The 60948-nt window shown below is 37.8% G+C and overlaps 4 protein-coding genes and 3 pseudogenes across 4 annotated transcripts in view; 6 read left to right on the top strand and 1 right to left on the bottom strand.

Annotated features, from left to right (window-relative positions):
• Positions 1-1387: 1387 nt before the first annotated feature.
• LOC138437717 (olfactory receptor 6K3-like) lies at positions 1388-10439 on the top strand. The gene is made up of 3 exons (XM_069585571.1): positions 1388-1408; positions 7305-8208; positions 10348-10439. Exons 1-3 carry the CDS (start codon positions 1388-1390, stop codon positions 10437-10439), a joined length of 1017 nt encoding a protein of 338 aa, XP_069441672.1.
• Positions 10440-20824: 10385 nt separating this feature from the next.
• LOC138430051 (olfactory receptor 6K3-like) lies at positions 20825-21775 on the top strand. The gene has a single exon (XM_069571761.1). The coding sequence runs from the start codon at positions 20825-20827 to the stop codon at positions 21773-21775; it is 951 nt and encodes a 316-aa protein (XP_069427862.1).
• An 8336-nt stretch (positions 21776-30111) lies between these two features.
• Positions 30112-32506, top strand: LOC138437674 (olfactory receptor 6K3-like; annotated as a pseudogene).
• A 3133-nt stretch (positions 32507-35639) lies between these two features.
• On the bottom strand, positions 35640-36886 carry LOC138437643 (E3 ubiquitin-protein ligase pellino homolog 1 pseudogene; annotated as a pseudogene).
• A 4792-nt stretch (positions 36887-41678) lies between these two features.
• On the top strand, positions 41679-42526 carry LOC138437585 (olfactory receptor 6K3-like; annotated as a pseudogene).
• Positions 42527-53680: 11154 nt separating this feature from the next.
• OR6K2 (olfactory receptor family 6 subfamily K member 2) lies at positions 53681-54625 on the top strand. The gene has a single exon (XM_069571751.1). It carries the CDS (start codon positions 53681-53683, stop codon positions 54623-54625), a length of 945 nt encoding a protein of 314 aa, XP_069427852.1.
• Positions 54626-60829: 6204 nt separating this feature from the next.
• SPTA1 (spectrin alpha, erythrocytic 1) overlaps positions 60830-60948 on the top strand; it is an 81689-nt gene continuing 81570 nt past the window's right edge. The window contains exon 1 of the mRNA XM_069545130.1: positions 60830-60948. This exon is cut by the window's right edge and continues 86 nt beyond it. The gene's annotated coding sequence lies outside the window, so the exon portion shown is untranslated.

Here is a 60948-nt window from a genome sequence, read left to right as displayed (position 1 = left end):
TCATCTGTTAGATGAGCAATATTCTTCCTAATATCCTTTCTAATTTCTTTACTTATTCTAATTTCTTTACTTATATAATACAGTTCTAAACATATGAAGTTTTGCTCCATAGTCTAAGAAAATTTTAACCTGAAAAGAAAATTTAACTTGAAAAAACAGGTTAATTTGGGTACCAAACGCAGGTTAGCATGCTCAACTGGCTTATCACATATCTTGTCTGAGACCACAAGAATGTTTCTCAGAATCTCTGCGGCAACCTGCCCCTCCTGCTAGTTTGTCAGTGAGACTATAGATGTTTCTGCACTCTCTTTCTGGAGTATCTAGAATGGAAAGATTATCTTGCCTGGGAGTTTCTCTTTAGATAACACAGGATCTTTAAAAAGTGGTACATCTCATTCTCCACTCTAAGGGACCTATCAGAGGAAACATGTCACATGGTAACTAGACATTCCTGAGGGGATCAGGTCTCAAAACTTTCCTGTGGCTAAATAATCTTATCTCTCATAAGGGAGTATAGATCTAGGCACTGGGGCCCAGAATGACAATGGGTGTCAGAATAGAATTCTCGCAAGACCACACCTCTCTGAACCAGACCACCAGCAAACACTACTTTCTTCTCAGCCTTTCACTCATTTTTCACTATGTTTTCCACTTCAGCTGAGATGATGATAATAATATATTCCTGAAGTTTTAAATACACATTCATTTAATTCTTATTTAAAAATTTATTGTTTAATTGGAGGATAATTATAAGGTGCTGGTTTCTGCCATAAAACTATGTGAATGTGTCACAATTTTATACATTTGAGTGTGGCTAAGATCATGAACTCCTTATTACCAAAATCAGACTTAAATTGAAGAAAATAGGGAAAACCACTAGACCATTCAGGTATGACCTAAATCGAATCCCTTATGATTATACAATGGAAATGACAAATAGACTCAAGGTATTAGAATTGATAGAGTGCTTGAAGAACTATGAACAGAGGTTCTGAGCATTGTACAGGAAGCAGTAACCAAAACTGTCCCCAAGAAGAAGAAATGCAAAAAGGCAAAATTGTTGTTTGAGGAGGCCTTACAAATAGCTGAGAAAAGAAGAGAAGTGAAAGGCAAAGAAGAAAAGGAAAGATATACCCGTTTGAATGCTGAGTTCCAAGAATAGCAAGGAGAGATAAGAAAGCCTTCCTAACTGATGAATACAAAGCAATAGAGGAAAACAATAGAATGGGAAAGATTAGAGATCTCTTAAAAAAATCAGAGATACCAAGGGAACATTTCATGCACAATGGGCACAATAAAGGACAGAATAGTATGGACTTAATAAAAGCACATGATATTAAGAAGAGGTGGTAAGAATACACAGAAGAACTGTACAAAAATGATCTCAATGACTCAGATAACCACAACGGTATGATCAATCTCCTAGAGCCAGACATATATATGTGTCCGTGTGTGTGTGTGTGTGTGTGTGTGTGTGTGTGTATCATCTCCATTTTGAGCCTCCCTCCCCCTCATTTAATTCTTTAGAAAAATAATTTGTAAGCTTAAAATGATTAACATGGTAAATTTTATATTACACATTTTTTACCACAATTAAATATAAAACGCTGTTTGTATGAGATAGCCAAGACTAGAGTTATTCCCATTTTACAGATGGAATAATTCAGAGCAGTTAAAGCCTTGCTCCAGTTCACATAGCCAAAAAATGCAAGGGCAAAATTGAACCTTGAGCCTCAAAACTCAAAATTAGCTAAAGATTAACCTTTCCCTTTGATTATAACTTTAATTATTCCCAAATATATATTCGCTAAAATGATCTTTCACTTAGCTTGCAGTATCATTTAATAGGACTTGGTTTAACTAAGAAGAAAGGCAGGGAAAATAAGGACATTCCTGGACTTTTACTTTACATTTTTCTATTTTCTACCCTATTCCCTGCCTTGAACTGTAAGTCCCAGCAACCAAGCTGTTTGTAGCCATACCCTCACAATGCTATTTTGATCTATCGTGCTTTGGGCTTTTTCCCTATTCCTCCCTCTTCCTAAAATTTCAACCCTGCCTTCTTTCCACCCTAAATATAGGCACACACTTCACCTCTGTAATTCTTATTAATTTTTCAAGTTTCAGTACATTACCCTCTTCTTCAGGAAGCCTTTCTTGGTTCCCAGGTTGTTTTTGGGGGGTCTTTTTAGTGTTCCTAAAGCATCTCATACATACATATGTTGTTGAAATTATTTAGTTATATATCCAGATTCTAAGAAATTTAATGGTGATCTATAATTATCTATTCATATTTGAATTTCTAGTACACAGCCCAGGGACTTATATAGAACTCAAGTAACATATGCTTAATGAAGAAGATAAACAAAGGTCTAGCCATGAAAATACAAGAACTATGTTTGTAAGATATTAAATATATTTGATTTGAAACGGAGGGCTTGTAGAGTGAATCAGTGGAGAAATAGCATTGGAGGATTAAATTAGGTGGATTTGGAGATCTAGAATGTCAAGCGTTGGGATTTTTAAAATATATTTTGCAAGCAGTATGAAGTTATTAGGTAATTTTAGAGTGGACATTAATGCGCAAAATTGCACTTTAATATGCAGAATACAGAGAAATTATGGAAATGAGAAATGTCATTAATTCATTTAACTAGCATTTATTCATCACTATTCAAGCATCAGACTCTTTTCTGCAATGGTCTGGAATAAAGGCCTAAATAAGACAGTAATAATGAAGCTAAAGGATAAAAGGGATAAGAATAAATATGAATAATCAATAAGGTCTGACAACTGACTATGTAGGGCATGTTGGAAAGAAGAGCATTAAAGAGACAGATTTTAAGTTTGAGTTAGTCAGGCACCATTATTGATAAATACAGCAGCAGCTAAAGCAAAAGCTAGTAAAGGGGGGAAATTATGAGTTATAGATATGTTATTCTGAATGTGTGGGCAAACTTATAAACAGAAATCTCTTATTGCCATTAAGGATGAAGAAGTGGACTTCAGAAGAGATGAAAAGTCTATGGACTTAAATATAAGTGTTAAATAAAGATTATAATTGAACTATGAGGATGCATTAGATAGTTGAAAACAGTGTCAGAAATAGCAAGAGAGACTGGAAGGTTATTGGTGGGTGGAGGAATATAATACATAACTCTTATTTACCGGGTTAAGTATGTGCTAAAAATGCACAAAAGCAATGATATATTTCTTCTCATTTCAGTATTTTTATAAGTTATTTATTATTATCAACCACTTTAAATTGAGGAAACTAAAGTTTAAATGACTTATGTATTATCCCCATAGTCATGTAGCTAAGAAGGTGACAAAGTCAGAATTAGAACCTAAGTCTATCTTACTGTCTTGTTCCAAAATATCCAGGGAACTAAGAGAACAAAGACACAGCTGTGTCATGAAAATCAAGGCAAAAAAGTACAAAAACAAATAAATGATCAATGGGTGAGATTTGGAAATGATCTAGTCTTACTGTTATTCCTTATTCTCAATGTCTTAAAGTGTTGGAAGTGTTAGTCACTCAATCATGTCAAACTCTCTCTGACTCCATTAACTGTAGCCCTCCATGCTCCTCTGTCCATGGATTCTCCAGGCAAGAATACTGGAATGAGGAGCAATTTCCTCCTCCAGGGGAATCCTCCAGACCCAAGGATCAAATTCAGGTCTCCCACATTGAAAGCAGATTCTGAGCCACCAGGGAAGCCCACCAATGTCTTAAAACCACCTTGGATATATTTGCTGAGTGAATATTTGTCAGGGAATATGAAAACTGAAAAAATGGCAATAAAATTTTGTGGTTCGTGGAACATTGGCAAATGAGGAGTTAATATAATTTTAGCCATATGGCTTCTGCATAGTCTGTGGAAGATGAATGAATAAAACTAATACAAATGAATCAACCAGTATGGATGATATTTGAGACATTTGATAATGAAAAGATGGGAGAACTAGAGCAGGTAATGTAATCAAAGATAACTTTCTTTAAGTTATAGTAGATATATAGTTTCTTAGATACTATGATAAAGTAGTAAAACATGCGTGCTTGGAAGGGAGGGAGGAGTCAGTAGTAAAAAAGAAACTAAAGATACTGAGCAAGTGGTAGGAAACTGGGTCAAATAATTTAATAGTAAGCTTTATCTTGCAGTCAAGGAGTGTTAAATCCTAACCCCAGCTTTTGGAGCCATCTGCCTCTGGAACCACTGAAGTCAGTGAAATCTCATGCACGTGAACCCCTCCTTCCCACTACCACTACTAATGGTCCTAGATCCTTTTGAAGAAGTTCTGCTGAGGTGTGCTGCACAGCTGCTGACAGAATTTTCTAGAATATACTTGAGTTGTACTGTGCTATCACCAAACTGCTCTGAAACTGCTTCAATGAAGAGTGAAGATAATCCTTCCTTTGAACCACATTTTGTTAGCTTAGCTCCTCTTGTTCCTTAACCTTCCTGTGTCTCAGCAGACTCTTTTTATACAAACAATTCTTTCATACTTTGTTCAGAAAAGAAACGAAGTATCTCTTTCCATCTGATTTCTAGCCTGACTCAAAGACCTAACTTCCCATAGGTAGGGCAACTCCCTGAAAGGGAGCTTGGCAGCAAATGCATTCCTAATTAACCACATGGGACATGGAGTTGATTTCCTTTAGGCACTGAGGGAGAGCCCTACAGAAGAAAGCTATTCCCTACCCTACCAACTAGTCCCTGAGAACGTTGATTTGTGATTGTGGCTAGAAACTTCTGATTTGTTGGACTGCAGAACAGTAAAAATGAAGACATTTGGGAAATAGGAGGGAGCCCTCTGAATTTCTGGAAGAGGTAGGTATGGGATGAATGGTGGGCTCTGTACTTTGACATATGGGTGAGTGCCCTACATAGGGGAAGAAGCCCAGAAAATCAGATTATTTTTCTGTTGGTTTTAAATTAAGACTTGTAGAAGATCTGTTGACATTTTGTAGGCTTGTGAGGTAGGGGGAAAGATAGTAAGTAGTTCAGGAATGAGGGATTTTGGATAATGTGTGCTATAGGACTAGAGATGGTCATAAGATAATCTATTAAATTTTGTCTGGGACATTAGCCCTTGAGAGATCATTTTTGTCTGGGCCACTAGAATTATGACTCTTTACCTCTGCTGACTTGTTTATTTATTTAAATTTTTAATAATTGAGATATAATTGACATATAACACTGTATAAATTTAAGGTGTTTGTGTTTATTTTATGCATTTATACATTGTAGTCTGATTAACATTACAGTGTTATTTATCACTCCTGTCACATTACAAAATTATAGATGTCCCATGTACAAGAGCTAAACTATTAGCTAGTTCATTGAAGGCAAGTCTCAGAATTTTGCCAGGCACACAAATATTTACTAGCAAGCAGGTACGAAAACCAATATTAAATCTGGTTTTGGAAGCCCAAGGAAATTCCAACTCTATTCCTTAGTCCCTCTGATTAGAATGAATGAAAGGCTCTATCAAAGATAAAATGTAACCAAATTCTCACTGGAGGAAAAACTAACATGGTGAAATCATGTGATAGATCCTCTGTTAAGGGAGGAGCGCAGAAATGAATGAATTACGGGTCTATTCCACACTTCCACACTGTATAGGCAGCATGACAAGCTCTTATTCTAATGCTACTTCAAGAAATGGTTTAGGTTTATTTCTAGCCAGGCCACATATATTGGTCACCTGGTTTTTAACTAAAGAAAGAAACCTAAAGTTCCTTATACTGCTGATTTTCAGCTGGGACAACTTTACTTCCACTGTTCCCCTGCAGAAATATTTAGCAATTTCTAGAGACATTTTGTTTATCATGACTGAGGAAAGGGTCTGGGCTACTGATTTCTAGTAGAAGCTAGAACTGATGCTAAATTGCCTACAATACATGGAAAACCTCTCTCTTCCTCATCCCTAGCAAAAAAATGATCTGATATACAATGTTAGTAGTGCTGAAGTTGAGAAAATCTGCCCTACGCTAATTAATGAGCCCACTTTCCTGAAGGCTCAACAGTTAATTAATCCGCCTGCAATAAAGGCAACACAGGAGACGCAGGCTTGGTCCCTGGGTCAGGAAAATCCCTTGAAGAAGGAAAATGGCAACCCATTGCAATATTCTTGCCTGAAAGATCCCATGGACAGAGTGGCCTGAAAGTCTAAGTGTTAGTCACAGCCCCATGAACTGTAGCCTGCCAGGCTCCTCTGTCCATGGAATTTTCCGGGCAAGAATATTAGAGTGGGTTGTCGGTCCCTTCTCCAGGAGATCTTCCCTACCCAGGGATCGAACACGGGTCTCCTGCATTGTGGACAGATTCTTTACCATCTGATCACCAGGGAAGCCCCTAGAGTAGCCTGGTGGGCTCCAATCCAAAAGGTCACAAAGACTCAGACAACTGAGCATCTAAGCACACATGGTGAAGATGCCATTCTGGATACTTGAAACTATCTGCCTCTGGCTATAGACTGCTAATCAAAGCTTTTGACATGTCATCAAACCACTCCTAGAGTGTGATTTCTCGACTAGTATATTTCAACTATTAGCTAATGCTCTTTACCATTGACCATTAACTAACCTAGATTAATTTGCACACAAAGGTATATTGCATGGGTCTAAGCTGTTGTGTTTTAAAGTAAATTGAATTCAGTATGATATTTACTTCTTCTCTTTACTCTATTTTTCTAACTATGAAGCCAGCAAGAAAAGACAGTACCTGCACTTGATTTGTAAGATACCCACTTAAAAATTTTTACTTTTATCCACAAAGGGGATCATTTTGTCACAACTCATTTTGTGTCTCCAATATTTAATATCAAAAATAAAAATGTTTACTTATTTAAGGTATTTCCAATTTGCTATTATAATAAATATTCCAATGAATATCCTTGTATTTGTTTTAATATTTAACATTATTTTCTTGGGCTATATGGTGAAATGAATTATCTAAAAAGTCTCAAAACTCTTAAAAAAGATTGCCAAATTGCCATTCAGGAGAGTTTGTACCAATTTAAATGTCCAAATAGCAAAACTGTTTGCTTAGCTCTCAGAATAGTTGATAATACAATGTGTTATAATTACTAAAAATGTATTTGCAAGTTAGACATACTCACTTTATAATTTGCAAAGCAATGCACATAAATATTTTGTTTAATCAACCTCATTTCAAGGCTGATGAGCTGCTTGAAAAGAAAGTTTATAGTGGTTATTTAACTTAGGTAGAGTTCTGACTGTTTTGATTTCACTTTGATTTCACTAGCCAACAAGTGAAACACCTGAAAATATGGATCAGGAGAATCAGACAATGGTGACTGAGTTTTATTTCTCTGACTTCCCTCAGTTTGAGAAGGGCAGTCTCTTATTCTTCATTCCTTTGTTCTTAATGTACGTGTTCATTATTGTTGGAAATTTCATGATCTTCTTTGCTGTCCAGCTGGATGCACGTCTCCACAATCCCATGTACAATTTCATCAGCATCTTCTCCTTCCTGGAGATTTGGTACACCACAGTGACCATCCCCAAGATGCTCTCCAACCTTGTTAGTAAAGAGAAGACTATTTCTTTCATTGGCTGCCTCCTGCAAATGTATTTTTTTCACTCACTTGGGGTCACAGAAGCCCTAGTCCTTACAGTGATGGCCATTGATAGGTACGTTGCCATCTGCCATCCCCTCCGCTATGCAACCATTATGACCCCTCGACTATGCATCCAACTTTCTGCTGGTTCTAGCATCTTTGGCTTCCTTATGCTACTGCCTGAGATTGTGTGGATTTCTACTCTTCCATTCTGTGGTCCCAACCAAATTCATCAACTCTTCTGTGACTTTGAACCTGTATTACGCTTAGCCTGTACAGATACATCTATGATTCTGATTGAAGATGTAATTCATGCTATTTCCATCCTGACTTCTGTTTGTATTATCACCCTTTCCTATCTAAGAATCATTGTTGTGATCCTGAGGATTCCCTCGGGTAAGAGCCGTCAGAAGGCATTCTCCACTTGTGCAGCCCACATTACTATTTTCTTCCTGTTTTTTGGCAGTGTGACACTCATGTACCTGCGTTTCTCTGTCACTTTCCCACCACTACTGGACAAGGCCATTGCACTAATGTTTGCTGTCCTTGCCCCACTTTTCAACCCGATAATCTACAGTCTGAGGAACAAAGACATGAAAGATGCCATCAAGAAAGTCCTCTGTTCTTGGGGCTTCACTGGTGGTCCAATTGTTAAGAATCCACCTTGCAATGCGAGGGACACCGATTCAACCCCTGGTCCAGGGAGATCCCACACACCATGGAGCAACTAAGCCTGTGTACCACAGCTACTGAGACTGTACTCTAGAGCCCGTGAGCCACAGCTACTGAGCCTGCAAGCCCTAGAACCTGTGCTCCGCAACAAGAGAAGCCACCACAATGAGAAGCCCATACGCTACAAGAGTAGCCCACCCCTGCAACTAGAGAAATCCCTGTGCAGCAACTAAGACCTACCACAGCCCCCAAATAAGCAAACAAATAAGTAAATCTTTTTAAAAATGTCTCTGGAAGCCAATGAGAATTCACTCTATCTGTTCAAGCATCTCTATTCATAAGTTTAAAATGCTAACAAATCAGTTTTTAAAACTACTGGGAATAATTTATTTTTATGTAGTAGTTTGGATATGATTTCCACTTTTCTAATGTAAGAACTATTGCTTAATCTAATAAAGGAAGTTATCAGTGATTTGCCTATTTTTATAATATTTATAGATTATGATGGAGTACTTTGTACACTTTAAAACACCAAATCAATGGAGATACTGAACTAAATAATAATCATATTTATTTCTTGCAAATCTAAAATTTTCCCTTACCCAATCTTCCATTTTATATTCATAGTACTCTTATATCATTATTATTATTATTTTATTTAAAAAAGATTAACAAGATGTGCAGCAGTGAAGTAGTTTAAGACAGAAGGAGAAACCTGGCTTCCTAACATTCATCTAAGAGACATTTATACCTCTATGTGAAAGTGAAGTCACTCAGTCGTGCCTGACTCTTTATGACCCCATGGACAGCAGCCTGCACCAAGCTCCTCCGTCCATGGGATTTCCAGGCAAGGGTACTGGAATGGGTTACCATTTCCTTCTCCAGGGAATCTTCCCAACCCAGGGATTGAACCCAGGTCTCCCACATTGTAGGCAGACGCTTTACCATCTGAGCCACCAGGGAAGTTGTCTAATGATAGATAACAATGATTGTGCAGTCCATATAGCCTTTGACCTTGTGATGCTTGTGTCCTGCTGTTTTTATTAACTCTTTTGGGTTCTGTTTTATATTGTTCAGAAAATTCTCTACCAAGTACTCTTGAAAGCTTGAAGGTTAAATAGACAGAACATATAGGCTTTGGATCAAAAACTCCCATAAATTACGTAAATATATATAATTATATCTGATGTGCTAATCTAAAAAAATCACTATCACTATATAAATAATGTTCTATGTTATGTTATACTAAAATGCTGGGCCCATCTCACACCTCAGTGTCCCTCTTCTTATTGCCTTTCTGCTCTGGAATATTTCTCTCTTTCTTATTTTCTGCCTTATAACTTACACTCAGCATAAAGAAAACACACACACACACACACACACATTTTTTTTCCTTCCCCGCCTCAAACTTTTTAATTTTAATTGAAGGAAAACGGCTTCACAATATTGCATTGACCTCTGTCTAGATCAACATGAGTCAGCCATAAGTATACCTGTTTCCTCTCCCTCTTCAACCTCCCTCCCATACCTTCCCACCTCTCTTGGTTGGTATAGAGCCCCATTGGTTACCTATTTTACACATGGTAGCGTATATGCTTCCATGTTACTCTCTCCATTCGCCCCACCCTCTCTTTCCTCTCCCCCACCTGTGTCCATAAGTCTGGTTTCTATGTCTGTGCCTCCATTATTGACCTATAATTAGGTTCACTGGTACCATCTTTCTAGATTCTCTATATACGCATTAATAACAATATTTGCTTTTCTCTTTCTGACTTACTTCACTCTGTATAATAGGCTCTAGGTTCATTCACCTCATGAGGACTGACTCAAAAAATGTGCTCCTTTTAATGGCTGAGTAATATTCCATTCAATATATGTACCACTGTTTCCTTATCCATTTATCTGATGTTGGGCATCTAGGTTGCTTCTCATTCTCACTATTGTAACTAGTGCTGCAATCAACATTTGTGTACTTGTGCCTTTTTCAATTTTGGTTTCTTCAAGGTATATGCCAAGTAGTGGGATATGCTGGCTCATGTGGTAGTTCCACTCACAGTTTTCTGAGTAATCTCCATACTGTCTTCATAGTGGCTATATCAAGTTATATTCCCACCAGCAGCTCAGGATGGTTCCTTTTTCTCCACATCTTCTCCAGCATTTATTATTTGTGGATTTTTTAATGATTGCCATTCTCACTGGAATTCACACACATTTTATCTTCTGGGCTAAGAATCCATGCTTTCCTCCTATAAAAGTGCTCTAGTGATTTTAAGGGTAAATTGTCTCTGAAAAAAATTTTTTCCAGCTCCTGTTGAAAGCAAACCAATCATCTCAGTGGTATCACAAATAGCAGGAAGACAACCACAGGTGAGAGAAGAGAGGTGACAAAAAATAGAAATAGCAGTAGTATGGAACATCAAAAAAAAGTTCAGTCAGCTTTGATCAGGGAGATAAATTCTTAAATGCACTTGGGAGTGTTAGGGTGGAAGACGGTGCTAGCTCTCAACTTTGGATCAGCTCCAGGCCCCGTTTCCTCTCATGCCTCAGGGAACCAGTGCTATCCTATATCCCCTCTCACTCCAGTAAATGAAAATTATCTCCTCTATTAATGTGAGTTTTTTGATACCCATTAGAAAATTTGGGGGAGTAAAGAAAAGTATATAGACTTTTCTTGGTTGTAAAATTAAAATGAACTTATTTGAGGTTACTGTTTAGAAATCTAGCCTTTTTACCTTTGAACTCCTGGTTTAAAAGCTTAGTATTCCATTTATAGATCTAACAGATTTTATTATTCACTATTAAAGGTGTTTTACAAATATTTGGTCTGGTTTATAAACTTGACAATTAAATCACTTAAAATTACATTTAAATATGGTATACACTGGGTTTCTCTGGTAATTCAGCTAGTAAAAAATTTGCTTGCAAGCAGGAGACCCCTGGGTCAGGGAGTTTGACTCCCAGGTCAGGGAGTTTCCCTGGAGAATGGATAGGTTACTCCTTCCAGAATTCTTGGGCCTCCCTGGTGGCTCAGGCAGTAAAGAGTCCGCCTGAAATGCAGGACACCTGGATTCAATCCCTGAGTTGGGAAGCTCCCCTGGAGGAGGGCATGGCAACCCACTCTAATATTCTTCCCTGGAGAATCTCCATGGACAGAGAAGCCTGGTGGGCTATTTAGTTCACGCGGTCATAAAGAGTCGGACATGACTAAGCACAGCACAGCACATGATATATACTATTTTGCTTTTAAGTACCTCGATTTTCTGACTCAATAAACAAAGACTCCACAAGTTTTAAAAAACAATCTTTATAATCTTAAAAAAACTCTCCAAAAGTAAAAAGTAAGTTATAAATATGGCTATCCTAAATACTTTTAAGTGTTTTAATGCTGTGACAAATATAGTAAGATTTAAATTTTAAATAATAAAGTGCAAAATCTTGATTTACTGTGTGCATTTTATAAACTATAAATTTTTTTAAAAAGTAAAGGCTTCCCTGGGGGCTCAGTGGTAAAGAATCTGCCTGCTAATGCAGGAGACACAGATTTAATCTCTGGTCTGGGAGAACCCCACATGCTGTGGAGCAACTAAGCCTGTATACCACCACTATCAAGCCTACGTTCTAGGGCCTAGGAACCACAACTCAAGCCCATATGCCACAAGCACTGAAGCTCACATGCCTAGACCCTGTGCTCTGCAACTAGAGAAAGCCCACACTGCAATGAAGACCCAGCAAAGCCAAAAGTAAATAAATAAATAAATTTAAATGTATGAATTAATTGCTCAGTTAGAAATCTAAAATTATAATTGCAAGGTAGATTTATTATTCTAATAGGTCAAATTATCTTAAATAATGCAACTGCATAAAATACTAAATATACACAAATTCCTTAGTGCAAAATACAAATAATAAGTTTTGATTCTATCAAACATTTCTAAAACCTTGTTGAGTTTAAAAGATATTAACCAACTAAAGAAATAACAACATGACCCATTTTGTTATTCATACAGCAAATGTTTACTAAGGCTACTATGCCAAGCACTATTTTCAGTGCTTGTGATGAGACTAAAAAAGTTCCCTGCCATTTAGCAACTTGCACTATGATGAGGGAAGTTATCAAAAAAATATTAAAAATAAGAAAAAAATCCAAAATAGAATAAAATCATCTGGTCTTTATGAAACAGAAAAATAAAGCTATTGCAAGATAATAGGATTTGGTGTGGGTAGGGAGATCATAATTGGCACCTCTTATAAGGTTACATTTGAATAAAAATTTGAATAAAATTGTGATTCATGGGACTATGAGGAGAGAAAATAATGAATAATCTAGGTAGCAGTAAAAGCTAGTGAAAACCTGACTCAGAAGTCATGATCAATAAGACAGAAGAATAAAGATAAAGCATTCTGAAAGTCAAGTGAACAGAATACATCAAGAAAGAAGTGATTGTTAAATTCTGCAAAATAGTCAAGTAAGGTAAAGACTGAAGGTTGAGTTTGAACTTAAACACTTGGAGATCATTGTTAAATAAATAAGAGAAGTATGCATGAGATGGTGAAAGTAAAAGCCTGACTTGAGTAGTTGGATAGAAAAGAATCAAAGAAAAATTGGAAATTTCAATTACAGATAATTCTTTCATGGAGTTTTACTACTACTGAAAACAGAGAAATAAGGTAATAAGGAGCAAGTGGAATCATTAAAATACTTAGTTAAGGGTGAGTCACAATATATTTTAAACATAATATAGGATACATATATCTACATAAATGTATGTTCACATCCATATTTATAGCTAAAACAGTATTTTTACAGAAGAATACTTATGCTTAATCCATATGCTACTTCTTATCTTTTCTTTACTTCCTTTCCCCATTCTATTTCTTTAAAATCATTTTTAGAACTGATTTCACCACTCCCTAATGGATTGTGATAAGTTTGAAAAATTGATGAAATTAGGTCTTTAATTTTTGCTGTCTTTGGATGAGTATTTAATAAGCCGTTTCTATTTTTAACTTTGTATTTGCTTCTAGTTTTCTAATTTATTTATAATAAAGTATCACATTTTATTAAAAAACAAGTGTTGCTTTTAAAAATGATGGCAATTTTAATATGATGAAAATAAATATACACTCTCTGACAGTACTGACATGATGTTAAAATAGTATAATCTTTTCTAGAGCAATTTAGCAATATGTCAAAAGAATTAATATATCTAGAAGTAGTGACAGAGAATGCTTTTTTGATGAAGTAGCATTTAAACTGATAGTTGAATACTGAGAAGGAATCAGCCAGGGAAATTTATAAGATAAAACAATTGTGCAAATATCCTGAGGTTAGAAATAGCTGGGTTTCTAAGAAAACCATTTTAAAGGAACCAAATGCACACACGCAAATGGAACACAGTAAGAGTCATGAGATGAAGATTAGTAGCAAAATATGCCAACTTGCAGCGCATATTATGAGATACTGGAATTTGTTCCAGCTGAAGACACTGAAGACATTGAAGTAAGCTATTAGATTCTTAGAATAACATCCCTGCTGCTGTATGAATGCAAATTGTGTGCACGCTCCGTCGCTTAGTCGTGTTCAGCTCTGCAACTCCATATGCTATAGCCTGCCAGACTCCTCTGTCCATGGGATTATCCAGGCAAGAATACTGGAGTGGGTTGCCATTTTCTCCTCCAGGGGATCTTCCTGACCCAGGGATCAAACTCCTGTCTCCTGTGTCTCCCCCATTGGCAGGTGAGTCTTTACTTCTGAGCCAGCTAGGAAGCCCATGAATGCAAGTTGGAGTGCAGCAAATGTGGAGGTGGAAAAGATGAATTATGGGAACACAGTAATGCTTTTCTGTTATAAAACAGACTGCCCCCAGAATTAGAGCTTGAAACATAAACTATCTCTCTGTCTCTTAATCTATGGGTTAATTTTCACTGTAGTCAAATAGCTAGTTCTTCTAGTCCTGGTTCACTCATGCATTAAGAGTCAGCAACTGTTTGGTTAGAACCGACTGAACTAGGACAATGCTCTGTCTGGCTAAGACAGTTATACTCTCTCCCATGTCTTTCATCTTGCAGCAGGCTAGCCCCTATTGTGTATATAATGGCTAGCTGGGGTGTTAATATAGAGGCTGAGTACATGGGCTTCTAGAGACTCATCTCATTACTGGCACATAAATTCTTCTGTTGCATCCTACAGCCAAATCAATTTAAAAGGGGGACTTGTTCAGTTGCTCAGGAGTGTCCGATTCTTTGTGACCCAGGGAGAGGAAAAGAGACCCCACAAAAGACTGAGCCAGATCTGCCTGTGAGGGTTTGAGGGTCTCCTTCAGAGGCATGGGTCAACAGTGGCCTGCTGTGGCGACACAGGCTCTGGCAGCAGCAGTTCTGTGAGGTATAAGTCCTCTTGGAGAAGGTTGCCATTAGTCCTTCCATAAAGCCACTGGGTGGGTCACCTAGAAACTGAAGAACAATTATACAAAAGAAGTTCTCACACTGCTGCAAAGGTTCTAGGCCCTACAACAGACTTCCCAACCTGGGGATCTCTTAAAGGGACTGGGAATCCCCAGGAAATCTGACTTTGAAGGTCAGTGGGATTTGATTACAGAACTTCTATAGGACTGGGGAAACAGAGACTTTTGGAGGGCACAAACCCACTCTTATGTGCACCAGGAACCCAGGGGAGAGGAGAAGTGAACCCACAAGAAACTGAGCCAGACTTGCCTGTGAGTGTTTGTGAGTCTCCGCCAGAGGCATAGGTCTCTACAGTGGCCTGCTGCAGGGTCGGGGCACTGGCAGCAGCAGTCTTTAGAGATGTGGCATATTGGCATAAGTCCTCTAGGAGAAGGTTGTCATTAGCCCTACCATAGAGACTGTGAAAGTGTTAATTGCTCAGTCATGTCTGACTCCATGATCTCATGGACTGTAGCTGGTCAGACTTCTCTGTTCATGGGATTCTCCCGACAAGAATACTGGAGTGGGTTGCAATGCCCTTCTCCAGGACATCTTCCTGACCCATGGATTGAACCCAGGTCTCCCACATTGTATTCAGATTCTTTTCCATTTGAGCTAACAGGGAAGCCCTTATAGAGACTATAGCTCTACCACAGAGACTGCAGACTCCAGGACTGGGCAGCCCCAGGTCAAAATACAGGGCGGGAGTACATACCTACCCATCAGCAGAAAATTGGATTTACTGAGCAGACCCTGTACACCAGAGCATGACCCAGTTTTCCCAACAGCCAGTCCCTCCCATCAGGAAGCCTGTACAATCCTCTTATTCTCATCTATAAGATGGCAGACAGAATGAAAACCACAATCACAGGAAACTAACTGAAATGATCACGTGGATCACAGCCTTGTCTAACTCAGTAAATCTATGGGCCATGCTGTGCAGGGCCACCCAAGATGGTTGGGTCATGGTGGAGAATTCCGACAAAATTTGATCCACTGGAGAAGGGAATGACAAACCACTTTGGCACTCTTGCCTTGAGAACCCCATGAACAGTATGAAAAGGCCAAAAGATGAGCTTCCCAGGTCAGTAGATGTCCAACATGCTACTGGGGAAGAGTTGAGAAAAAGCTCTAGAGTGAAGAGGCTGAGCCAAAGTGGAAACGATGCCCGTTTGTGGATTTGTCTGGTGGTCAAAATTAAGTCTGATACTGTAAAGAACAATTTTGCATACAAACCTGGAATGTTAGGTCCATAAATCAAGTTTAATTTGATGTGGCCAAACAGGAGATGGCAAGAGTGAATACTGACATTTTAAGAATCAGAGAACTAAAATGGATGGGAATGGGAGAATTTAATTAGATAACCATCATATATACTACTGTGGGCAAAAGTCCCTTGGAAGAAATGGAGTAGCCCTCATAGTCAACAAAAGGGGCACTTAGAGGAGGGAAAGAAATTTCACTTCTTGGTAGAGTGAGTAAGTGTATGAATGCTCAGTCATGTCCAACTCTTTGTGACCCTGTGGACTGTAGCCCACCAGACTCCTCTCTCCATGGAATTCTCCAGACAAGAATCCTGGAGTGGATAGCCATTCCTGTCTCCAGGGGATATTCATGACTCAGAATCAAACCTGCATCTCTTGCCTGTCTTGCACTGGCAAGCAGATTGTTTACCACTGCACTAGAAAGAGCTGCCAAATTAGCTTGCAAAGGGCATGGATACAGGGAAGAGTTAAGATTGTGTGATTTTCTTTGCCATATAGAGATGATTGGTATCCCCACATTATGCTAAAATCTTCACTGGAACCACTGGAACTAATCCTGTATATGTGGGCTCAAACTGAAAGGTAGTGGTCTATATTTAGAGCTTGTGGTAGAGAAGTATCTTCAGCAAAGTAAACAAGTTTATCATGGCATAGTGTGCTATAATTAACAATGCTATTGCAAATGATATTGTATCTTCCTCAGGGAAATTCAACAGGCCTTGAAAAATCAGAGAATAGTTAAAAACAAAATGACAACAAAACACACTACAAAAAAAAACAAACCCTGATTCTGTTGAAAGCAATTCTTCAGAATAATGGTATTTATGTGTATTGATTCTGAGCATATCTATCAAAAGTGGTCATAGTTAAGGAAGACTCTTAGAGTTCTTAACAGAAAGGAGAACTAATGAGAAAAGACCAGAGGAGAAGGGTTCTACTAATTAACCCATGGGGAAATAGAACTGCTATTTTTCTTCAGTCATCAGGGGGAATATTTTGGTAGAGAAATATCCCCAAGAAGATTTTAGACAGGTATAACAATCCTATCTGAGGTACTGAAGGGACTTGAACTGCTTAAATGCTGGACAGGGAAGGGACCTCATTGTTTCTGCCAGAGGTAAGAGGAAAATGCACACGGGTCCAAGATGAGATTGGTCCAATGTTAATGAGAAAGTAAATTTATTCCCAAGTAGAAAGAAAAGACACTTAGCTAGGGCTTCTTCTGTTAACTTAAATACCAATATTTGGGAACATATTTGAGACTGCATGAATGGAATTAGGATCAGAAGGGAGGTGATAGATTTAAAACCAGTGATAATGTTATGTTTTATCTGAGGCGTGATGGGTTGAATAATTAACACCTTTTCCCTAAATACTATGTTTCTCTGCTTTCACACCTTCAGAGTTTCTCTAAATTAACTCTGGTCCAAAAGTAAGTCATTTTACATACTGGTTTCTGTTCCCAATGAAATGAATATAAACCAAATGAGAACATGAATAAAGAGAGATAAAGTAGTATCAGTAGCCTATTCCTGAAAATCATATCCCAGAGTACTGACTCAAATTGACTAGTCTCTAAATCCAGATCAGTTTTTTAATGCACGTCTTCCTTTCTCCAATGGGGTTCTGAAAGTGAAAGTGAAGTTGCTCAGTCGTGAATGACTCTTTGTGACCCCATGGACTGTAGCCCACCAGGCTCCTCTGTCCATGGGATTCTCCAGGCAAGAGTACTGGAGTGGGTTGCCATTTCCTTCTCCAGGGGATCTTCCCAACCCAGGGATCGAACCCAGGTCTCTTGCATTGCAGGCAGACACTTTAACCTCTGAGCCACCAGGGAATCCAATGGGATTGGGTCAGCTCATTTCTCTTCTCCCAGTCTCCAACAGATAAATTTCTTATGAAGCTCTGTAGAGTACAATATTGATTTTGCTAAAATATAAGCACCTGGATTCTATTGAAAGGATTACTACTAATCACTTAGAGGAAATAAATAGAGATGCTAGAAACCCAAGAAGCCAGTAGCTGTGACTACTTTAGAGGTCCAAAATGTCGCAGTTCTAAGGAATTGGCAGTAGTCATTTCTCCACTAATTTGTAAATGGAGCTCATGTAACTCTTCTTTGCTCCTTTCCTTAATCTCTTCCTGAGTTCAGCTGATCTAAGAGCGTTGAATTGCCAGGTGTCAAAACAGTGGGTTAAAGCAACAACGGAAACAAGTGAGAGTAAAATTGAAGCTTTGAATCACTTACCTTGATAGTGTGACTGGAGAAAGGACCAATTCCCCCCATCCCAGCCCCGTTTCATATCTCCTACAAAACTGAGCACCAGTTAAGCATCAGGGGTATCAACACAGACTTGGAGGTCATTGCAGTGTTGAACGGGCTCTGAACAAAAGGCTGTACCATTTTATAGACATTGAAATAGAAGGGAAGTCACAGAGTGAGCTAAGTCAGAGAGGAGAAAAGTATCTCAAAGGGTTTTCCTTCTCCTCCCATAAGGAGGTCTCAGTAGAGATACCTGAGGATGACTTTGGTACTTTGGTCCAAGACTTCAGCTAAAGCAACTTAGGAATGAAAATGCCGGGGTGAATGTAATTGTTCAGAAAGCATGAATGACCAGCGGACTCTGGGTCTTTTACTGCAACTCCCTTCAGAGACTGATGACCTGGCTGTGCACAAATCAGGAGTGGAACGAGCATCTATCTCCTGGAGAGTCTGCTGGGAAACATCTGAAAACTCATACAGATTTTTCATCAGGAGCCAGTTTCTTCACTGTCCATGTATTTTTGAGGTGGAAGGTAGAGCAAGAAGGATCTTCCACTCTCTTATTATTTTATTCCTGTGCATTAAACTCTTAAATCCACGTCCTTTATTTAAAAGTGTAATTCTTTCCTTTATGATTCTTTCCCTTCCGATTCTTTCCCTTTGGGTGTTGGGATAGCCTAACATTTCTATGAATTTGAAGTCAGTCCTGTTTCTTACCTTCTTCTGTGAATGTCCCCAAGACTTTCCTAATATAGCCTTGTTCCTACTAATCCCAACTAATACCGTTCCTTCCTATTCTTTCCTATGAATACCCACTGGCATTTTTCCCTTGGCAAATAGTCTTCTCTGTGTCTATATGTCTATTTACCTTCTTGCTTAACTTATGTGAATCTCTTTTATAAAAACAATACCATTTTCAGATGAAAGTTGCCAACTCTTCCACTTCTCTTGTGTTTCTAGGCTGAGAAAAGTTCCAGGGAAAATGTTTTATTAGTATTCTCCTTTTCCTTACATTGCTGTTACCTAAAAATTATTTTCTTTGGCACATACTTTGATACCTTCAACCTTAGTTGTGTCATGCAAAGACATTAAAGTTCACAGGAATGACTCAGTTAACAACTTTTCTCATAAAATTTTACCATGAATTTATATCATTGATTTTCTCCCATTCTAGGACTATCAACATATAGTAATTATTCTACTTACATGTTTTAAACTCTAATAATTGGTCTTTAAGAATATGACCTTTTATGTTATTAATTATTATTTCTGTTATAATTTCTCTTGAATGTCATGGGAATATCAGTTTCTAGGCCTCCATTTCCATACAATTATCAATATCTTATTGTCTTCACATTTTTATGCATCCATCTTAAACCCCTAAATCCAAAAGCTAAGCAATGTATGTCATTATCTTTGAGTTTTTTCCTTGAAGAATTTCAGCTTCTTTCTCCAAATCTACTAACCTTAAAGTTCCAATTCTAAGAAAATCAACTTTTTTTGTAATTCAACTGAGAAAACTGAATAGGGAGACAGTTGTTCATTCAGAATCTCTTCTTCTTTTCAATATCTCTAACAGATTGATGTTTTAGGAATCTGATTGAAAAGATTTCAAGAACCAGATTCCCAAGAGAGAGCCCACAGTTCACCTACTGGGCCTCCTTCATACTTACAAAATGTTCTAGTGCTGAATTTTTCACCAGTCCTTTCATTCTGTGGTGGCCAATTTCTACTAGATTTACTTTTGCTGCTGCTGGAGTTTCCTACCAAATCTCTATATCGATATGTGTGTCTGAAAGCCTTATTCTCTTCTCTAGCTACACTCAAAGCTGCTCTGTGGCCTGATAAAGAAGCATACTATTGGAAACTGAGGATGTTCCAGAAAATGCAAAATGTAATTTTATGATGATTACATCACCATACAAACTAAAAGTTTTGATTTTTCTAATCTATAGCCAAAAGTCATTAGAGAATTTAGCATGTGGTTAGTAATGATTTTGTGAATTCTTATAAAAATGTGATTATTAATAGTACCCCTAATATTCTACTTTATTATGGTTACTATGGGCTTATAGACATGACATTATTAATACTTTATTTGATTATCTGTCTCCTTAATTAGTATATAAGGTTCATGAAAGTAGAGACTATTTTCTTCACTACTGAACTCAATAAACCTGCAGTTGTGTTTGGCACATGTGTGTGTGTGCTCAGTCATGTCCAACTCTTTGTGACCCCATGGACTGTAGCCCATCAGGCTCCTCTGTTCATGGAGTTCTCCAGGCAAGAATACTGGAGTGGGTTGCCATTTCCTGCTCCAGAGGATCCTCCCAACCTGGGGATCAAACCCACCCTTCTTGAATTTCCTGCATTGGCAGGAGGGTTCCTTATCACTGCATCACCTGGGAGGCCCGAGGCACACAATAGGCAATAAATGAATATTTATTTAATGAATCAAAGAATGATAGAAGTAAATAATTTATCTCAAGTGTTGTTCTTTGTACTCATATAACATAATTGACCCGATCCTTCACACTTCATTTAGGGAGTGAGTTGTGTCTTTTTATGTATAACAATTAAGGCTGCCGAGACCATGGTGAGAAGTAACCAAACGTCTATGGTGACAGAATTTTTCTTTTCTGGATTTCCCAAGTTTGAAGATGGTAACCTCCTCTTCTTTATTCCTTTGTTAATCATCTACATATTCATCATTATGGGGAATCTCATTGTGTGTTTTGCAGTCAGGATGGATACTCATCTGCACAATCCCATGTATAATTTCATCAGCATATTCTCATTTTTGGAGATCTGGTACACTACAGCCACCATTCCCGAAATGCTCTCCAATCTTGTCAGTAAGAAGAAGACTATCTCCGTAACTGGCTGCCTCTTGCAGATGTACTTCTTCCACTCACTGGGCAATTCAGAGGGGATTCTGTTGACTACCATGGCCATTGACAGGTATGTTGCCATCTGTAATCCTCTCCACTACCCAACCATCATGACGCCCCGGCTGTGCACTCAGCTCTCTATAGGCGCCTGTATCTTTGGTTTTCTTGTGTTGCTACCAGAGATTGCATGGATTTCCACACTGCCCTTCTGTGGGCCAAACCAAATCCACCAGATCTTCTGTGACTTTGAACCTGTGCTACGCTTGGCATGTACAGACACATCCATGATTTTGATTGAGGATGTGATTCATGCTATTGCTATCATCTTCTCTGTCTTGATAATTGCCCTCTCATATATCAGAATCATCACTGTGATCCTAAGAATTCCCTCTGCTGAAGGCCGTCAGAAGGCCTTTTCTACCTGTGCATCTCATCTTGGTGTCTTTCTGATGTTCTATGGCAGTGTATCCCTCATGTACCTGCGTTTCTCTGCCACTTTCCCACCAATTTTGGACAAAATCATTGCACTGATGTTTGCAGTTCTTGCTCCCTGTTTCAATCCTATCATTTACAGCTTGAGAAACAAGGATATGAAGATTGCAATTAAGAAGCTTCTCTGCCTTCAGAAGATATTTTATGCATCTGAAAGCTAATGTTAGATCCCAAGAATTGATTGATCATTCAAATCTCTCAATTTGGATGTCACTGTAATATTCTAGATCCTAAAATTAACATAATACTAATTTATTGTCATACTGATATTTTCTGTTTATCCCAGTTCTTCTTCCCATGTACCTGCTTATTACATTTATATGTATTCAATTAAGATATCAATAACTACCTGTATAGACTTGAACAGATAGATAAATAATAGAAAGGAAATATGATGTTTAAGCCATCAAAATATATTTGAGCATTAATTTTATTGTTGTTTGCTTTCTTAAACCTTTATTTTGTTGTTTATGAACATCAATTTTATTGTTAATATGTTTTAAAATTATTATATTATTATTATTATGTTATAGGCATTAGTAACAACTGAAAGTTACAAAATATAGCAGTTAAAAGCATAAGATCTAGAGAGGAGGGTGAGGTCCATATTTCACTGGTCCACATACTAGCTTTGAGACCTTGAGAAAGATGTTAATTAATCACTCTGCATCTTAGTTTCATCATCTATGAAATGGGTATAAAAGTAATATATATTGAAGGTAGAACTTCATATAGTTGTTATAAAAACTGAGTGAATTACCCTATGAAAGTAATTAGAATGTTTTACAACATAGGGCAAATGCAAAAATAAGTGTTAGTTATTACTCTTATTTGCCACTAATTTGCATTTATTATTGCATTTGCATTTATTTTGGATGTTTTAAAGAATGCTATAGTAAAGAATGATATATAGGAAAGGAAATCTCATACTTAGGGACATTTATGTATGATTATTATTCATAGAGTTTTGTTAATATTGTTTTTCTGGGGCCAAGTGGAATTAATCTTCACTTTAATTATTTTGGTTGAATTTGTCCAATTTGATTGAATTAGGCTATTTGATTTAATGTGATTTCAAACACACTCTGAAATGATAAAAAGTAGATAGATGATGAATAAAGAGATAATACATATAATTAAAGAAAGATACAGACCTTTCTGAGTTACTTCTCTTGCTTTTATTTTTGTTCTCTTTGTATTGTCCAAGGACATTCATAATGGCCATTTTTATACCTTGAAATACCATATGTCACATTCCTTTCAAGAAAGAATTAATATATTTGATTTGAAGTGTCTAAAGCACCAGCTGAATCTGTTGGGTAGTCCAGAAATGATCAAAGCTGAATATATAAAAACTACAGTAAATCAGTGGAAAATACTCTGATGCTGGAGGGATTGGGGGCAGGAGGAGAAGGGGATGACAGAGGATGAGATGGCTGGATGGCATCACTGACTCGATGGATGTGAGTCTGAGTGAACTCCGGGAGCTGGTGATGGACAGGGAGGCCTGGCGTGCTGCGATTCATGGGGTCGCAAAGAGTCAGACACAACTGAGCGACTAAACTGAACTGAACAGTAAATCAGAACATACAAAAAGTAAAATAATATAAAACCAAAATACTATAAATACTGTAAACAATTGCCCTCAATTTATCCCTAAACTTGAATTGTTACCCCAGTATACATACATACAAGGTCCAATTGAAGACTATACTTATCAACAGATATTGATAGAGGAAATAAGATAAAAGAATCTAGGGATGAAAATGGATATAATTCTACACATAAGCTATGAAAAAAAAAAAGATCAAAACCTGGAAAAGCAGATGCTGAGAAGTCATGGTGCATTTGGAAGCTCCAGATACAAGAAATAGAATCAAATAGAATCACAGTGGAGCTGTCCCTTGAGCTGTGTTCAGAGAAGTGTATGAAAAGTAAGTCTGAAATACACAAGCCAGAGAAGTGATTAAATATCCAAGTAATCTCAGGCTGCTAAAACAAAAACAGAAACGTACAACTTTTCGGCACAGAGACAGTCATCTACAGCTGATGTCAGACTTCATGGCAGATGCTTCCATGTTTGTGATGAGCCATTAGATCATTAACACATTCTTCTCTAGTTAGTTTTGTATCTGTATATGTAGTCACATACATGAACACACACAAATATATCCACACACCCAGATTATCCTTTTGTAAAATAATTACTTTAGTCTTCCCCTACACTGAGTGCTATAAGACCATTAAATGTGTTTAATGCATGGCTCAATAATTACTTGAAGAATTACTATAATGAAATAGAGATAGATATTTGAGGATTGGAAACAAATGAAACAGAATAAATCTAATTAAAAATAAGTAAAATAATTTTTATTTAAATGTTCAATGAGATTTGTGAAAATAGTATTAATATCTATTAGTAAAAACACTGGCAAATAAAGAATACAAAAATAAAATGTAATAGAAATATTGAATAAATTGAATACTACAAAAATGAAAATAATGACTTAGAAGAAAGCCTAAAGGACATATTCCAGAAAAAAAGAACCAACATGAAAAGTCTAAGATTCAATGTAAGGAAAGAAATATATAGGGAATATATTCACTTATTCTACAAACCATATATTGTTGTTATTGTTGTTCAGTAGGTAAGTTATGTCTGACTTTTTGTGACCCCATGGACTGCAGCTTCCCTGTCTTTCACTGTCTCCTAGAGTTTGCTCAAATTCATGTTCATTGAGTCAGTGATGCCATCCAATCATGTCATCCTCTACCATACATATGAATATAGAAATTTCACAAAGAAACAAAGTAGAAGAAATATAATAATTGAAATTAAAGGAAATTGTTTTTGAGCTAAAGAATAATTGAATCAGCAGACAGAAGAGACTGTTTCACATAAGACCTGGGACTGTAAAATTCCTAGAAGAAAACAGAGGAAAATACCCTTGGCATCAATTTTGGCAATGACTTTTTGCATATGACACCAAAAGCACAGGCAACAAAAATAAAAATAGACAAGCAGGAAAAAAAAAAAAGACAAGTGGGACTACATCAAACTAAAAACTACTGTATAGCAAAGGAAATAATCAACAGAACAAAAAGGCAACTGACAGAATGAGAGAAATATCTGCAAACCATGTATCTGAGGAGGTGATAATTTCTAAAACATTTGTTAGTCACCCAGTCATTTCTGACTCTTTGCAACCCCATGGACTGTAGCCCATCAGGCTCCGCTGTTCATGGAATTCTCCAGGCAAGAATACTGGAGTGAGTTGCTGTTTCCTTCTCCAGGCAATCTTCCCAATCCAGGGATCAAACCCTGGTCTCCACATTGCAGGCAGATTCTTTACTGTCTGAGCCACCAGGGAAACCCCCAAATATATAAGGACCCCCTCAAATAACTCAATTAAAATGGGTAAAGTATTTGAACAGATATTTCTTCAAATAAGACATACACTTAGCTAACAGGTATATATAAAAAAAATTCAGCATTAAAACATTATGGTGGCTCAGACGATAAAGAATCTGCCTGTGCTTCAGGAAACTGGGGTTCGATCCCTGGGTCAGAAGATCTCCTGGAGAAGGTAACAGCAACCCACTCCACTATTCTTGCCTGGAGAATTCCATGGACAGAGGAGTCTGATGGGCTATCGTGCATGAAGTCACAAAGAGTCAGATGCGACTGAGCAACTAGCACTTATTAACCATCAAGGAAATGCAAATCAAAACTACAATGAAATATCTTCTCACACCAGTTAAGATGGCTATTAACCAAAAAACAAAAGAGAACAAATATTGGTGAGGTGACAGAGAAATTGGAACCCTTGTATAGTGGGTATGTAAAATGGTACATAGATATGGAAAACAACATATTCAAAAGCAGAGACATTATTTTGCCGACTAAAGTCCATCTAGTCAAGGCTATGGGTTTTCCTGTGGTCATGTATGGATGTGAGAGTTGGACTGTGAAGAAGGCTGAGCACCGAAGAATTGATGCTTTTGAACTGTGGTGTTGGAGAAGACTCTTGAGAGTCCCTGGGACTGCAAGGACATCCAACCAGTCCATTCTGAAGGAGATCAACCCTGGGATTTCTTTGGAAGGACTGATGCTAAAGCTGAAACTCCAGTACTCTGGCCACCTCATGCAAAGAGTTGACTCATTGGAAAAGACTCTGATGCTGGGAGGGATTGGGGGCAGGAGGAGAAGGGGACGACAAAGGATGAGATGGCTGGATGACATCACTGACTCGATGGAGGTGAGTCTGAGTGAACTCCGGGAGTTGGTGATGGACAGGGAGGCCTGGCGTGCTGCGATTCATGGGGTTGCAAAGAGTCGGACACAACTGAGCGACTGAACTGAACTGAACTGATGGAGATTCCCAAAAAATTAAAAATTCAAGTACCATATGATCTAGTAGTCCCACTTCAGGATATACATCTAAAAGAATTGAAGTCAGGATCACTGAGAGATATTTGCACTCCTATGTTTATTGAAGCACTATCCACAACGGCCAGGAAATGGAAGCAACCCAAGTGTACATCATGAGATAACCTGATTAAAAATTGTGATATACATGCATAGTGGAGCATTATTTAGTTTTTTAAAAAAGAGAGAAACTCTACCATTTGCAATAATATTAATAAATCTGGAAGATATTAAGCTAAATGAACCTAACAACAGAAACTAAAACACTATATGATTCCACTTATATGAAGTATATAAAATAGTCAAACTCACAGAAGCAGAGAATATTATTATGGTTGCTGGGAATTGAGAGGCGAGGGAAATGAGGAGTTGTTCAGTAAGTATAGAGTTTCAACCATGATACATGAATAAGTTCTATAAATCTGCTGTATAACATAGTGCCTATAGTTAAGAATATGGCATTGGGCATTTCAAAATTTCTAAGGGGTAAATCTCATATTGTGTTCTCCACATGTAACGCAGAGAAAACCATAACAAGCAAACTACAAACTAAGGGGTATAAGGACCTTCTAGATGGTATTGGATATGCATATTACCTTTATTCTGATGCTGTCAAGGGTGTTTGCAATATATTCAAACTTATCAAGTTGTACACATTAAATATGTGTGGTTCTTTGTATCCAAATTGTTGTTGTTCAGTCACTCATAGTGATCAAGTTTTTGTGACGCTATGGGCTGTAGCACACCACCTGCAAATTCCCTGTCCTTCCCTATCTCCCGGAGTTCGCGTAAATTCATGTCCATTGATTCGGTGATGGTATCCAGCCATCTCATCCTCTGCTGCCCTCTTCTCCTTTTGCCTTCAATCTTTCCCAGAAAATTTTTAATACAAATTATATTTGAATAAATCTGATGAGAAAGAAAGATGGTTTCTTCCTATGCTACATTATTAAAAAAACAATTTTGCCACCTGAAAGTTTTAACTTTAAGAAAAAATATAAACAAAAAGACAAGGAAAATAAGCTTCCAAGTCACAAGAAGAATTGTTAGACAAAACTTTCAGAGAAAGAATGTCTTCCTATACCAAAATATATTTCCAAAATCTCATATTAAGTAATCTTTTAAGAAGATTAAAGATAAAATCAACTACATTTGGAAAAAAATAACTTTGAGTTTTCAACAGAGCAGTAGATTAAGTACACAATAATCTCATGAAAAGGATAAGATATTGACTGTGGTTGACAGGACTAAAGAGAATTGTTTAAGGTTGGAGAGATTCACATACATTTGTAGCATAAGGAAAAGAAAAATAACATTGTTCCTTCATTTCAATATTGGTATAAAATCCTAATCGCATGATTATTTAAAAATAATCTTATTTTCTATTATATATTTCTTTCAACATGTTTTACAGGTGTCAGTATATTCATTCAAGACTTTATATATCTCTTCGTTCATGTAATGACAGGACTATGACAAAACTGTTATTTACCAGGTGCTCTGTAGCACAGCTAAGGACAGTGATCGTAGGGCTGGAGAAAGTAGCTTCTCAAGATGATGGAGTGCAATCAGAAAATAAATATTTATCGAAAACTTTGACCTGGAAACTAATGAGAGGAGAGTACAATGGGGAGCTTTCCGATAACTAACCCCATGAGGGAAAGTGATGCTGTCTACTGCAGTGCAGGGGAGAAGTCCCCTATGGAACCCATTTCCCTTTCTGTTATGCCCTGAGGTACCTGTGAATATAATTGCAAGTCCGCATTTTGAGGGACTTAAAGGATATCAAGGATGAAGAGACCCAGATACATAGAAGAGTTTCTATGGTCTTTGGTAGAGGTAAGTGTAGAAGACTCAGGCTTGGAAATAAGGTATTCACTCACTGTGCACGAGAAGAATCATCTTACTCCATGAAGATTGCATTATTATATTATTATATAATATAGATTATTATAGATTGCATTATTATTATACTGCATATAAAAATTAGAGGCTTTGAATTTTGGTGAGAGGCAATGGAAAGTTTAGAAGAAACCCTCCCTCCTGAGGTACTAGGCTGAGGAATACATGAACCAGAATACTCCATTTATGGTACCATCTTTTGAAAGATTACTTTGTCCAGACTTGATTATGACTCTCATCAAAATTGAGTTGTCATTCTTTTCTTTCCAATCAGTCCTCAGTTTTCTTTGCTAGATTATTCATGACTGTCTTGTGGGTTTAATTATAATTGTGCATGGTGGCCTTGCTCCAAGTTGATTTATTTGACCCCAGCTCATATGTTGCTTGTCAACCCTTTTCAGGAGGAACTCATTCTTGAGAACGTTAAACAACTAAGTTGTAATATAATAAATTATCCTTATGTAATGCAATAAATATATGTAACACAACAAATATAATTATGATCCTTATGTAATACAATAAATATAATGCAGATACTCCAGTGTAATGGTGCCCAATATTTTGGAGTGTTTAGTACATTTCTAACATACTTTAAACATTTAAATATATTTACTTTGTCTATGCTAGGTTTTCTCATTTGTAAAGTGGAGTTAATAATCCTATCTTATTAGAGCATTTTGAGCATTAAATGAGAAATATATACTTGTGTTTGTCGCAGTGACTCAGTACCATATAATATACTACTGACTATGCATACAATATTCATAATACTATGTAATACAGTATGGCCTTCCCAGGTGGCACTAGTGGTAAAGATGGAGAAGGCAATGGCACCCCACTCCAGTACTCTTGCCTGGAGAATCCCATGGACCGAGGAGCCTGGTAGGCTACAGTTCACGGGGTCATGAAGAGTCAGACACAACTGAACAACTTCACTTTCACTTTTCACTTTCATACATTGGAGAAGGAAATGGCAACCCACTCCAGTATTCTTGCCTGGAGAATCCCAGGGACAGGGGAGCTTGGTGGGCTGGTATCTATGGGGTTTCACAGAGTTGAGCATGACTGACTTGATTTAGCAGCAGCAGCAGCAGCAGCAGCAGCAGCAGCAGCAGCAGCAACAGTGGTAAAGAATCGGCCTGCCAATGCAGAAGACTGCAGAAACGTGAGTTCGATCCCAGGTTTGGGAAGAACCCCTGGAGGAGGAAATGACAAATCCTCCAGTATTCTTGCCTAGGAAATCCCAAGTAGCCTGGGGGCTACAGTCCATGGGGTCACAAGGAGTCGGACATGTCTGAGTGATTGAACCATCAATGCACTATTATAGAATTCACAATATAATATAAATCATATTATGCTATACTATCATTTTTATTATGTTTAACCATTCTCTGAAACTTATGAGCTAGTTTCTATTAGTAATTAGCAGAGAGGGTGTTACTTAACATAGTCAGATGAGCTTCATGGATTAGTAGGGGAGGAAGCAGAAAGCAGAATGTTAAAGGAAAATGAGAGATGTGGTGAATTGGACTTTATTACCCTTTCACTAGGCTGCCTGTTAAGCACTGTTTTAAGTCTTTTATAGACATTAACTTAATCCTACAGTATATCTATGAATGTGTATTATTATTAATCTCATTTTGCAGATGAGTACTTGAGACAGATGGGTTAAATAACTTGCCAAAAGACACATAGATAATAACAAACTTAACTGAGATTTCAATGTAGACTCCTGGTCTACATGCCCTAGAACAGAAATCTCCAAAGAGGAATGTGCAAGATGGCCCAAGGGTGGAAAAAGAAAATAATAGTACTTCTGTTTTGTTTATTTTTACTAATGCTTCTTACTTTAAGATATTATGTATTGTTAAATAATGTGTGCATGTGTGTGTGTTAGTCGCTCAGTCATGTATGAATCTTTGAGACCCTGTGGGCTATATGTAGCTCCCCAGGCTTCTCTGTCCATGAGATTCCCCAGGCAAGAATGCTGGAGTTGGTTGTCATGCCCTGTCCATCATAATGTAGTACATGCACATAGTTTTTGTTTTACTTTTTATTTTATTTTATTTTTTTTTAAATTTTTTTTATTTTTTTTTTATTTTTTAAATTTTAAAGTCTTTCAATTTATTAAAACATTGTTTCTGTTTTATGTCTTGACTGTGAGGAATGTGGGATCCTAGTGCCTTGACCAGGGATAGAACTCACAGCCCCTGCATTGGAAGGTGAAGTCTTTTCCACCTGACCACCAGGGAAGTCCCTGTGCATAACTTTTACATACAAACACTTATATTAGAAGTTAACCCTTTTGGCAGAAAGTGAAGAGGAACTAAAAAGCCTCTTGATGAAAGTGAAAGAGGAGAGTGAAAAAGTTGGCTTAAAGCTCAACATTCAGAAAACTAAGATCATGGCATCTGGTTCCATCACTTCATGGGAAATAAATGGGGAAACAGTGGAAATAGTGTCATACTGTATTTTGGGGGGCTCCAAAATCACTGCAGATGGTGATTGCAGCCATGAAATTAAAAGAGGCTTACTCCTTGGAAGGAAAGTTATGGCCTAGATAGCATAGTAAAAAGCAGAGACATTACTCTGCCAACAAATGTCCGTCTAGTCAAGGCTATGGTTTTTCCACTGGTCATGCATGGATGTGAGAGTTGGACTGTGAAGAAGGCTGAGCGCCAAAGAATTGATGCTTTTGAACTGTGGTGTTGGAGAAGACTCTTGAGAGTCCCTTGGACTGCAAGGAGATCCACCAGTCCATTCTAAAAGACCAGTCCTGGGTGTTCATTGTAAGGACTGATGTTGACGCTTAAGCTCCAATACTTTGGCCACCTCATGCAAAGAGTTGACTCACTGGAAAAGACCCTGATGCTGGGAGGGATTGCGGGCAGGAGGAGAAGGGGATGACAGAGGATGAGATGGCTGGATGGCATCACCGACTCAATGGACATGAGTTTGAGTAAACTCCAGGAGTTGGTGATGGACAGGGAGGCCTTGCATGCTGTGATTCATGGGGTTGCAAAGAGTTGGACACGACTGAGTGACTGAACTGAACTGAAGCTGAAAATACTCATAACTTTTTTAAAAAAAATTTTTTACCACTGAAAGCATTTGGGAAAATCTATTTCTGCAATGGTGACTCTGGAGGAGTAAGTGAGAAAAAATATAAAATGTTGGTCACTTTTTATAAAGTATGAAATTAGGGGAAAAACAAAACTTTCAAGTTATTTCTTCTTGTTCATTCAAGTTATTTAGCAATACACTAAATATTCTTCCTTGTGAGCTGGTATGTTGTTCACTGGTCTGTCGCTAAGTTGTGTCCAAGTCTTTGCAACCTCATGGACTGCAGCATGCCAGACTTCCTTGTCCTTCACCATCTCCCTGAGTTTGCTCAAACCCATGTCCATTGAGTTGGTGATGCCGTCCAACCATCTCATTCTCTGTAGTCCCCTTCTCCTCTGGCCTTCAGTCTTTCCTAGCATCAGGGTCTTTTCCAATGAGTTGACTCTTTGCATCAGGTGGCCAAAGTATTGGAGCTTCAGCTTCAGCATCAGTACTTCAGGGCTGATTTCCTTTAGGACTGACTGGTTTGATCTCTTTGAGGTGGTGTGTACCCTTTCCTTTATTCACAGGTAGTTCTGCTGGGGATATGGACCTATCAGCAGTGAATAAATTTGTCATCACTGACTTTCCTCAGATCCAGGAAGGTAGGCTTCTGTACTTCTTTCTTTTACTTTTCATCTATATTTTTATTGTCATGGGAAATCTATTGATCTTTTTGTAGTCAGGCTGGATACTTGACTTCACAATCCCATATATAATTTCATCGGTATCTTTTCCTTTCTGGAATCTGGTATACCACAGCCATCATTCCCAACATGATCTCCAATCTCATCAGTGAAATAAAAGACGATCTCTATTACTGGCTGCCTCTTGCAGATGTATTTCTTCCATTCACTTGGAAATTCAGAGGGAATCTTGCTAATCACCATGGCCATTGACAGATATGTTGCAATCTGCAACCCTCTTTGCTATCAAATGATCATGACTCCCCCGTCTTTGTGCTTAGCTTTCTGCAGGCTCCTGCATCTTTGGCTTCCTCATCCTGCTTCCTCAGATTGTAATGATTTCAACATAGCCATTCTGTGGTCCCAGTCAAATTCATCAAATCTTCTGTAACGTGGTCCTAGTTCTGAGCCTGGCCTGCACAGACACATCCATAATTCTGATTGAGAATGTGATCCTTGCTATGGCCATCATCTTTACTGTCTTAATCATTGCCCTGTCCTATATAAGAATTATCATCATGATCTTGAAGATTCCTTCTACTGAAAGTCAACAGAAGGCTTTTTGTACCTATCCAGGCCATCTCAGTTTTCCTGATATCTTTTGGTAGTGTGTCCCTCATGTACTTACATTTCAATGCCACTTATTCACTCGTTTTGGACACAACCATTGCACTGATGTTTACTCTTCCCCTAATCTTCAATCCTATCATCTATAGTCTGAGCAAAAGGACATGAAGGATGCAATTAGAAAACTCTTCTGTTCCCCATCCTGAACCCCCTCCTTCCAAAACCTCCAATTAAAATAAATAAATTTATATTTAAAAAAAGAGAGAACTCTTCTGCATTCAAATAGTGTTGAACACATCTGGGGTTAATTCTGAGCCACAGATTGCTTTTCACCCTTTTAATATTTCTCTAACAGATTAAAATATGAAATTATTCTCTCTCTAGTTTTTTGTCAAATTGAGCCATCTGTCTGCTATCCTGATTATTTTATTTTATTATTATTGTGTTGGGAAAACACATTTATGTTCTGCCATCTCTATGAAATTTGATGGGTATTTCATCAAGAAATTTATTATGGAGCTTAGAGATTTTCTTCTTTCTTCTGAAAAGTTACAATTAAAGGAAAAATTTCTCACCACTTTAGAGGGTTAGAATTAAACTTCAGAAGCTGGCCAAGTGCTTCATTATGTGTTTATTCACGAAATAGACCTTGGGAATATTTTCTATATAATTATGAATTATGGATTACCTGATTCAGTTCAGTTAGGTTCTGTCACTCAGTTGTGTCTGAGTCTTTGCGACCTCATGGACTGCAGCATGCTAGGCTTCTTTGTCCATCACCAACTCCTGGAGCCTACTCAAACTCAAGCCCATTGCATCAGTGATGCCATCCAGCCATCTCATCCTCTGTTGTCCCCTTCTCCTCCCACCTTCCGTCTTTGCCAGCATTAGAGTGTTTTCCAGTGGGTCAGTTCTTCACATCAGATGGCCAAAGTACTGAAGTTTCAGCTTCAGCATCAGTCCTTTCAATGAATATTCAGGACTGATTCCCTTTAGGATGGACTGGTTGGATCTCCTTGCAGTCCAAGGGACTCTCAAGAGTCTTTTCCAGCACCACAGTTCAAAAGCATCAATTCTTCAGTGCTCAGCTTTCTTTATAGTCCAACTCTCACATCCATACATGACTACTGGAAAAACCATAGCTTTGACTAGACGAACCTTTGTTGGCAAAGTAATGTCTCTGCTTTTAAATATGCAGTCTATGTTGGTGATAGCTTTTCTTCCAAGGAGCAAGTGTCTTTTAATTTCATGGCTGTGGTCACCATCTGCAGTGATTTTGGAGCCCAAAGAAATAAAGTCTTCCCCTGTTTCCATTGTTTCCCCATCTATTCGCCATGAAGTGATGGGACCAGATGCCATGATGTTAGTTTTCTGAATGTTGAGTTTTAAGCCAACTTTTCACTCCCCTCTTTCACTTTCATCAAAAGGTGCTTTAATTCTTCTTCACTTTCTGCCATAAAATTGGTGTCATCTGCATACCTGAGGTTATTGATATTTCAGCTTATGCTTCATCCAGCCCAGCATTTCACATGATGTACTCTGCCTATAAGTTAAATAAGCAGGGTGGCAATATACAGCCTTGATGTACTCCTTTCCCAATTTGGAGCCAGTCTGTTGTTTCATGTCCAGTTCTAGCTTGCTTCTTGACCTGCATACAGATTTCTCAGGAGGCAAGTTAGGTGGTCTGATATTCCCATTACTTGATTAGGTTTGTCCAGAAACAGATAGCTAAGAAAAAGTAAAAATAGTACTTGCAGAAGTAAATTACACTTTAATTTTTAGTTATATAATTAACTCTTCTTTATTACAATAAGCGTATATATTGAGTAAGACTAAATTCTCAATATTGTTAGGCATGTGCATAAGAAAACTAGAGTGTAGAATCATAGAATTGTAGAGTTGCAACTACTGAGCCCATGCACTACAGCTATTGAAGCCTGCTTGCTCTAGATTCCATGCTCTGAAGCAAGAGAAGCAATGAGAAGCCCACGCACTGCAACTAGAGAGTAGCCCCAGCTCACTGAAACTAGAGTCCACTCAGCAATGAAGTCCCAGCACAGCACGTAAACAAAATTATTTTTTAAAAAAGTAATTGACTTTCTCAGATTTTCCGAGAATACTATATAATCTGTGAATAGAGGAATTTAAGAAAAGACACATTTTATAAAAGAGCAGGGAGAATAATTTTTTCTTGCTCTGAAAGCAATGAACTCATTGACATTAGAAAACAAATAGACTGTGAAAGTATGTCCTTCCACACTGCTTCCATTGATGCCCGTTTGCCACCATTTACTAGAGTTGCCATGACAACTCTCTTCAGGATTCAAGCCCACAGTTAAAGCTAGTCTGCTAGGTTAACCAAAGAGGGCACTGTTGTCATTCAATCCTTTTTATCTAAATTTCCTAACACCTGGATAAGGACAAATATAGGCTAATTAATGATGTATTTCTTTTTTAAAAGCAAATTGTCACTCTCCTTTTTTGTAAATTTATGCTTTTCTTATAGAAATAATTTTATTCCTAAAAATAGTGAGCAGATGAAACATAGATTACATCTGAAAAGTAAATCTACCAAATGCTGCTGATTCTAAAAACAGTTTTCATGGAAGAAAATTAGATAATTGCATATTCAAAGGGGCATGTAAAATATTTCTCAACTTTAAATTTTTATTTTAGTAGCAATTTAGTAGAAATATCAAGGAAAAATATTTCCTGATTATTTTCAATGGTTAAAAACAAACACATTATGCACAATGGTAGTTAATACAAATTTGACTTCACAATGTATTCTAATCTACTAAATCCCATTATTTGATGGAGGTGAAGAGAGAAGTTCTCTAGTCCTTCTTCCTAGCATGGCAAATCCTTGAACTGTGCCTACTAAACCACTGTTTGTGAATGCACCAAGGATGTGATACCATGATTATGCTACTCTATCAAGAAATTTCTAAGGCATCTTCCACAATAAATATAAATATTAATGGGAAAAAAGTTAAGATACATATTATATTTTACAATGATTACGACAAACTGCAAACTAATCAGCTTGAACCAATAGCACCCTCAGTTAAAAAACAAACAATTTTTCAACATGAAGAATGCACAATTACTAAAATTAAAGCATCAGGTTACCTTTTCATTTAATTTTGCCTTTTCTTGTCAAAATACATTTTCAAAACTCAGAATTCAGAAGTCCGGTACTTTCAAAAATTCTTTGCTGAGTTTCTCATATTTTTGCTTGTAAATTGCTGCCATCTATTATAAAGTTTTACAAATTATTCTTCTTGATGCAAATAGCTAGAGTCAGAGAAAATGTGATGTAGATAATAGATAGGAAACCTAACATATTGGGAAACTGTCTGTTAAAGGTCCTTGGGGAATAATATCAATGTTCACCAACCAACCAATAGACACAAAAGGGCCAGGCTGCATGAGAAACATGAAAACCAAGAAGAAGTGGGATCTGGGGCCCACTGGAGGTTATTTTTTCTGAACTCCCATAATCACAGGTGCTACATACAAAAGTTGGAGGACCAGGATCCGTACAAAATCTAGCTTCAAATCCAAGCCACAGAAGGATGTAGGAACCAACAGACTTACACGTGGGACATTTATAATCTTTTCCCTCGTGTTTTTCTGTTTCCCACATTATGGTAACCACACAGATGGCTACAGTTTAGAAATAGCCATGGCTGTTTTCATTGATATCTTTCCTCTTCATACTAGGAAATGCTAGTGTTTTGAATTCTGTGGGGTTCTGAGGTAACACTGAATTGATTTTCTGTCTTAAAACTGAATTTTTCACTACAGGAGGCAGAATAGGCCTTCTGGAGTATGCCACAACAACGTTATACTGCAGAGTTGAATTAACAAGACATCTTATAGCTTATTGATTTCAATTTCCACCATTTTTCCTCTCTGCTGAGCTAATTTGGTTTTATACAAAGCTGAATACATTTCAACACATTGATACTTCTCTCCATATTTCAGTGCTAGAGTCCTCTGTGAACCCATTATGTGAATGCATAACAAAACAGCCATTAGTGGTCAAGCCATTCATCTGCCCATCTGACTCCTTCAATATGCCACTCTTCTTCCCCAGAAAGATGTTTTTGATGAGTCAAATCTTGCAGCATATATCTGTGATATAAAGGGAAATTATATTCACATATAATTCTAAAAGCAAATCTTGATATAGTGCTTTGCACTGACTGTGTGTCAGAATTACCAATACTTTTACTCCTGGAACTATATCAGTTATTACAAAATTAATGAGACTTTCAGTCAACTGACCAATCTGAAACATTAATGTTGCTGTCATGAGCATATTCAGTTACTGCTGTTTGGACCCCACGCTATGCTATACTGGTTTTTGTGGCTTATGTCCTTTGTAACCTAAGGAGAATAAGCCATAACTACAGTGCTGGGCTTCACTCTATTTGTTTATATCTTAAAAACAAAGCAAATAGACTTTTCCTTCTTCCTTTATCACCATTTGGGAGACAGTCTTTGTACCCTAAGGCAATGAGTTCACCATATTTTGTTGGTTCTTTGGATGGATGATTTTTTTGATCCGGGCATAACATGATATTGGCTGTGTTTTTCTAATCTTTGTTCACTGATCATGAGTCCTAGGATACTTTTACATTTTTTCATCTACTAGCTTGCTATAAAGGATACATCTTTAAAGAAAACAAATAGAAAAGCTGTATAAAGCAAGGTAGTACAAGGAGGCAGAATGGGTCATGGATCTTCCAAGCCGTCTGAATACACCACTCTCTTAGTCCCTCTGTGTGCTCCAATCTAGAAAATTTATATTTTCCAAAAGGTTCTTACACAAACTAAATGGAGAAAATCAAGGAAAGTTTATTTGCAAAATACAGTACATTTCTAGCCAGAAAATTTCATAAAGCCTTAGAATTCAGAAAATATGATTCGTTCTATATCACGCAAAACTTTTGTGCACTTGACCACAGATTAGCATCTGAAGCTCTGCTTCTTGATTAGTTGAGAAAAATAATTTTGGAAATGTAAGCAATCAGTTTTTGATATCTCTGTATTTTGTTTATTTTAAAGGCATATATGTCCCCATTTCACTCCCTAGCACCACACTGTGTATATGCCTCTGTGTATATAATAGTGTGTGGCATTTATTGATATGTGTGTATTTATGAGAACACTACACTGGAATCTGCATTTTCAGGTACGAGGTGATGGTTGGAGAGAGGTTAATGTACATTAAAAATGGGCATATTCTGTTAATAATAGCAAATATTTAACTATAAGATGCCCTAAGCAAGAATTAATTACAAAAAAATTAAATATTCCAAATTTAAATCTATAAAGAAATTATAAAGGTCTTTTAATTATGGCATGTGCTAGTTTCTTATGGTGCTGTTAGTGATAAAAACTAACTAGATTATGTTCAGTAATAATATTCAATGGAAGAAATTTAAAAATTGAATACTAGAAAACTAATCTAGAGTTTTGACTTGAGAAAATATCATAAAATTTAAAGAAGAAAAGTACAATGTCCTGAAAAATAGATTACATGGAAACTAAATTCTAGAAATGAAATATTAATGAAACTGAAATTCCAGAAATAAAGATAGTAATACCCTGAGGAAACTGTAAAATTTCTACAATAGTTATGATAGAAGAAGTTATCTGAAAACAAAAACAGAATAAATGCTTCTAACTAAAATGGAATACATTGTATTATCTATGTTTCAAAAAAATGTAGGCTTACAATTTATAAGACAAAAATTGACAGAATCAAAATTAGCAATGGAGAAATTCACAATCATGTGGGAGCTTAAAAAACAGATTAACAAACTGGATGTAAGTGATAACATAGAATTAATACTTGATTTGTGTAGAGTTAGACAAGCATTTTCACAAAGCAAAAATTTATTGAAATATGTATTTATAATTTGTGCCCTTTTTACATGAATTATTTATCATTAAAATATTTTTTTTTCTGAATTAGAGCTCTTGTGAATATCCACAAAATTAAAATTGAACTTTAATAATATGTTGTCCAAAAAAACCAAAACATTTGAATAAGTTGTATTATCACATGATATCCTGCTCTTGTCTGCTTGCACACACATATGAGTTGTACACTTACCTAAATTTATCAATAGTATTTACAGATACGCTACAAGTTAATATTAAATATCTAAGCTTTTGCCTCATTTATATTGAGTCATGAAAACAATTGGTGAGCATTCACAGTATGATAAATATGGACTAACTACTCTGTAGCTATTTCTTTATAGCCATGAGGTGAGAAGGAATTATGTGAATTTAAGTACTCTTGCCTGGAAAATCCCATGGACAGAGGAGTCTGGCAGGCTGTAGTCCATGGGGTCGCTAAGAGTCAGACACGACTGAGCGACTTCCCTTTCACTTTTCACTTTCATGCATTGGAGCAGGAAATGGCAACCCACTCCAGTGTTCTTGCCTGGAGAATCCCATGGACGGAGGAGCCTGGTGGGCTGCCGTCTATGGGGTCGCACAGAGTCAGACACGAATGAAGCGACTTAGCAGCAGCAGCAGCAGCAGCAGCAGCAAGAAAAGAGCGGAAGGAAGTAGTATACAAAAAGCACATAGAAATCTTTAATATATTTTGTGCTGAAAAGGGGGAAGTATAAAGAGTTCAGCAGAATTAACAAAAACAATTTGAAGGGAAACTCTGTGTATATTGTTGGATAAAACTTGGCACTCTTCCGTCTTCTTTAGTATGGCATCTTCTACCTTACATATTTTCATGAAAATTGATCTATTTTCTATTAATTAATTTGTTCACAATAATCAACGTCAGTAAGGCTCTTTTCACATCATCCTATTTCTTGTGTTTTTGAAAGGATGAGGTCCAATTAAAGGTGAGTGTACCTTTATACAGTATACTTCCAATTCCACACCTAAATGGAGGCTGACTGGTTAATCCGCAATGATGACAAGAAAAGAGGTAACAATGGTCACCAGAACTTGAAGTCTTCCTTGGAGTACTGATTCTCCTTTGATCTGAAAATATGATGAGAAAAAAGAGCAATCACATTCTGATACTGATCCCATGGGAAAAAGAAAGAGTGCTTTCTGTTTATTACCAAGAGAAGAAGTCTCAGCGGAACTCATTTCCCCTTTAGTATTTTTTTTTGGATCGTTATAATAATCCTTTCCAGAGAAGTTGTAAGAACATTTAAGCATGCAGAGACCCAGGAAAAAGGAAGACCCCCTACTGCATTTGGCAGAGGTGAGTTGAGGGTCACTGAGGTTTGGGTAGAAACTATTCATTTTTTATGTTCGGAATGAGACACACTCTAAAGATTCAAATAAAGAAGATTTGGGCAGGCTTAAATTTTGGCATTGAAATAGAATTTATGTGAATGCTCCATCTTTGGGGTTCTGGACTTTTCACACTTAAAGTCAGAAATAATATCTAGTTATTCAGACTTTACAACTGTCCAAGACATAAATGCTTACAAGTTTCCTTCCTACCAGTCTTATTTCTAGATTTTTCTAGCTTTAATATGATGCTGGGAAAGATTGAGGGCAGGAGGAGAAAGGGGCAACAGAGGATAAGATGACTGGTTGACATCACCGAGTCAATGGGCATGAATTTGAGTAAACTCTGGAAGGTAGTGGACATGGAAGCCTGGTGTGCTGCAGTCCATGGGGTTGCAAAGATGTGGACATGGCATAGCAACTGAAAACCAGCAACAATATTTTTCTAAGCCTCATCCAAACTTATTCATTAAAAATGGCCATTTTCAAGCGATCAATGCATGCTAGGGTTATGAAACACAAAATGTTGATCCCGCTCTGATAGAAGCTTACAATCTTGTGAAGTAAAACAAATAACAAGTTATAATAAAAACATAGTAAGGATGACGGTAGAAACCCTCTGTAGGATATATATGAGAATAAATGTGTGTGTGTGTATAAATGTAGGCAGGGAGAGGAAACCACAGTACCTGTTGTAGGGCTTCTGATAGCGATCAATGCCTGTGTTGAAACTTGAGGAAAGTCTAGGAGTTAGTTAAGTGAAGAAGAGTAAACAGGTCTTCTAGGAAGAGGGTTAACATTCACAAAAGCAACGATCCAGGAGAAATCAGGGTGAACTCTGAAAACTGTCACAGTGCAGCATGAGAGAGTGGCAGACGGGGAAGACTGCATGTGCAGATTTAAAGTTCAGGAAACATACTTCTGCTGGCAATACAGACTTGGAAGAACTGAAAAACTGTGGAGGGCATGCGTTCATCAACAATAAGGCAGGACATGATTTTAGGGACCACAGCAGGAAACTGGAACACACAGTCACTTAGAGAATGGGCCAAGAAGGTGAGTTTGTAACACACGAAATAAGAAAGTTTTATAACAAAACACCTAAGAGGAAGCTTCTATTCAGGAAGAAGGTAAACCTGGAGAGGGTGGTTTCATGAGAGCCCAGGGAGACAGTCTTCAAGTAGTAGTAATCAGCAGTTTCTAATGCCAAAGTGAAGTTATAAAGACTGAAACTTTTCCATTGTTTTGCAGTTAACATACCAGTGATACATGGGACAGAATGGCTTCTGTATAGGAGAGAGAAAGCAGTCACATAGCAAATGATTGAGGAGTTAAAACAGATATTGTTACTATTCTTTCAGAGCTGTTCAAGGTAGGAAATAACTAACAAATATTGAGCAATATTAATACTCTGATACATTAATTCTTTCAATACTCATAATTTTGCACTAATATTTTTCCCAGAAGATTCTGAGGTTCAGAGAGAGATTATATAACTTGCTTATTTGCTCAAGTGGCAGAATGAGAATTCAGGCTCAGAATGTCTGATTTGAGCTCATGTTACTAATCATCATTTGTATTATCTCTCAAATAAAAAGATTAGTGATATAGACAAGTTGCCAGTTATTTTGAATCTGGAAAAAGGCAAAACACAAAAATACCAGGTAACCAAGATACCGTTTACATTTACACTGCATTGATTTCCTTCTCTATTAGTTGGGTGTACCATCTTCCTCATTCACAGATAGCTCTTCTGGGAACATGGAAGATGGAAATCTATCAGCAGTGACTGAATTTATCTTCACTGAGTTCCCCTGATTCCAAGATCGTGGCCTCCTGTACTTTGTTCCTTTACTCTTCCTCTGCTGCTGCTGCTGCTAAGTCGCTTCAGTCGTGTCGACTCTGTGCAACCCCATAGACGGCAGCCCACCAGGCTCCCCCGACCCTGGGATTCTCCAGGCAAGAACACTGGAGTGGGCTGCCATTTCCTTCTCCAATGAGTGAAAGTGAGAAGTGAAAGTGAAGTCGGCCAGTCGTGTCCAACTCTTAGCGACCCCATGGACTGCAGCCTACCAGGCTCCTCCATCCATGGGATTTTCCAGGCAAGAGTTCATCTACACCTTTATTATAGTCAGGAATCTATTGATCTTTGCTGTAAGACTGGATACCTCTCTCCACAACCCCATGTATAATCCCATCAGTATCTTCACATTTCTTGAGATGTGGTATACCACAGCTACGATTTCTAAGATGCTCGCCAATCTGATCAGCAGTCAAAAGACCATTTCTTTCACTGGCTGCCTCTTCCAGATGCACTTCTTCCATCCATTTGGAAACACCGAAGGAGCCTTGCTTACTGTGATGGCCATTGACAGATATGTTGCCATCTCAACCCACTCCACTACCTAACCATCATGACTCCCCGACTACGTGCTCAGCTCTCTGCAGGCTCTTGTTTATTTGCTTTCCTCATCCTTCTACCTGAGATTGTGTGGATTTCTACCCTACCTTTCTGTGGTCCCAACTAAACCCATCAGATCTTCTGTTCTGTGATTTCACACCTTTATTAAATGTAGATTGCACAAATACCTCTGTGATCTTGGCACAAGATGTGATTCATGCACTTGCTAATAACAGGTCTGATTATTTCTCTTTCTTACATCAGAATTATCATTGTTATCCTGGGTATCCCTTCAGCTGAGGGTTGTAAAAAGGCCTTTTCTATGTGTGCAGCACACATTTTCATCTTCCTGCTGCTTTTTGGCAGTGTGGCTCTCATGTATCTTAGATTCTTTGCTACACCATTCTGGGACACCACCATCGCACTAACATTCTCTGTGCTTGCTCCCTTTTTCAATCCCATTATATATAGCTTGAGAAATAAGGATATGAAAGATGCTATTAAGAAGCTGCTTTGCTCCCCAAAAGGTGTTTAATATATCTGGTAAGTAATTTAGACTGCAGTCCTGTGTACAAATGGAACTTCTTCACAAAATATTAAGCCAAAAGAGACTAGAATTTCAAAGAATAATACAATTAGTCTAGTTTTATTCCCCATGACCTGGTGAACAGACTGGTAAAGAAAGTCTTCTGAGGATTTACAGAAATGACAGCAATATCAATCCTACTTCTGACTTTCTAGAGTCAGTGTAATTTTTAGTATAATACATGCAATTTGACAATAAATATATTAGAATTATGTACTAAAATTTATTATTTCCACTATTTATAATCATCAGTTTAATTATGGTAAACTGCTTCATTGATTGAACATGCAAATTATTTTTCCATTTTGTTTCTCTATTGTTTGCTTCTCTATATTGTTTTTTAATTATTACCACTGGTGGCTCAGATATTACAGAATCCCACTGCAATGCAGGAGACTCAGGTTCCATCCCTGGGTGGGGAAGATCCCCTGGAGGAAGAAATGTAAACCCACTCCAATATTCTTGCCTGAAAACTCCCATGTACAGAAGAGCCTGGTGAGCTACAGTTCAAAGAGCATGAAGAGCCAGACATGACTGAACATGCATACACACATTCTTATAAATATGGCAATTATAATTTTCTTGCATAAAGTCCTTTTCAATTTCGAAAACTTCTGTTTCAAGATAAATTTCAAGAAGTTGCATTATTAAAAGCAGATGTGAAAGGATGTTCATAGCGTTTGGTAAAAATATTGATTTTGTAAATGGTTACACAAATAATGCCTTAGCGTAGCACTTTTGTTACAACTTCAGTAGTATGGCAACTGAGGTGTAGATCAAATAAGAGTCTAGTTATTCTGTGAAAAATATCAATCCTGTCACTGGCAAGCTGAACTTGCAGTACAACTATAAAAAGGAGTCATTTGTCCCAATTCTTCACATCCCTATAACAGATTTATAAATCCATAATTTTGCAATGAATGGATTCATGGTAAGTACCATTTACCTTCCTGCCCCACAGATTTGGTTGGGGATTTTCCTTTAATTGACTCTTGGGAAAGCAATGAATATTATAGATACTGAATATGTACCTTTGCAGTCAGGTTTACTTCAGATAACTGCTCCCCTTTCAGCACTGGACTCACATGAAACCATGTCTCTGAGAGTCATTGGTTCAGAGAATGAGAGACACATGGAGCTGACCTGAACTGTAAATTGCCTGAAGCCTCGTGTTTGAAGTCCACAACCCAGAGCTCAGAGTCTGAAGTTGAGCATAGCTCTCCCTATTGCAACTGACTAGCAGACTTCTAAGTGTGAGGATAAATGATTATTATTTTATCAATGTCTGAAACACTTAATAAGTTACATACACTGCCGTGTGTAGGCTTTGTCTGACATTGTACCTTCCTGAGATTGCAGAAATTAATAACTAATGCTTCTTATCTGAATCTTAAGATATTCTTTTGGCTTACAAGTATTTTAACATTGTATTGGTAATAATCTTTTAATATAATTCTATAATCTCCAGAAAGATTACCTACATCAAATATGCAATTATTTAACCACACTGCCTATAATTTTGTATGTCAAGGAACTTTTACGCATCAAAGGGATTTGAGATCATTTAGAAATAAAGCAAGGGCTAAGTAGAGGAATGTAAAAAGATGCAAGGCAGTCATTCTTTGGAAGCTACATTCTCCTTCTTACCATTTAAGAACATTGTGTGTGCAGCTTACAGGCATCTTGCACCTGACATGTGCTTGAAAAACAAGTTATGAAATTAAATCTTTATGAAATTTTATCTTTCAATGTAAGATAAAAGCTAAAAACCTCTTTAAACTATGTGGAAAAAACAAAGAGGTATTGGTAACAGAAAGAAGAATTTTAACAAATAGAAAACAAGTCAACTTTTACTCTTGCTATTTGTCATATGTACATGAGTAAAATGTTTTGGGTTAGTCCAGACATAGTACAAAATTCATATTAATTCTATGTGGTATTCTTTAACTAGAAATTGCTGTATTAGGAAAATTGGTGAATGTGTCATTGTCTGAAATTACAGTACCACTTCTTACAGCATATTTATTTAGTTTATTTTGAGTAAGAAAAGTCATTACATTTAAAGAAATGAAGGAAATGGATTGCATTTTGTTAATCTTTTTCATTCTCAGAAATTTTAGTGAGTAATTGGACAAAAATGAAAACAATCTTAATAACGGTAACATTAAACAATTAAATCTACATAATTAACCAAAGCACTGGCTATAAATTTCAATATGGAACTAAAGGTGGAGCATATGGAAGGGCAAGTGATATTCCTAAATTTGGCTGACTGACTTAGAAACAGGTAAGAAATAGGATATGACTATATCCCTTATTTTATTGTTTTATCAATCTCCTCTCCTCTACTGCATTCAGTTCAAATCAATTCAGTCACTCAGTCCTGTCCAACTATTTGCAAGCCAGTGGACTGCAGCACACCAGGCTTCCCTGCCAATCACCAACTTCCGGAGCTTACTCAAACTCATGTCTATCGAGTCAGTGATGCCATCCAAACATCTCATCCTCTGTCATTCCCTTCACCTCCCGCCTTCAATCCTTCCCAGCAAATGAGTCTTTTTAAATGAATCTGTTCTTCATAGATTCAAACTTCTTTTGAGTTTCAGCTTCAGCATCAGTCCTTCCAATGAATATTCAGGACTGATTTCCTTTAGGATGGACTGATTGGATCTCCTTGCAGTTCAAGAAACTCTCCAGTCTTCTCCAATACCACAGTTCAACAGCATCAATTGTTCAGCGCTCAGCTTTCTTTATAGTCCAACTCTCACATCCATACATGACTACTGGAAAAACCATAGTTTTGACTACATGGACCTTTGTTAGTAATGTTTCTGCTTTTTAATGTGCTGTCTACATTGGCCATAGCTTTTCTTCCAAGAAGTAACCATCTTTTAATTTCATTGCTGCAGTAACCATCTGAAGTGATTTTGGACCTCCCAAAATAAAGTCTGTCACAGTTTCCATTGATTCCCCATCTATTTACCATGAAGTGATGGGACTGGATGCCATGATCTTAGTTTTCAGATTCCAGCTTATGCTTCATCCAGACTGGCATTTTGCATGATGTACTCTGCATATAAGTTGAATAAGCAGAGTGACAATATACAGCCTTGACATACTCCTTTCCCAATTTGGAACCAGTCTGTTGTTCCATGTCCAGTTCTAACTGCTGCTTCTTGACCTGCATACAGATATCTCAGGAGGCAGTAAGGTGGTCTGGTATTCCAATCTCTTTATGAATTTTCTACAGTTTGCTGTGATCCACACAGTCAAAGGCTTTGGCATAGTCAATAAAGCAAAAGTAGATGTTTTTCTGGAACTCTTGCTTTTTTGCTGATCCAACAGATGTTGACAATTTGATCTGTGGTTCCTCTGCCTTTTCTAAAACCAGCTTGAACATCTGGAAGTTCACGGTTCACGTATTGCTGAAGCCTGGCTTGGAGTATTTTGAGCATTACTTTGCTAGTGTGTGAGATGAGTGCAATTGTCTAGCAGTTTGGACATTCTTTGACTTTGCTTTTCTTTGGGATTGCAATGAAGACTGATCTTTTCCAGTCCTGTGGCCACTGCTGCATTTTCCAAATTTGCTGGCATATTGAGTGCAACACTTTCACAGCACATCATCTTTTAGGATTTGAAATAGCTCAACTGGAATTCCATCACCTCCACTAGCTTTGTTTGTAGTGATGCTTCCTAAGGCCCACTTGACTTTGCACTCCAGGATGTCTGGCTCTAGATGAGTGATCACACCGTTGTGGTTATCTGGGTCATGAAGATCTTATTTGTATAGGATCTTCTGTATATTCTTGCCACCTCTTCTTAATATCTTCTGCTTCTATAAGGTCCATACCATTTCTGTTATTTATTGAGCCCAGAAATATTCCCTTGGTGTCTCTAATTTTCTTGAAGAGATCATTAGTATTTTCCATTCTATTCTTTTCCTCTATTTTTTTGTGTTGATCCCTGAGGAAGATTTCTTATCTCTCCTTGCTATTCTTTGGAACTCTGTATTCAAATGGGTGTATCTTTCCTTTTACCCTTTGCCTTTAGCTTCTCTTCTTTTCTCAGGTATTTGTAAGGCTTCCTCAGACAACTGTTTTGCCTTTTGGCATTTCTTCTTCTTGTGGATGGTCTTGATCCCTGTTTCTTATAGAATGTCATGAACATCAGTCCATAGTTCTTCAGGCACTCTGTCTATTAGTTCTAATCCCTTGAATCTATTTGTCACTTCTACTGTATAATCTTAAGGGATTTGATTTAGGCCATACCTGAATGGTCTAGTGGTTTGTCCTACTTTCTTTAATTTAAATCTGAAATTGGCAATAAGGAGTTCATGATCTGAGCCACAGTCAGCTCCTGGTCTTGTTTTTGCTGCCTGTATAGAGGTTCTCCGTCTTTGGCTGCAAAGAATATAATCAATCTGATTTTGGTATTGACCATCTGGTGATGTCTATGTATAGAGTCTTCTCTTGTGTTGTTGCAATAGGGTGTTTGCTATGACCAGTGTGTTCTCTTGGCACAACTCTGTTAGCCATTGACGTGCTTCATTTTGTACTCCAAGGCCAAATTTGCCTGTTACTCCAGGTAGCTCTTGATTTCCTACTTTTGCATTCCAGTCCACTATAATGAAAAAGACATCTTTTTTAGGTTGTTAGTTCTAGAAGGTGTTGTAGGTCTTCATAGAACCATTCAACTTATCAACTTCTTCAGCATTACTGGTTGGAGCATAGGCTTGGATCACTGTGACATTGAATGGTTTTCCTTGGAAACAAACAGAGATCATTCTGTCATTTTTTGAGATTACATTCAAGTACTGCATTTTGGACTCTTTTCTTGACCATGATGGCTACTCCATTTCTTCTAAGGGATTCCTGTCCACAGTAGTAGATATAATGGCCATCTGAATTAAATTCACCCATCCCAATCCATTTTAATTCACTGATTCTTAAAATGTCAATGCTCACTCTTGCCATCACCGGTTTGACCACTTCCAATTTGCTTTGATTCATGGACCTAATATTCCAGGTTCCTATGTAATATTCAGAGAAGGCAATGGCAACCTACTCCAGTACTCTCACCTGTAAACTCTCATGGACAGAGGAGCCTGGACGGCTGCAGTCCATGGGGTAGCTGAGTGTTGGACATGACTGAGTGACTTCACTTTCACTTTTCACTTTCATACATTGGAGAAGGAAATGGCAACCCACTCCAGTGTTCTTGCCTGGAGAATCTCAGGGATGGGGGAGCCTGGTGGCCTTTCATCTATGGGGTTGCACAGAGTCAGACACAACTGAAGTGACTTAGCAGCAGCAGCTATGCAATATTGCTCTTTACAGCATTGGGCTTTACTTTCATCACGTTACATCCACAACTGGGTGTTGTCTCTGCTTCAACTCTGTCTCTTCATTCTTTTTGGAGTTATTTCTCCACTGATCTCCCATAGTGTATTGAGCACCTACTGACCTGGGGAGTTCATCTTTCAGTGTACTATCTTTTTGCCTTTTCATCCTGTTCATGGGGTTCTCAAAAAGGCAAGAATACTGAAGTGGTTTGCCATTCCCTTCCTCAGTGGACCATGTTTTGTCACAACTGTCCACAATCACTGGTCCATCTTGGGTGGCCCTACATGACCTGGCTCATAATTCCATTGAGTTAGACAAGGCTGTGGTCCATGTGATCAGTGTGGTTAGTTTTCTGTTACTGTGGTTTTCATTCTGTCTGCCCTCTGATGGAGACGGATAAGAGGCTTATGGAAGCTTCCTGATGGGAGAGACTGATTGAGGGAGAAACTCTTCTGGTCTTGTTCTGATGGTTGGGGTCATGCTCTTTAATCCAATTTCCTGTTGATAGGCAGGGCTGTGTTCCCTCCCTGTTGTTTGATCTGAGGCCAAATTATGGTGGAGGCAATGACGATAATGGGGACCTCCTTAAAAAGGTCCCATGCATGCACTGTTGCACTCAGTGTCCCCGACCCTTCAGCAGGCCAACCCTGACCCATGCCTCCAGTGGGGACTCCTGGACACTCACAGGCAAGTCTGGGTCAGTCTCTTGTGGGGTCACTGCTCCTTTCTCCTGGGTCCTGGTGCACACAAGGTTCTACTTGTGCCCTCCCCCAAGAGTCTGTTTCCCCAGTCCTGTGTAAGTTCTCGCAGCTCTATGGTGGGGTTAATGGTGAATTCTTCCAAGAGGGTTTATGCCATACCCCGGTCTGCTGCACCTAGAGCCCCTGTCCCTGTGGTAGGCCCCTGCAGACCTGCACCTTCGCAGGAGACACTCAAACACAGTTCTGGCTCAGTATCTGTGGGATAACTTGGTCCTGGTACACACAAGGTTTGTTTGAGCCCTCTGAGCATCTCTGGTGGGTAAGGGATTTGATTCTAAACTCGATTTCACCCCTCCTACCATCTTGCTGGGATTCCTCCTTTGCCCCTGGACATGGGGTATCTTTTATTGGTGAGATGCAACATTCCCCAGTCAATGGCTGTTCAGCAGAGAGTTGCAGTTTTGGAGTTCTTGCAGGAGAATATGAGCGCACATCCTTCTACTCTGCCATCTGCATTAACATTCTTCAAATGTGACTCTTGGAATTTCAGCTTTTGATTTATTTAAAAGTTAATCCAATCAGAAGCACCATAAAAAAGAAAGTAAACAAATAAACAGAAACACACTTATTGCAATATCTCAGACTCCTGGATTATCTCATTTGTCCTGGATTTGAGTTACCTCAAATTGGGCTTCTCCTAATTACCAGCTTGAACTTTTTTCCTAATTGGAACTATTATAAGAAGGATTGTTTTCCTACTTATTTTAAATCACGTGTGTAGTATTCTCAGGAGAGTCCATCTTCCTATTCTAGCTAGGCTTAGGAAGACACACAGGGGCACACAAATGGGCAGGGTAGAAGGAGAGAGCTCCATAGGGAGAGTCAGATCTCTTTATCACTGACTGATCAAGGAAATATAGTTTGGGTGGAAGACTCAGGTTAGAAACATAGCAGAAGATCAAAGGAAGCTTGGCTCAGTAGCTCTATATGGTTGACCACATTAAGGTAGGGAAAGATAGTCTTCATCCATGTTTATTCCAAGTTCGGAACCCAACAGCAGCAAGGTCAGTAAATCAGCTAATTTGGGGGAGTTGGGAGATATCTAGGGAAAGGAAAACGCTTACACAGGACAATAGACAGCCCTAGTGTGCATGTAGAAACTGTGAATAACTATTGGTAAGCCTGGGCAAGGAGGAATCAGGAACTTCTCCTGAATTGCAAGCAGATTCTTTACTGTCTGAACTACCAGGGAAGCCCTGTTATAAGCAAGTTAGTACAAAGCATAAATGTTTCAGTTGCTAAATTTCCCAAGAAATTGGAGGGGTACAAGTGGGGCCAAAGCTTATCAGATGGCTTTCAAACAACAAATGAGCATTGCGACTGATTTCTGAAATGTTTCAGGAATCAAGTGAGATTTCCAGTTTGTTGTGGGGCATTAATATCATTGACAATTTTACTAGATTTTACTGAGATTTGGAAAAGATAGAGAAGTGTTCATTGGGAGAAATCTAAGTTTTTCCTTTTGATTTCCATCTCTCTTTATCTTTCTTCTACTTAGCCACATCTTTTCAGCAGAATGAGCAATTAGTTCTGCTCAGAGTCTGGGTCTGCTTAGAGGCTCTTTCTTGAATGAGTAGACTGGTTCAGTTTGTAGGACCCTGTCTTAAAGGCAATAATCACAATATGTAGGGACTACTACTGGGGGCATCAAGTCTTATGGGAAAGATCAGATATGTATAGGAAAAATCAAAAACACTTGCCTGACTTCAGGCTCTACTACAAAGCCACAGTCATCAAGACAGTATGGTACTGTCAAAGACAGAAATATAGATCAATGGAACAAAATAGAAAGCCCAGAGATAAATCCACACACATATGGACACCTTATCTTTGACAAAGGAGGCAAGAATATACAATGGAGTAGAGACAATCTCTTTAACAAGTGGTGCTGGGAAAACTGGTCAATCACTTGTAAAAGAATGAAACTAGATCACTTCCTAACACCACACACAAAAATAAACTCAAAATGGATTGAAGACCTAAATGTAAGACCAGAAACTATAAAACTCCTAGAGGAGAACATAGGCAAAACACTCTCTGACATAAATCACAGCAGGATCCTCTATGATCCACCTCCCGGAATTCTGGAAATAAAAGCAAAAATAAACAAATGGGATCTAATTAAAATTAAAAGCTTCTGCACAACAAAGGAAAATATAAGCAAGGTGAAAAGACAGCCTTCTGAATGGGAGAAAATAATAGCAAATGAAGCAACTGACAAACAACTAATCTCAAAAATATACAAGCAACTTATGCAGCTCAATTCCAGAAAAATAAACGACCCAATCAAAAAATGGGCCAAAGATCTAAATAGACATTTCTCCAAAGAAGACATACGGATGGCTAACAAACACATGAAAAGATGCTCAACATCAGTCATTATCAGAGAAATGCAAATCAAAACCACAATGAGGTACTACTTCACACCAGTCAGAATGTGTGCGATCCAAAAATCTGCAAGCAATAAATGCTGGAGAGGGTGTGGAGAAAAGAGAACCCTCCTACACTGTTGGTGGGAATGCAAACTAGTACAACCACTATGGAAAACAGTGTGGAGATTCCTTAAAAAATTGCAAATAGAACTGCCACATGACCCAGCAATCCCACCGCTGGGCATACACACCGAGGAAACTAGAATTGAAAGAGACACATGTACCCCAATGTTCATTGCAGCACTGTTTATAATAGCCAGGACATGGAAACAACCTAGTTGTCCATCAGCAGATGAATGGATAAGAAAGCTGTGGTACATATACACAATGAAGTACTACTCAGCTGTTAAAAAGAATACATTTGAATCAGTTCTGATGAGATGGATGAAACTGGAGCCGATTATACAGAGTGAAGTAAGCCAGAAAGAAAAACACCAATACAATATACTAACACATATATATGGAATTTAGAAAGATGGCAATGATGACCGTGTATGCAAGACAGCAAAAAAGACACAGATGTGTATAGTGGACTTTTGGACTCAGAGGGAGAGGGAGAGGGTGGGATGATTTGGGAGAATGGCATTGTAACATGTATACTATCATGTAAGAATCAAATCATCAGTCTATGTCTGATGCAGGATACAGCATGCTTGGGGCTGGTGCACGGGGATGACCCAGAGGGATGTTGTAGGGAGGGAGGTGGGAGGGGGGTTCATGTTTGGGATCGCATGTACACCCGTGGTGGATTCATGTCAATGTATGGAAAAACCAATACAGTATTGTAAAGTAAAATAAAGTAAAAATAAAAATTTTTAAAAAAAGAACACTTGAAAAAATGTAAAAGGAAATGGTACATAGACATATAAATATTACAGGAAATACAGTGATTTGTATTACATGTGGAATTATCTTGTTAAAATTGCAAAAGACACATGTATTGGGCTAGCCAAAAAAGTTCATTTGGGTTTTTCCCATAACATCTTCTGGAAAAATCTGAATGACTTTTTTGGTCAACCCAATAGAATTTGGCTAGTTTAAAGAGAAGGTAGAGCTTGTAAAGAACAAGAGTATATTTCACGCAGGGGAGATTTCTTTCAGGAATGCTCAGAGACCAGAAACTGAAAGTGACGTGTTTGGATTAACAGCAGGTTTAATAAATCGGATTGGAAATGAACAATTTTTCATAGCAACAGTAGACAAAACGGCTTTGTTTTCTGCTGAAATAACAAAAATGCCATTTCAGTACAATACTAGAGACAGATGATGTAGTTGGGAGCTTTATGGCCTTAGTCACATAAGTGGGCATCCTGGTGGCTCAGACGGTAAAGAATTTGCCTGTAATACAGACACCTGGGTTCAATCCTTGGTAGGGAAGATCTCCTGGAGAAGGAAATGGCTCCAGTATTCTTGCTTGGAGAATTCCATGGAGAGAGGAGCCTGGCAGGCTACAGTCCAAGGGATCACAAAGAGTCAGACATGTCTGAGCAGTTAACATGTTCATTTTCAGTCACATAATCAATGAAAACATACATCTATAGATAATATAAATAAGAGAACATTAATAAAGTGCCCTTTCCTAATGTACCATAAGATTATTAATCTTATGACAGACAAAAATGAAGCTGGTTTTTTTCCTTTGGCAGTGATTATAAAAATGTTATCCTAGATGAGCTGAGATTTTTTTCTTTTTAAAGAAAAAACAATTTAGAGGAAGAACATGGTGAGAATGTAAAACTTAAGTATAGGTATGGAAGGGGAGTCACATGAGTAAACTGATGTTATAGCAAGATCAGTCTTGAGGAAACAGAGGCTTGTATAAAAATACACTGGAAATAGAAACCTTTGGTAATCTATTACAATAGTGTAGGCATTATTACTAAGCATCAAATTAGGGATAAGATAAAAGAAATAAATGTATTGGTAATACAACAGAAAAAAAGTTAAGCAGATTTCAATGATTAATTAAGTTTGAGACATAAGAAGACAACAGATGCAAAAATGCATAAAGTTGGTATCTAGAAGAACCAAGAAATAAGAAAGTCAGCAAGAGAAACTGGTTGAGTGCTGAGTATAAGTATGGTATATTAATTTACTAAAGCTTTTATAACAAAGTATCAGACTAAGTGACTTGAACAACAAGAGTTTATTTTCTCACAGTTCTGAAAGCTAGGAAATCTGACATCAAGATTTTGGAAGAGTTGATTCCTTTCAAGACCTTTCTTCTTGGCTTGTAGGTGACTGCCTTTTCCTTGACTTTTCTCAGGATGAAGACCAGTAAGCTATGTTTTAACAAGCCCTCCAAGTGATCCTGATGCTTGATAAATTTTGAGAATTATTAATCTAATCTATTGGCTGTGCTTTCTGATTGATTTTTTTTTCCACACTCCAGTTTTAGTTATAAGCATCTATGGAGTATAGAATATTCTTTCTTCTTCTACACTCCCAAGTCAAGGATTTATCCAGATGGTGGCATAGTGTAAGTGTACTTACCCTATGATGAGTACTAGACAATGCCTAAAAAGTTTGAGTGCAATAGGATTTGAAAACCTCATTTCTCACCTGGAGATGGAGAATGCCAATCAAACCACTGCTCACGAGTTTATCTTCTCCGCTTTCCCTTATTCCTGGAGAGATTCTGTCATCTGTTTTATTATACTGCTCTTCATTTATGCATTCATTGTTGTTGGAAATGTGGTCATCATCACAGTGGTCCAGCTGAATATTCATCTCCACACTCCCATGTACTTCTTTATCAGTGCCCTTTCTTTCCTGGAGATCTGGTATACCACAGCTACCATACCAAAGATGCTCTCTTGCCTGCTTCATGAGAAGAGCATTTCCCTAAATGGTTGTCTCCTGCAGATGTATTTCTTCCATTCCACAGGCATCAGTGAGGTTTGTCTCTTGACAGCTATGGCCTTTGACCGCTACCTGGCCATCTGCAGCCCACTTCATTACCCTACTATCATGACGTCAAAGCTATGTGCCTGGCTGACTTTAGGTTGCTGTGTTTGTGGTTTTGCCACACCCCTTCCTGAGATTGCCTGGATCTCCACATTGCCATTTTGTGGCTCTAATCACCTAGAGCATATCTTCTGTGACTTCCTCCCAGTACTATGCCTGGCCTGCACAGACACACAAGCCATCCTCATGATTCAGGTAGTGGATGTTGTCCATGCAGTGGAGATTATTACAGCTGTGATGCTCATCTTCATGTCCTACATTGGTATCGTGGCTGTAATTCTACGTATTCGTTCCACTGAGGGCCGTCGCAAGGCCTTTTCCACATGCATCTCCCACCTCACTGTATTTCTACTCTTCTTTGGCAGTGTGGCTCTCATGTACCTACGCTTCTCTGCCACCTACTCCTTATTCTGGGATACAGCCATTGCTCTGGCCTTTGCAGTTGTGTCCCCATTTTTCAACCCCATTATCTATAGCCTGAGGAATAAAGAGATAAAGGAAGCCATAAAAAAGCACATGAGTCAAGCTAACATCTTTTTTTCGTAAGACCAGGGACCTCAAATAAGAACTAGTGTTTGGGAGCCTATATAATTGTCAGAGTCTTTTTATCCTCAACTCTCTTCCAGCTGTCTTTTTCTGTCAGTCTTTGGTTGAAACTGGTCTCCCAAAGGTCACCAATAAACAAAATTCACTAATAACTGAATTCAATAGATTTTTTCAACCTTTATTCAATTTGACACATTTTGAATCAGACTTTGTTGATTCGGTTTTCCGCTACTCGATTTCTCCAAGATAAATTTAACTTGTGGAAATAATTAGGGTAAAAATTTAATTTTAATAGTCAAGACACATGATTATAAGATATGGTAACTGACCAACCATCTTCATAAGACTAAGTTTTCTCTATGGTATTTATAATGAATATACTTGAAGAATAATCCTAATTTCTAATCAAGTGTTCATGTGTTGATAAATAGCAGTCTAGATGTTTTTCAGTAGGTTCAATTATGAATCCCTTGTATGATTTTTATCTTGGCATTACCATACAATATTAATTCCATATCTGGGTCAATAACAGGGACTAAGGCCTGCATCTAACTATAATGAGCCAATGTGCCAAGTTAGTGGAGGTTGATTTGTTGAACACCAAATTAACTTCATTAATATTGATGACCACTAGAAATGAAGAGAATGGATAGGCCTCTTTAAAATTGACGTAGAGAGAAGCCCCATAAAGGAGTTGGTTGCAGTTCTGTGGTAGTTAAGAACCATGGCAAAGAATCTCAGGACAAGAAGTTCACTGAAGAAAATTTTAAATGCAATAAATGAACTAACAAAAACCTTGACTCTAAGAAAAGTAAAGTAATATAAGTAATCTATTAATTAGCTAATCAATATTTTTTCATGAGACATTGAAAAATGTAATCATTGGTTTCATTGTAATAACATGTAAAGTACTTATTAATGAAGCAGAAATATCAATAAATATCTGTTTAGTGAATAAACCAGCATCAGCATGCTGCATTCAGATTGTTCTGGCCAATTGATCAACCATATTGGACAACAGTGCTTCCCTTTTGACCTCTTCTCCCTTGGGTTTCAGGATACTAGACTCTATTTTTTAAAAATCTTACTTTGTTTGAGGGCTCTTTCTCTTGTGAATCCTTCTCTTGATACATGCTTCATGAAAGGTGATTTTCTCCAGGGCCCACACCTCAGTGGTGATGCAATAATAAAGGTGATGACTGTGCAAATGTTAATAGATTTTCACTTTTCTGTAGCCCACCTACAGGAATCCTGTGGTTGTCAGCCTTACTTCCCCACTAATATGCCACAGCCATGCCCTCATCCTCACCCCTAAACCTTATGATTCTCAAGAATCAGACGCAAAGACAAAAGTTAAGGGAAAGGTCTTATGAGAAGAGGCTAATGCTATCTAAAAGAACTCAGACAGAGAGAGAGACCATGAGAGAAAAGACACAGTTTGTATCTGGAGAGGTCCTAGTAAAGGAATGTCATCAGAAAATGCACTTGGCATAAGAAAACAAGGAAAAAGAGAAAAAAAGGAAACAAGAAGTGTTCCTGTGATTAAATAGCGTGTCTTTAATGTTCTACTCTTAATGTTTTTCATAAAACATGAGGTATAAAATTACAGATTGATTGACTAATTATTTAACTATAATTTTCTAAGTGCAATTATTGTTCCAGAATTTATAGACAAAAATTCCAGAATATGAAAGGATTATGCAGTTTTCTTATCTGTTTTCCCTTTTTGAAGATTTTGTATTATATAATCTATTTCTCAATTAAAGTTCAATCAACAATCCAGTTTAGAAGAATAAAGAGAATTTTATTTGAGCCAAACTGAGCATTATAACCAGGGAGACAGACTTTCAGAAAGCTCTGAGAACTGTTCCACCTGTTAGAGGTCAAATGCACAGTCAGATACATCTTCAAGACAAAGGATCATGTATCAAATGACATGCTGATGTATTACATAAAGTTCAACAAGGATATATAGTCTAGGTAAGCATTTACAAAGCAAGCATCATGTCATTATGACTCTTCATAGAGTTGGGAAATAAAAATATTTATTTTAAAAGGAGTTACATTGCTAGGGTCAGAAGAGAGGAAAAGAAGTGATCTTTACTGCTCAGCAGACACTCCCATTTTTGCGAAGTTCTCTTTGATGTGTAATCCAAGTGCACACTGCACATTAGGGAGAGAGACAGAATGCCCAAATGGACACACAGAGAGAATTTTATGTTGAAATTTTCTTGTCCTGCCTTAAAATATAAACTTTGTTTATCACTTTCCTGAAAAAGAAAATGAAAGTGTTAGTCACTAAGTTGTATCTGAGGACTCTTTGCCACCCCGTGGACTGTAGCATGTCAGGCTCCTCTGTCCACAGAATTCTCCAGTCAATCATACTGGAGTAAGTTTTCACTTTCTACTCTAGGGGATCTTCCCGACCAAAGGATTGAACCCAAGTCTCCCACACTTCAGGGAGATTTACCGTCTACTACTTTCCTAGTCCCTCAGATTTTATTCTTGCCATTTATGTTTATCATTATCACTTATTTATCATTATAATTTATAAATTATCTATAAGTTATATTATGATTATTATTGTTGTATCATCATTTATCACATAATGTCTTTTATAAATGACATTTATATATATTATATAAATTACATTTATGCCATTGCCATTTATCATTATCTCTAAAAAATTTATATAGCTGAAACTTTCACACTTTCTCACCCTCAGTCTGCTCTTCCAACTGACTACATTATTTCTTAAAACTTAGATATTATTGCTTTACTACTCTGCTTAAAAACCGTCTAAGATTAAACACACTCTCACTCCAAATTGCAAATGTAATTTTACTAGCTAAACTGTGTATGTGTGCATGCTATTCCAGTGTGTTGAATAAAAACAATTTCAAATTGAGAGAAAAGCTAAAGGAAAAGAAACAGCAGACAGCAGAGTCTGATGGTCAAAAGTAAGGACATCATTCAGAGGGTAGATCACCGTGCTGACCTGCTGGTGGAACTTCTTACATGATTTTTTTTTTTTAATTCACATTACTGAGGATTGAGCGGTAAGTTCTCTTACACTGTGTTTCACCTCACCAACCTATTTATTATCTGATATTTGGGGAAGATTATATTAAATAAGGGGCTTCCCAGGTGGTGCTAGTGATAAAGAATCTGCCTGCCAATGCAAGAGACCCTAGTTTGATTCCTGGGTTGGGAAGATCCCCTGGAAAAGGGATAGGCTACCCACTCCTGTATTCATGGGCTTCCCTGGTGGCTCAGATGGTGAACATCTGCGATGCAGGAGACCTGGGTTCAATCCCTGGGTTGGGAAGATCCCCTGGAGGAGAACATGGCAATTCACTCCAGTATTCTTGCCTAGAGCATCCTCATGGCATAGGAACCTGGCAGGCTATGGTCCAAGGGGTCATATAGAGTCAGACTCGACTGAGCAACTAAGCACAGCACAGCACAACTTTGGAGAATCTGAGGTAATAAGAGTTAAAGTGAATATTGTTCACTGCAAAGAAGTCTTTCTTTCTTTCTTTCTTTTTTTTTTTCTTAAATCACAAGATTTAATATTTTAAATTTAGGAGACAAACATTGGAGGCTTCTTAAAATGAGAACTCATTCTGGAGAAGCAAAAATAGAGTCTTAAAAATAAAATAATGATGACCTCTACTCCACAGGAAAACATTTTTTTGCATTAAAATTAGTGTATTTTTCCTTGTTGTTAAATGAGTTGAGAAACTTGAACTCTAAAATTCCACAGTAAGCATGTGAATTTTAGTGTTTCAAATTGGGGACAGTTTAGAATTTGGGTATATAAAATATCTCTTGGAGTTTCTGAGTCCAGGAAATGAAGATCTGATAACTGAGAAGAGATGCAGGAAAGCTGGGCAGTGCTGATTAAATGAGTGTGAGAAGTACAGTTCTGCCCAGAGCTGATAACCAAGATCAAATACAACAGTTCTCAAATGTACTCCCACCCTGTAAAACTGAGTATAAGACTTCTCTTTAATGAAGCTGTCTGTAATGAATTTAGTTTTCCCTGTAATCTCCCAGCACTCATTTATATAAAGGGCTACATAAATTTTAAAGATTGAAAATGATTCTTAACCTCCACAATGTCTTTCATACATTCTTTACCTGAGTCTGCTGAACTCAGGGCCTCTATGTCATCAGTGCTGATAACCATTGCTGGAAAACTGTAATAGTGGCAAGAAGGTCAGAGGCCCAGGTATTAAGCTGCTGCTGCTGCTGCTGCTGCTGCTGCTGCTGCTGCTGCTGCTGCTGCTGCTGCTGCTGCTGCTGCTGCTAAGTCGCTTCAGTAGTGTCTGACTCTGTGCGACCCCACAGACGGCAGCCCACCAGGCTCCCCTGTCCCTGGGATTCTCCAGGCAAGAACACTGGAGTGGGTTGCCATTTCCTTCTCCAATGCATGAAAGTGAAAAGTGAAAGTGAAGTCCCTCAGTCGTGTCCGACTCTTAGCGACCCCATGGACTGCAGCCTACCAGGCTCCTCCATCCATGGGGTTTTCCAGGCAACAGTACTGGAGTGGGGTGCCATTGCCTTCTCTAGTATTAAGCTACCAGGGTTCAAAATTTTCTCATCATGCCCTTCCATCTGTCCGAAGGAAACAGCTGGACTTGTACTAATACATTCCCTAAGATTTGTGTTCACGCCTTTAGCACTCAAATTTGATTTTTATAGAATGAAACTATATGAAAATGTAAAGTTAATAGTATACTTTCAAGAAGAGAATTTAAAGCTCTCTCAGTTTCTTTGGGTGAGATGACCCAGGGTGAAAGGAAACTAGAGATGTAGAACCTTGGTCTACCCTAGTAGACCATGAATACTGTATTATTCAAGTTGGATCTACAATGGAATGATGTTTGACATGGATAGACTCACCGTTTTTTAGGAGGATCTGAAGCCATCCCAATCTATTTTTTTAAATATGTTTACTTTATTTCTTAAAAGTTATATGAAAGAATTATGTGTTTGGAGGATTTATGCTTTCTTTTCTCTTCATTAAAAATAATACATACAATAAATAGTATGGCTTTATCCAAAAGTTTAGAACTTTGTTCCATTTTTAGATATTTTATGGCTTCATCAGTTTGTCAAATGTTGTTCTTTAGTGGCTCAGTGGCATCTGACTCTTTGAGATCCCATATACTGCAACACACCAGGCCTCCCTGTCCTTCACTATGTCCCAGAGTTTGCTCAAACTCATGTCCATTGAGTCAATGATGCTAGCCAACCATCTCATCCTCTGTTGCCCCCTTCTCCTTACCCTCAATCTTTTCCAGCATCAAGGTCTTTTCCAGTGAGTCATCTCTTCGAATCAGGTGGCCAGATTATTGGAGCTTTAGCTTCAGAATCAGTCCTTCCAATGAATATTCAAGGTTGATTTCCTTTGGATTGACTGGTTTGATCTCCTTGTAGTTTAAGGGACTCTCAGGAGTCTTCTCTGACATCACAGTTTGAAAATATCGATTTTTCAGCACTCAGCCTTCACTATGGTCCAACTCTCATATCTGTACATGACTACTGGGCAAGCAAGCAAACAAACATAGCTTTGACTATACAGATCTTTGTTGACAAAGTGATGAGGTATCCTAATTTTTGTTTCACAAAATGCTAATAAGCAAGCATGTATCTTACTTGTTTTGGGTTTTTAAAAATCTGATTTAGCCTTACCCTTAATCATTTAAATAAAAGGAACAATCTGTGAGACCTGGAATAAAAATTTCTCCCTATTTTAACAAAGTCTCTACAGCAAGAATTAGGATGTCTTGTTGCTTAAAAACTGTTAAAAATCTGCAGCTGAGTTTTAATGGAGTTGATGATTTGTATTTCTGAGAGACAGGTTGGAACAAGAACCTATGTATGCCTTGAGTTCTTGTAATTCTGTACGGAGTATGAAGAGTGGGCAACCCAGAATTCCTTCCTGATTTATAATTCTCAGAAGTAAAATTTAAATCTAATTGAAGAAACAAAACATAATCCTAACATTGCCCTATGTTACATCTGTAACAGTTTTTTTTTTCTGTTTTCATCCAATAATTTGCTTTCATTTTTTAAAATAAAGTCCTGTTGAAGACCTTTGAGAACCACAGTCCCCTCAAAGTGCTGAGTCACCCAGCATCTGTGAAAGTTAGCAGCTGCCTCAGCTCAATCTGTCTCCTGAAGATAGGGTAGATTGTAGTTGGCGGGATTCTGGCCCAAGCAAGAGGCTTTTTTTTTTTCTTTGTCTTGCTACATATGTAACCATCTCTATATAAGTTAGACTAAACAATTATATGTGAATTGTTTCTCTTTCT

The sequence above is a fragment of the Ovis canadensis genome, chromosome 1, assembly GCF_042477335.2.
Source record: "Ovis canadensis isolate MfBH-ARS-UI-01 breed Bighorn chromosome 1, ARS-UI_OviCan_v2, whole genome shotgun sequence".
In the NCBI taxonomy this organism is placed as follows: Eukaryota; Metazoa; Chordata; class Mammalia; order Artiodactyla; family Bovidae; genus Ovis; species Ovis canadensis.
Note: the sequence above shows the minus strand (reverse complement) of the source record. Positions and strands in the feature narration are given on the sequence as shown.

Coding starts and splice junctions, on each gene's coding strand:
- LOC138437717 (XM_069585571.1), top strand. CDS start 1,388: ATGACTCAGATAACCACAACG. Junction 1,409..7,304: donor TGACTCAGATAACCACAACG/GTATGATCAATC, acceptor AATATGGATCAG/GAGAATCAGACAATGGTGAC. Junction 8,209..10,347: donor TGCCATCAAGAAAGTCCTCT/GTTCTTGGGGCT, acceptor CTGTCTTCATAG/TGGCTATATCAAGTTATATT.
- LOC138430051 (XM_069571761.1), top strand. CDS start 20,825: ATGGTGAGAAGTAACCAAACGTCTATGGTGACAGAATTTTTCTTTTCT.
- OR6K2 (XM_069571751.1), top strand. CDS start 53,681: ATGGAGAATGCCAATCAAACCACTGCTCACGAGTTTATCTTCTCCGCT.